Here is a 71,065-nt window from a genome sequence, read left to right on the forward strand (position 1 = left end):
TGCTATACTTATGTTGGGCGCCACTCGGTGGAGGGAGGTCTCATGGGAGGGTAATACATGTAGGTAGGTATTTCTGTGCCCTACATCTGTCTCCAAGCTACTTTTATTTTGTAGTGTCACATGGCTCCCATATCCGCATGAATTTTCCCAAAGGGTGCACAAATAGTCGCCCATTGTATATCTCATGTGGTTGTATGGGTGTGTGTGCGTTCTACACTTCCACTAATTATTTTGCTGTTGACCAGGCTAATTGACTTAGTTTCAGGTGTCTAAGGTATTTAATAATGGAATTCTTGTTGTTTTCTACAACAACAAAAACAAAATAAACAAATCCACAAAGGCAATACCGGATTAGCTCATTACGAAACTATGCTAGGCATTCAGGCACTCAGTACATTACCGCAAACTTAATGGCCAATTGGACAAGACAAGACTTAAATCATGACACAAACCAAGAAATGCTGACAATGCAGATCTCGCAAAAACAACAGATTTCCTACGGAAAGACCTATTCAGATTGGCTGAATTGCAGATTTATTGCAGAAAACCTAATTCAGCTGGGCTGAATTGCAGATTTCATACAGAAAACCTAATTCAGCTGGGCGGAATTGTAGATTTCTTACAGAAAACCATATTCAAGCGGGCTGAATTGCAGATTTCCTACGAGAAACCTTATTAAGCCAGGCTGAATTGTAGATTTCCTACGATAAACCTTATTCAGCCAGGCTGAATTAAAGATTTTCTATGGAAAACTTATTCAGCCAGGCTGAATTGAAGAGTTGCTAATGGAAAACTTATTCAGCCAGGCTGAATTGAAGAGTTCCTAATGGAAACATTATTCAGACAGGCCCAATTGAAGATTTGCTATTGGAAAACCTATTCAGCACGGCTGAAATGAAAATTTCTTATAGGAACCCTTATTCCCCCTAGCTGAATTGAAGATTACCTAATAGAAACCTTATTCAGCCAGGCTGAATTGAAGGTTTCTGATAGGAATCCTTATTCCGCCTAGCTGAATTGAAGATTACCTAATAGAAACCTTATTCAGCACGTCTGAAATGAAGATTTTTTATAGGAACCCTTATTCCGCCTAGCTGTATTGAAGATTACCCAATAGAAACCTTATTCAGCCAGGCTGAATTAAAGATTTCTTATAGGAACCCTTACTCCTCCAAGCTGAATTGAAGATTAGCTTATGGAAACCTTATTCAGCCAGGCTGATTTGCAGATTTCCTACAGAAAACCTAATTCAGCTGGGCTGAATTGCAGATTTCCTACAGAAAACCTAATTCAGCTGAGCTGATTTTCCGATTTCTGAAAGAAAACCTGGACTGAATTGAAGATTTTTAATGCAAACAATTGAAAATTTCATAATGGGAAATTTATTCAGACAGGCTGAATCGAAAATGTCCCATTGGAAACCTTATTTAGCTAGGCTGAATTGAAAATGTCCCATTGGAAACCTTATTCAACTGGCCTGAATTGAAGATCTCCTAATGGAAACCTTATTTAACCAGGTTGGATTGCAGATTTCCTACGGGAAATCTTATTCAGCCATGCTGAATTGCAGATTTCCTACGGGAAATCTTATTCAGCCAGGTTTAATTGAAGATTTTCTAAAGAAAACCTTATTCAGCTAGGCTGAATTAAAGATTTCTTAATGGAAACCTTATTTAGCCAGGCTGAATTGAAAATTTCCCATAGAAAAGCGTATTCAGCTGATTTGAATTATAGAATTCCTAACAGAAATCTTATTCAGCTGAACTGAATTAAAGATTTTCATTTATTCTGCCCGAAATATTAATTTTTCTCTTGCAATTTTTTGGCCATGTATTGTCCTTTCATTGCCTGTGCAGTGTCCTTGTTGCTCAATTTTCTCATTAACATCCCCATACACTTACTACCTTGCTGTTAGCACACACAAAAAAGTCATCTCACACACACGTACACACATAAAAATATTTTTTAATTAAAAAAGTTACTATCGTATAAAACCTCCACAGGGTTTTAAGTTTCCCTTCACTTTCTGTTTTTTGCTGTTGTTGTTGTCCTCCTCTAGTTTTGTTTTTGTTGTTTTCGCCATTGTTTTTGGTATTAGTCAAAATATTTGGCAAAGAGGTTTCTTGCTTAAAGTGAAACTAAAAAAATAAAAAAAACCGTTAGAAATTCCCAGGACTAACATTTGCTAATGAATAAATTAATGCCGATACCAGGGCAAACAACCAACCCAGCAACACGTCCCGCAACTGCAAGGAGTGGTTAAGGCCAGGACCTATACCAGTTGCTATTATGAAGGTGCCGTCAGGCCGAACGAACCATTGCCATTGCTAATATATTTGTTGTTACTGTCATTCAGGTTGTCGCTTGTTTGGTAAACAAGTCGAAACATGGCAGGACAACACGTCCTAAAAGAATGCTTCCTCGAAGCCACCCGCCCAGAAATGAAAGAAACACGAAATTGAAAGTGAAAATAATTTTAAATTGCCCTCTAAAAAGTTTTGGGCCATCAAAAATGTTTGTCGCACACACGCACAAACCTGTATCCTGTTTGTTTTCTGAAAATGAAAAATAAACACACACACGCATTCCCCTGACAGCGAAGATGGACCACCTGCCCACTAAATGGCCATATAACCATAGTAGGCAGTTGGGGACAGTAGCAAGGCCATTGAATTTAAAAGAGGCCATTTCATTTTCCCTTCATTTTAAAAAAGGTTATTATCTATAAACACGTAGCCCGGACATTTGCACCAACCCTCCGAACTATGGGGCCAGTTTAGGGGAGGTTTAAATTCTTTTTCGAAAAAAAGGAAAATGTTTATAAAATTCCCAGCTGGATTTTTGTCAATTTTATTCCAAATAAATAGAGTTTTGGGATTAAAAGTGAGTTACAATGCGGGAAGTGGCGAAAGAAGGATGAGCAAACATTTTCTTAATTATCCTGTCAAATAAACAGGATTAAAGGGAATGGAACATTTTAAGAAAATTGACAATTTAAAAGATTGGCAAAAGAAAATAATTAAATTTGAAAGAAAAAAACCTTATGCAGCCAAGCTGAATTGAAAATTTCCGATAGAAACCCTCATTCAGCCAGGCTGAATTGAAGATTTCCTATGGAAACCTTAATTCAGCGAGGCTGAATTGAAAATTTCCTATGGAAACCTTAATTCAGCCAGGCTGAATTGAAGATTTCCTATGGAAACCTTAATTCAGCCAGGCTGAATTGAAGATTTCCTATGGAAACCTTAATTCAGCCAGGCTGAATTGAAGATTTCCTATGGAAACCTTAATTCAGCCAGGCTGAATTGAAGATTTCCTATGGAAACCTTAATTCAGCCAGGCTGAATTGAAGATTTCCTATGGAAACCTTAATTCAGCCAGGCTGAATTGAAGATTTCCTATGGAAACCTTAATTCAGCCAGGCTGAATTGAAGATTTCCTATGGAAACCTTAATTCAGCCAGGCTGAATTGAAGATTTCCTATGGAAACCTTAAATCAGCCAGGCTGAATTGAATATTTCCTATGGAAACCTTAATTCAGCCAGGCTGAATTCAAGATTTCCGATAGCTACCTTAATTCACCCAGGCTGAATTGAAAATTTCCTATAGAAACCTTAATTCTGCCAAGCTGAATTGAAGATTTCCTAATGGAAACCTTAATTCTGCCAAGCTGAATTGAAGATATTTTATTAAAACCCAAATTTAACCCCATTGTTTGCTTTAAAAATTATTTTCTTAAGTTTTTCACCCTTTTCAAATTCCTTATCCCCTTTTTCTTATCTGACTAAATAAATCTGCTGAATGTTTGCTCTTCTCCTCCTTTGTGGCAACCCATTCATCTTATCCTTAAGGAAATCTCTGTGTAATCCATGGGGGATGTGTCCCTTAAGTATGTGTATGTTTCTTCCCCTGTTCTCAAAATATGTTTACATCTGCAGATTTGTTGGGTTTTTGTTTGCCAATACTTGAGACTATAGAACCCTAATTTGGTTTGGTTGGGCATTTCATGCCTTTGGAGAGCACTGTAAATATTTCATTACCCTAGTCATGATTATTTTTAATTCCAAGGGTTTGGTCAGCAATGTCAACTATCCGTCCATCCAGCCATTCATTCATTCATCTGACAGTCCGTTCGTCCGTCCATCTTTCATTTATTTTATTTTTGTTGCTGTTGCATTGGGATGGTTTTACAGCCATCCAACCTACCTACCTCCCACCTTTTGGACTTCAAACTTGTTGGGTATATTTGTTAAAGAGTTGGATTTGGTATTAGTTTTTGTTGTTGTTTTCACTTTTCCTTGTTTGTTTTTGTCTTCTTATGGCATAACATGCAAATTTTTGTAGATATGTCCAAGTCCAAGTATTTTTAATGTTCTTATAAATTAGGGTCAGTATTATAAATGAAAAGAGGAAGCTCAAAACGAAAAGAAGAAGAAGAAAACGAAAACAACAGTCACTTACCAATGCAAATCCACAAAATATGCAAACATATGGACTAACGAACGAGCGACCAACCAACCATTCTAAACTCAAACCAAATGGGAGATAGAGAACCTTTACTAAGGGGTTATAGAAAGAGCTTCAAGGAAGCCGGGCCACACCAGCCAAGCCTCCCAGTGAATTTTTGTGTTGCTTTGCTCGGAATTTAATTTGCACAAATATTTTTGGTTACAGTTTTTAGTCGAACAAATTTATTACAACTTGACAATGTCTTGAATATTTCAAGAATTTCCTTGTTTTTGTTTCTGCAACAAAAGGTCAACTATATTAGAAGTCATGGTCGAGAATAGAAAGGAATGCAAAGAGGTGTGTTGGTGTTAAGGTTCGTCCAAAAAGATAACAACAAGAAGATTTACATAAACTTAAATGTAATATAAGGACATTTTGCCTAGCTGAATAGAGCTTTCGTTAAGAAATCTTATATTCAGCCTGGCTGAATAAGGTTTCCCATATGAATTCTTCAATCAACCTGGCTCAATTAGGGTTTCTATAGGAAATCTTTAATTCAGGCCGGCAGAATTAGGGTTTCTATAGGAAATCTTCAATTCAGCCCGGCTGAATTAAGGTTTCTATAGGAAATCTTCAATTCAACCTTGCTGAATAGAGGTTTCCATAGGAAATCTTCAATTCAGCCTTGCTGAATAGAGGTTTCCATAGGAAATCTTCAATTCAGCCTGGCTGAATGGAGGTTTCCATAATAAATCTTCAATTCAGCCAGGCTTTATAGAGGTTTCCATAGGAAATCTTCAATTCAGCCTTGCTGAATTAAGGTTTCTATAGGAAATCCTCAGTTTAGCCTGGCAGAATTAAGGTTTCTATATGAAATCTTCAATTCAGCAGGGATGGATTAAGGTTTCTATAGTAAATCTTTAATTCATGCCGGCTGAATTAAGGTTTCTGTAGGAAATCTTTAATTCATCCCGGCTGAATTAAGGTTGCTGTAGGAAATCTTCAATTCAGCATGGCTGAATCGAGGTTTCCATAGGAAATCTTCAATTCAGCCTGGCTGAATAAAGGTTTCCATAGGTAATCTTCAATTCAGCTCGGCTGAATTAAGGTTTCTATAGGAAATCTTCAATTCAGCCAGGCTTAATTAAGGTTTCTATAGAAAATCTTCAATTCAGCCTGGCTGAATAGAGGTTTCCATAGGAAATCTTCAATTCAACCTGGATGAATAGAGGTTTCCATAGGAAATCTTCAATTCAGCCTGGCTGAATAGAGGTTTCCATAGGAAATATTCAATTCAGCCTGGCTGAATAGAGGTTTCCATAGGAAATATTCAATTCAGCCTGGCTGAATAGAGGTTTCCATAGGAAATCTTCAATTCAGCCTGGCTGAATAGAGGTTTCCATAGGAAATCTTCAATTCAGCCTGGCTGAATAGAGTTTTCCATAGGAAATCTTCAATTCAGCCTGGCTGAATAGAGTTTTCCATAGGAAATCTTCAATTCAGCCTGGCTGAATAGAGTTTTCCATAGGAAATCTTCAATTCAGCCTGGCTGAATTAAGGTTTCTATTGGAAATCTTCAATTCAGCCTGGCTGAATTAAGGTTTCTATAGGAAATCTTCAATTCAGCCTGGCTGAATTAAGGTTTCTATAGGAAATCTTCAATTCAGCCTGGCTGAATAGAGGTTTCCATAGGAAATCTTCAATTCAGCCTGATTGAATTAAGGTTTTTAAGGAAATCTTCAATACAACCGATCCTATTTTCCATGTGAATATTGTAATTCAGCATTATCAATTCTCTTTTAGGCTAGCTTAATTTCCTTCATTCTTTATTAATTGTTATTCTTAATTCCTAATTCCACATCCTAATGCTAATAATTAATTTCCTCTTTCATGTTATCCGTTGTCGTTTTTATAGGTTAAGGTATATTAAAACAAAAAAAAACCCCAGATCTCAAGTTTCTGATATTTATAACCTCACTTACTTGCCGCGTAACAATGTTGTTTCTGTTTTTATTTTTATTTATTTTCTATAAGGCACGCACATTGGTCTGACTTCTGCGTCTTCGGCAGGGCGTCATGCAATGGATTCGTTGTAATTTATTACGAAAAATTATTTCGATGTTATTCACTTCCGGCCTGCTTCTGGTGGCGTCTTTGCAAGTGGCAGTTGGGTCTTAACGACGCCATTGCCATTACACATTGCCTTAACCTCAATCTATGGACTAATGCATTGGCTGTAGTCCTCCTGGTAGGACATTTGTTTTTGTGTGCACAGCAACGCCGTGGTTGTTGTTTGTTGTTAATGTTAATGAAGACGCCGAACAAGGGGAGAGGGAGTCGGGGAGTTAACGGAAGGACGACAGGAAGGAAGGCCGAAAGGAGAACGTTTAATGGAATGCCATCATGTAAGTACAACATATGCTTTCTATTTCACTTAACCCCCTTGCCAAACAAAAAGAAGACGATGACGACGTCGAAGAAGAAGACGACGACTACCCAAAGACAAGGCCATCAACGTTGATGGCATTATTGATCATGTTACTCCGGGTAAATAATAACATTAACTATTCCATCTATAAATAGTTGTTATTTTCCATGAACAATGCTCCGGCTCCGGCTCACGTTGATGATGACGATGATGATGGTAATGGCGGCGGCGGTGTCGGGTGGTGGTGGGGGTCGTATTTCAATCTTATAAAACAACTTATTTAGTTAGTGTCAACAGTGCGGCTTCTAAATGGCCCTTTCTCACGAAGCTGCCTAATGCTGTGATGACACTCAAGACATTGCAAGAATGAAGGTAATTTCGCCCGACTTGATGGTAATGGCAGCAGTGATGGCAGTGGTGTCGGGTAGACTCCACGTATAAGTGCTGATGCCAGTACGCCAACACTCATACGGCATCAACGGGCATACTGTCTTCGTCGGATGGATATGACATTATTAGTCATACGCACGCATTCACGTCTATTTATTGTTTACAAAAGGCCAAATACATTTCTTCGTGCCGTTGTTTGCCCTCCCACCTGGGTCGGGTGAAAAGATTCTTGAAGGGAGTATTGGAATTCCTATACAAGATTTCACATATTCAAAGATATTGAGTGGGGTCGCCTATACAGAGGAAATCATCAATTCAGCCTTGATGAATAAAGGTTTCCATAGGAAATCTTCAATTCAGCGCGGCTGAATTAAGGTTTCCATTGGACATCTTCAATTCAGCCCGCTGAATTAAGGTTTCTATGCAAATCTTCAATTCAGCCCGCTGAATTAAGGTTTCCATGGGAAATCTTCAATTCAGCCTAGCTGTTTCCCATAGGAAATTTGAAATTCAGCCTAGCCGAATAAGGTTTTCATTAGAAAATCTTCAATTCAGCATGGCTGAATTAAGGTTTCCATAGGAAATCTGCAATTCAACATGGCTGAATTAAGGTTTACATGGGAAATCTGTAATTCAACATGGCTGAATTAAGGTTTCCTTAGGAAATCTTTAATTCAGCGTGGTTGAATTAAGGTTTCCTTAAGAAATCTTCAATTCAGCCTGGCTGAATTAAGGTTTCCCTAAGAAATCTTCAATTCAGCGTGGCTGAATTAAGGTTTCCCTAAGAAATCTGCAGTTCAGCCTAGCTGAATTAAGGTTTCCTTAAGAAATCTGCAATTCAGCTTGGCTGAATTAAGGTTTCCTTTAGAAATCTTCAATTCAGCGTGGCTGAATTAAGGTTTCTATAGGAAATCTGCAATTCAGCCTGGCTGAATTAAGGTTTCCCATAAGAAATCTACATTTCATTGTGGCTGAATTAAGGTTTCCTTAAGAAATCTGCAATTCAGCGTGGATGAAGTAAGGTTTCCCTAAGAAATCTGCAATTCAGCCTGGCTGAATTAAGGTTTCCCGTAAGAAATCTACATTTCATTGTGGCTGAATTAGGGTTTCCATAGGAAATCTTCAATTTCTAAAGGAAGTCTTCAATTTAGCCTGCCCTAATCAAGTTTTTGTTTGAATTTAACCATGCATTTTTATATTGCCTGAGCTCCACCCTAGTATGTAGGTACATTTCGAATTTATTAATATGTAGAAGCATGTTCCATGTTTAAATATAAATACAACTAGAGAAGGTGATGAGGGAGCAGTAGCTGAAAAAGATAACATCTTCCTACGTGTGTGTTGGCAAACGTATTACTCATGTTGTTTGGAGGTACTCGGGACCCCAGGCACGCTTGAATGTGATTTTTATTTTTTGTTCGTAGCCTCCTTTTTAACCACAAAACTTCAAGAAGATGGAAAAATTGAAATTGAAATTCAAATGCACCTGAACACAGGCATGTCGCCACCGTCGTTTCATGCCTCTTCTTGTATTAGTTGTTCCTGGTGCTCTTCCCTCAATTCTGCATAAGTTATTCCCCACTACCAACAACAATGTTATCCTGTGTGCGGTGCTGCGCCAATCTACAAAATAATTTATTCTTTTCCTTTTCTTCTGCTTTTATGTTTTCTTTTTTTTTGCAGTTCGGTTTTTGTGTTTGCCATGGTGGAACCGTCGGGGTGGGGGAAATGTAGACCATCCGGGGACAAGTATATTAACACACCTATGTATAGTTCGTACATTGCATGCAATGTGTTGTACGCCGTCATTCATTGTTGTTGTTGTTGGTGCTAGTATTGTTGCTGCCTGCCTCCCTATTCGAAATTAATTTCAATTACCATGTTTTCCTTTCCGACAATCAACACCAACAACAACAAAAACAACAGTAGCAGCAACAACACCAGCAAACAGCTGAAAAACTGCTGAATCAACCAGGATTGTAAAGACATCATACGGTCGGTCGTCGTCGTTGTTATTGTTGTTGCCCTTTGCCGTTGCCATTGTTGTTGGTGTTGTTGCCGTTGTGCTTGTTATTCGTTGGTGCAAGCTCGTATCCAATATCATCCATTCAAGTTACAGGAAAATTGTGTTTACAATGGCACCAAACAGCACCGCTGCAGCAACGAACCCAGAGAGCGAGGAACACCACCCAATCACAATAGGTGAAGGCCCAACACTCCCACTCCTCGTTTTTGTGTGGATAATGATGGTGACGACAAGCCAGTTAGCCAGCCAGAAGAGCAGACGATGAATGTCAGCAATTGTAAATGTTGCTGCCTCTTCTGTTGCAATTCAATTATTGCTTCGTCGTCTTCTTCTTCTCCTCTAATGCAAAGAAGTAGAAAATAAATTGCTTCAATGGATTTATTTATTCTGGCCTCCCTTTATTCTCTTTTTACTCTCTCTCTCTTCTTGTTTTTGCTCGAATGAGAAGAGGGCCTTTTTGAGGAGAGCTTAGATTAAGATTGAAACGGATTATTTCCAATAGAAAATTATGGATTAAAAAGGCGCTTCAAAGTCATTGAGCCAAGGTATCTGAAGAGCATTCATAAAGCTCCCAAAGTTTTTCATCACTCTCTGAAGTTCACATAGACTTGCGAACAAATATTTTATAAAATGTTTGAAGAGCTTTATTTTTCACAGATAATCATGGATTAAAAAGGTGTTACATAGACCCTGGCTTCCAAACACACAAGGCATGCTGAGACCATTCCGAAAGTCCCCAAAGCTTTTCCTTACTCTCTGAAGCTCAAATGGACTTTCCAATAAATATTTTAATGACCTTATTTTTTATAGATAATCGTGGATTAAATAGGCGTTGCATAGACCCTAGGTTTCAAAGACTCAAGAGACCACTCAGAAAGTACCCCAAGCTTTCAAACACTCTCTGAAGCTCACAGAGACTTGCCAATAAATATTTCAAAATATGTTGGAAGGTTTTTATTTTTCATAGATAAGCATGGACTAAAGAGGTGTTACATAGACCCTGGCTTCCACACAACCAAGGCAATGTGAGAGCACTCAGAAAGACCCCAAAGCTTTTCATCACTCTCTAAGGCTCACATAGACTTGGCAACAAATATTTTAAAACATGTTTGACGGGCCTTACTTTTCATATAAAATCACGGATTAAAATGTGTTACATAGACCTTGGCTTCCAAACACCCAAGGCATGCTGAAACCACTCAGAAAGTCCCCAAAGCTTTTCATCAATCTCTCTAGTTCACATATACTTTTTATATGATAGGGAAGAATTGAAAATTCATATCTTAGATTAGAGTTGAAGGGCTGTGTTTTTCATAGCCAATTATGGGCCTTAGCTTCAGAACCATATCTTTGATTTGGTTTGATGGGTATTATTTGCAATAGAAAGTTATTGACATTAAGGTGCTACAAAGACCCTAGCTTTCTGACACCTGGACACACTAAGACACTCAAAAAAAACCCCAAAGCTTTTCTTCACGCTCTCCACGTCCCTTAGACTTTGTCTTATATTATAGTTGAAGTACTATGTTTTCCATAGCCAGTTATGGGGTATTAGGTGCCGCAAAGACCCTAACTTTCAGACAAACAAGGCTTGCTGTGACATTCAAAAAACTTCCCTAGAGCTTTTTTTCGCTCCCTTGAGGTATCTTATACATTGTTACGACAAAGTACAATTATGGGGCCATCACTTCGATTTGGTTTGATGGGTATTATTTGTAATAGAAAGTTATAGACAACAAGGTGTTACAAAGACCCAGGCTTCCAGGCATGCTAAGACACTCAAAAAATTCCCCAAAGCTTTTCATCACGCTTTCCACCTCTCTTAGACTTTGTTACGACAAAGAAAAATTGACGACTCACCCCTATAATTAGGTTTGAAAGGTATTTTTTCTCAGACAAAATTATGGATTTTTAAGTGTCACAGAGGCCTTGTTATCCACATACCCATAAGCACTTTAATACCCTCAAAAGATCCCTAAAGCTTTTGAACACTCCCTCAATTCAGATACACTTTATTACAATAAAAAATAATTGTTGACCTTTCCCTCTCTCCCCTCCCCATCCTTTGGATCGAATGAATACCTCAAACACCATTCCAAAGGCCTTCTTTTTAATTTCAAGAACCTCTGCCCCAAGTCATCCCGACCTTTCTCTTCGTTTTGCACACACGACCACAGACAGCCCCCACTCTCCAATATACACGTGTAATCCATGAATATTATTGTCTGAGGACAATAATACAAAAACAACAATTTCCATTACACGGTCAAGGAGCGCAATGCTGACAAAGAAAACTGAAGAAGAAAAAAGGATAATATCAACAAGAGGTGGTAGTGGTAGAATCAACAACGACGATGGAACTGTAAGCAGATTAGAAAGATATTCTTAAGATCTCGACATTGGATACCACCACCCTTTGAACACTTCAATAAATAATCGCCAGAACAAATAAAGCAACATTTTAAAATTGATAGTTATCATAACGGCTACTTATTGTGTAAAGGATATCATCATAATAAATATTAGCTAGAATATTGGATAACATCTGCTGAGGGATAGCAGCTCTTAAGGATGCTTGCAATAGTTATTATTAAAACAAATTAATAAGATTTCTAATAGAAAATCTTCAATTCAGCCTGGCTGAATAAGATTTCCTATACGTGAGCTTCAATTCATCCCAGCTAAATAAGGTTTCCTATAGGTAAGCTTCAATTCAGCCTGCCTGAATAAGGTTTCCCATACGAAATCTTCAATTCAGCCTGGCTGAATAGAGATTTCTATAGGAAATCTTCAATTCAGCCTGGCTGAATAGAGATTTCTATAGGAAATCTTCAATTCAGCCTGGCTGAATAGAGATTTCTATAGGAAATCTTCAATTCAGCCTGGCTGAATAGAGATTTCTATAGGAAATCTTCAATTCAGCCTGGCTGAATAGAGATTTCTATAGGAAATCTTCAATTCAGCCTGGCTTTCTATAGGAAAGATTTCTATAGGAAATCTTCAATTCAGCCTGGCTTTCTATAGGAAAGATTTCTATAGGAAATCTTCAATTCAGCCTGGCTTTCTATAGGAAAGATTTCTATAGGAAATCTTCAATTCAGCCTGGCTGAATAGAGATTTCTATAGGAAATCTTCAATTCAGCCTGGCTGAATAGAGATTTCTATAGGAAATCTTCAATTCAGCCTGGCTGAATAGAGATTTCTATAGGAAATCTTCAATTCAGCCTGGCTGAATAGAGATTTCTATAGGAAATCTTCAATTCAGCCTGGCTGAATAGAGATTTCTATAGGAAATCTTCAATTCAGCCTGGCTGAATAGAGATTTCTATAGGAAATCTTCAATTCAGCCTGGCTGAATAGAGATTTCTATAGGAAATCTTCAATTCAGCCTGGCTGAATAGAGATTTCTATAGGAAATCTTCAATTCAGCCTGGCTGAATAGAGATTTCTATAGGAAATCTTCAATTCAGCCTGGCTGAATAGAGATTTCTATAGGAAATCTTCAATTCAGCCTGGCTGAATAGAGATTTCTATAGGAAATCTTCAATTCAGCCTGGCGGAATAGAGATTTCAATACGAAATCTTCAATTCAGCCTGGCTGAATAGAGATTTCTATACGAAATCTTCAATTCAGCCTGGCTGAATAGAGATTTCTTCAATTCAGCCTGGCTGAATAGAGATTTCTATAGGAAATCTTCAATTCAGCCTGGATGAATATAGATTTCTATAGGAAATCTTCAATTCAGCCTGGCTGAATAGAGATTTCTATAGGAAATCTTCAATTCAGCCTGGCTGAATAGAGATTTCTATAGGAAATCTTCAATTCAGCCTGGCTGAATAGAGATTTCTATAGGAAATCTTCAATTCAGCCTGGCTGAATAGAGATTTCTATAGGAAATCTTCAATTCAGCCTGGCTGAATAGAGATTTCTATAGGAAATCTTCAATTCAGCCTGGCTGAATAGAGATTTCTATAGGAAATCTTCAATTCAGCCTGGCTGAATAGAGATTTCTATAGGAAATCTTCAATTCAGCCTGGCTGAATAGAGATTTCTATAGGAAATCTTCAATTCAGCCTGGCTGAATAGAGATTTCTATAGGAAATCTTCAATTCAGCCTGGCTGAATAGAGATTTCTATAGGAAATCTTCAATTCAGCCTGGCTGAATAGAGATTTCTATAGGAAATCTTCAATTCAGCCTGGCTGAATAGAGATTTCTATAGGAAATCTTCAATTCAGCCTGGCTGAATAGAGATTTCTATAGGAAATCTTCAATTCAGCCTGGCTGAATAGAGATTTTTCAGCCTGGCTGAATAGAGATTTCTAAAGGAAATCTTCAATTCAGCCTGGCTGAATAGAGATTTCTAAAGGAAATCTTCAATTCAGCCTGGCTGAATAGAGATTTCTAAAGGAAATCTTCAATTCAGCCTGGCTGAATAGAGATTTCTATAGTAAATCTTCAATTCAGCCTGACTGAATAGATATTCCTATAGAAACCCCGATTCAGCCAGGCTGAATTGAATATTTCCTATAGAAACCTTAATTCAGCCTGGCTGAATAGAGATTTCCTATAGAAATCTTATAAACCTTCTATAGGAAATCTTCAATTCACCCTGGCTGAATAAGGTATATGTATATTACTAGACAATATTATTCCGCACAACCCTCATTTGAAATTTTAAAATGCGACAATGAAATTATGCGTAACGCACATAACTGCACATATTCTCTGATACTGATATTTCCTACGTTGGCTTTTTAAATTTGTATGTATGTATACATACATAAATACACAAACCACCGCCACCAAAGAATGGAAAATCTTAATAAGATTCCATAATTTGAAATTTAAAACTTTTTCCATGTACCATGACTTTTACGATATGATAAGAGAAAGATAAAGGTAAGGGGTGCAGGGAGGCGCAGGATGAAAAATAAAATGCCAGGATGTTTGTATTCAAATTAGCTTAGATTCTTTACAGGATATAGATACACACATTCACATATACACATTTACGTGTGCATGTATTTTTATGTGTGTGACTGTATCAATTTTAGTAGTAGTCTCTTTTTTCGTGTGTGTGTGTGCGTATATTTTAGATAACAAAAATTCGTTGTTGTTTACCCAGATTTTAGCCATTTTCATTACCACGAGTTTTCACTTACAGCCAAACAGAAAAATTTTTCCCAATTCATTATTACAAACTCAAATATTTGACAAATTCCTTTTGCCTGTTGGACCTTAAAACGAAATGGAAAAATACTACAGATTCCAGGCTACGCATTAACAAAGTGTTTATGTAAAAGATTCTCTACCTTTTTGGCGGAGGTGGGAGAAGGTTGGGGAACATTATTTGGGTTACCTTCACCCTTATCTTTCACATCAATAACAACAACAGCACCAGTCTCCTCCCCAAATCGCAACATCATCAAAACTTAAAAAAAACATGGTAATGCATATTTTAAATTTAAATATAGATATACATACACATGTATGTATGTTGGTGTGTGTCTGTTTTCTCTTAAGAAACATAAGGCCAAAAAAAGGAAAATCTAAAGTTTTTCCTTTTCTGGGTTCCAAAATAAATTCAAACTTACCAAACAAACGAAGGAAATCTCTGATTCTGTGTCTATTTTGTTGTGACAGGAAACAAATTATTCTAATAGCAGCTATTCAATGAGAGCGATAGAAAGAGATGGAAACACTGAGAGGAGAAGTAGTCCCAAACAAACAGGTGTTTGTTGTTGTTCGATTGTTGCTTACAAATAATTTGATTATGTTGATTCTTGATGTGTTAGGATTCGCAGAGAAGAAAAGAGATTTCATTTTAACCAAAAGGGGGAGAGAGAGAGGAGTTTATCTGACTGACAGCTGAGGGAGAATCGATAGCTGTATAATCTACACTTGTTTATTGATTTAACATACGCAACGAATTGGGTATATTATTCTCATTTTTTTTATTCCTTTCTGGATTTTCTTTATCACCAAATTTCCATTTGTGGATTTAAAAACATGTGTATGTATGGGTTTGTGCTTGTGTATGTCTGTACGTATATTGCTATTGTTGTTATGCCTGATTGGTTTGGTTTGCCTGTCACTTGCTGTTTGCTTTTGTGATTGCCGTGTTATTTTCTTTTATTTGTTTGGAGGGGGAGGAGTGGTTGCTGAAGTTGTTAGTGGCTGCTGTTATTGACATTTAGTGGGAGCCGGTGAGTTTTGTACCTGGCAATTTTTTGGGTTGGTCGGCAGTAACCCAGTTAACTAACTGAATTGTGAAGATTTCTTATGGAAAACCTTAATTGACCAGGCTGAATTGAAGATTTTTTTATGGAAAACCTTATTCAACCAAGCTGAATTGCAGCTTTCCAATGGGAAACTATTTTCTGTTGGGATGAATTGAAGATTTCCTGTGAAAAATCTAATTCAGCCAGTTTGAATAAAAGATTTCTTATGGAAAACCTAATTCAGCCAGGCTAAATTGAAGCTTACTTATAGGAAACCTTATTCCGTCAGGCTGAATTGAAGTTTACCCATGAGAAACCTTATTCAGCCAGGCTGAATTTAAGATTTCGTATTGAAAATCGTACTCAGTTGTGCTGAATTCGATATATCGTATGGGAAATCTTATTCAGCCGGGCTGAATTGAAGATTTCTTATGGGAAACCCTATTCAACCAAGCTGAATTCAAGTTTTCGTATGGGAAATATTATTCAACCGGGGCTGAATTGAAGATTTCGTATGGGAAACCCTATTCAGCCAAGCTGAATTGATGATTTCCTATAGGAAACCTTATTCAGGAAGACTGAATTAAAGATTTCGTAGGGGAAAACTTATTCAGCCAGGACGAATTGAAGATATCTTATGGGAAACCTTATTCAGCCAGGCTTAATCGAAGCTTACTTACAAGAAACCTTATTCAGCTAGGATTAATCGAAACCTACAAATAGGAAACCTTATTCAGCCAGGCTGAATCGAAGCTTACCTATAGGAAACCTTATTTAGCCAGTCTGAATCGAAGCTTACCTGTAGGAAACCTTATTCAGCTGGGATGAGTTAAAGATTTCGTTTGGGAAACCTTATTCAACCTTTTTCAGCCAAGCTGAATTGAAGTTTTCGAATGGAAAACCCTATTCAGCCAAGCTGTATTAAAGATGTCCTATATGAAAACCCTATTTAGCCAGGCTGAATTGAAACTTATCCATGGAAACCTTATTCAGCCAGTTTGAATTAAAGCTTGCCTTTAAAACACTTTATTCAGCCATGATGAATTGAAGATATCCCATAGGAAACCTTATTCAGCCAAACTGATTTAAAGATTTCGTATGAAAACCCTATTCAGTCAAGCTGAATTGAAGCTTACTCATGGGAAACCTTATTCAGCCAGGCTGAATTGATGTTTACCTATGGGAAACCATATTCAGCTGAATTTAAAATTTCATCTGGGAAAACTTTTTTCCTTTAACTCTTTTTCTAAATCATTCCCCGAGGATATTTTTCTGTAAACCATTAACCATCAACCAATTTCTTTGCTGGTCTCTATAAAACTGTTGCTGTACATGTGATTTTTCTTACTCTCATTCCGACTCCCTCTCTCTCCCTAAAATGTTGTGGTTGTTGTTGCTTTTTGTTTTATAACTTGGTATTTAATAAACTCAAACATCCCAATCATGTTACAAACAAAGCTCTCCACAACGGTATTGTGGTACTCTACTCTATAACTGTACAAGGAAAGCATATAGGGGGGGAGAGAGGGTGAGTGTGAGAGTAAGAATTGTAGAGTATTACAATTGTTATTAGGTGATGCGAATACAATGATGTTTAAAAGTCTAATGCAAAAGTTATGGGGTTCCTGTATATATGTATACCGACAAACATACATACAAATGGTTTTTGAAAGTTTATTGTGTTAAACAAATGAGCAGACATAATGATGTATACATACATACTTATGTAGATGCCAAAAGGGACTTTGTGTGGGTCGGAAAATAAAAACAAAACAAAAACTAAAAGCTACCTTTATGGGGAATTTTTAAAATGTAAAATATTTTTTAGGTTAATGTGGGGATGTACGTGATTTGGAATAAGGAAATGAAATAATAAGGAGGTATTTTTAGGAAATGAGTAACTATGATAAGAGAGAGAGAGAGAGAGAGAGAGAGATATTTATATAAATGATTTAAAATGTACATTTCAAATATTTTTCTCTTTTTATAAAAAATATTTTCCAATTTCAGGGACTGAAATTGGGAGATAGAGGGTGACTATAATTAGAAATGAGGAATATATTTATAAAAATGATTTAAAATATATCCATAAATTTTAAATATTTTTTTATAAAAAATAAAAAATATTTTCCAATTTCAGGCACTGAAATGGGAAATTTATATTTTTTCCAGCACGGGTTTTTCTATAGAAAAAAAAACAACATCTGAACCCGAAGTTCCTCAACGAATAAATTCCTCATTGGATAATATTTATCATACACAACCAAAACTCTATTATAAGCTAATTTTTATATTATTTTAAATCCCGCAATATAAAACCTTGACTTTTTATCGATATCAAATATTTAACTAAATTTTTTCCTCGAGTGTCTCTAACTATGTCTGCATCTGTTTTTCTATATTCAACCAATATTCTATTTAAATCTTTCATCCATTGCAAACATCAAACCCAAAATTTAATGAAGTTTACTTTAAATCCGCAAAGCATAACATTAACAGGCAATCTACTTGGTCATCAACTTGTGGGTTCTGACAAGGCATCAGCCGAAGAAGACGACTTCCATTGAAACTTTTGACAATAGACATTTAAGGTGAGTAGATAATAAAAATAAATTCAATAATATGACAAAAAATATCTGGCTAACCTTGCCTGTTGCCATCAGTCATCAACCAACCAAAAAAAAAAAAAAAACGAAGACAATATAATTGAATTTTTATATATTTACACCAGCTTCACACACACCCAAACACAGTGATATTTCTGACGATGAAGATGATGGATCATATTGGGGTTTTTATTACCTTAACCTGGCTCTTGGTTGGCTTTGATTTATACTACAGCTTCTTTTTCACAGATAGATTTTTCTTCTTCTGCTTCTTCTTCCTCTTCTTTTATATCTCCTGCCACTGTTCTGTTATGTTCCGTGGGGGGCTTTGTTTTAATCTTTTTGCCTTGACTTTAAAGTACCTCAGCCACAGAAAAGTAGTGAAAAGAAAGGCTTTTGATGTTCACAAAAGAAATGCAAGAACAAAAGCAGCAGCAGCAACAACAACTAACCAAACAACTTAACTCAATAGATCCTTGCCGTGATACTGAATATACTCGTCCTGATGATGATGACGATGATGATAATAATAACGGCAATGGCGAGGATTATTACGATGTTGGTTATGATTTATAAAAATCTCTACAAGGATACAATTTTTGAAGAGATTCTATTCTAGATATTTTGGGTTTAACAACAAAGAGCAAAGCTTTTTTGTTGTGATGGCTTTTATTTGTCTCTTAAATGAAAAAAATCCGAACATAGGTATTACCAGTAAATCTGTACATAACATTGATTTAAAGCTTTCTAACCTATTTAAATTCGGTTTTTTATTTGTTTTTGTTTCATTTTTCCCAACATTACAAGGATAATTACCCACTCTTGAGGTAAAACCCTTACAGCCATAATCATTGCCACACACACAGAGAATGAGAGTGACCATGATTTTGTTTTCTCTGTGTGTGTGTGAGTGACTGTGACGTATGACAAAACAAATACAAATTAAACAGAATACTCAGCACAAGGATAAAAATGGAATGTCACTAATCGGCTTCGAAAGATATTTTTCTATTTAAAAGAATCAAATTCAGCTTCTGGGGAAATATTTTCAATATAAAAAATCAAACTCATGAAGGGAATCTTCAATTCAGCTTTGGTGAATAAGGTTTTCCATAGGAAATCTCTAACTCTGCCAGACTGAAGAAGGTTTCTCATAGGCAATCTTCAATTCAGCCTGGCTGAATAAGGTTTCCCATAGGAAATCTTAAATTCCGACTGGCTAAATAAGGTTACCCATAGGAAATTTTTAATTCAGCCTGACTGGTTGAGGTTCCCCATTGGAAATTTTCAATTCAGCCTAGCTGAATAAGATTTCTTATAGGTAAGCTTCAATTTCGACTGGCTGAATAAAGTTTTCTGCAGTAAATCTTCAATTCCGACTGGCTAAATAAGGTTTCCTATAGAAAATCTTCAATTCAGCCTGGTTGAATAAGGTTTTCTGTAGGAAATTTTCAATTCAGCTTGATTGAATAAAGTTTTCTATAGGAAATCTTCAATTCAGCATGGCTGAAAAAGGTTTCCCATAGGAAATTTTTAGTTCAGCGCTGCTGAATAAGATTTCCCATGGAAAATCTCCAATTCAGCCTGGCTGAATAACGTTTCCTATAGGTAAGCTTCAATTCAGCCTGGCTGAATAAGGTTTCCTATAGGTAAGCTTCAATTCAGCCTGGCTGAATTAGGTTTCCCTTAGGAAATATTCAGTTCAGACTGGCAGAATAAGGTTTCCTATAGGTAAGCTTCAATTCAGCCTGGCTGAATAAGGTTTCCTATATATTCAGTCTGGCTGAATTAGGTTTCCTTTAGGAAATCTTCAATTCAGCCTGTCTAAATAAGGTTATTCATGGGAAATTTTCAGTCGGAATTGAATTGAAGGCTGAACAAGGTTTTCCATAGGAAATCTACAATTCAGCTTGGCTGAATAAGGTTTTCAATAGGAAATCTTCAATTTAGCCTAACTGAATAAGGTTTTTCCTATGCAAAAAGAAAGGAAAAATGTTGCGTATGATTTATATTAAATATTAGAATATAATACGCCATACGCCACCTTGAGTCACACCTAATACACATAACCTAAAACCTATTAACAGCAATTTTAATTTCACTTTAAATCCCGCAAGATTGCAAAAATCATAACTTTTGACCTTTTTATTGATATTGTTTTTGGATTTCTTGTTTTTTTTTTTCCTACAAAACTATTTACACTGTATCGTCATTAATACGCTCTCATGTTGATATAGCACTCATAAGCATACATAAATAAAACAAATAACCATACGCACACAGACATACATACTCATATACTATTTACATATGTACGGCTATACGTGGTTATTTTCTTCTTTTTGTGGTTAAATATTCAAGGTTTATCTGTGATGTTAGAATGGTAGAGAGAGGGAGGGAGCGAAGAAAATATTAGCATCACAAAGGACTTATGGATTTCTGAATTGCATACAAATGCATCAAGCTTGAACACAGACGAGCACACAAACACACTCAGTTATACATGACATTGTGGACCATCTCTCACTTATCTTTTAGTAGTAGTTCGCTCGTTTGTTTTGTTTTTATTTGCACACACACACGCAAGCCACTACAAATGGATACCTGGGGAAAATGTTTCCACACACAAACAGCAGCAGTTCAGCAGCAACAACAAAAACTAACCTTGACTGTTTCAGCAGCAGCAACAACAAAAAAGCGACAACAAGAACATCAAGTAGCAGAGAGAACGTACGAACCAGCGAACGACTTTGAATATTGAAACTGTATTCATCAGGGTATAAACCAACAGTCGAAATGCAACATCAGCCTTCACAGAAATCCATGCACAACCATGCATGCATATGTGTGTGCAATATATCTAGGAATACAAAACATGTGAACATGCAGTGTTCAAGAAAACCACTCATTCAGGTACAAGGTAAAATTTTCTACATTTAACACACACATAGACACCGAACGACCGACCGACCGACCGAACCAGCCAACCACCCGCAGCAGCATGGTCACCATATTCTGTTGCAAAGCTCTGCCACACAGCCATCCATGCTTGCATGCATGCACAATCACCAATAGGTGTGGACACAAAAGTTTGCATGCCATATACGTAAATACATACACCCGTACATAGCGATGTCGCTTTGAAGGATATCAAACGTATGTATTTTGTATGTCTGTGACATGTGTGGTTATGTTTTGTATAAATGTATGGATGGGTATGTGTGTGTGTCTGTGCTTGTGTTCGTGCGCGTGTGGAAAGATCACAGCGATAAACGAAAGCCTCAAATATCTTTGGGGGATTTTCATATGAATTTGAAAGGAGCATAAAGAGAAATTTTAACATGTAAAAGGAACTAGAACATGCTTAACACTTCTAAGAAATTATGGATGTACATATATGTAGGGGAAGGTGTTTGTATGAAAGGTGTATATATGTATGTATAGAAGGTCTATACAATTTATGAATTGAATGGGGAATATGTAGAATGTTTTTTTCTTCGGAAAGGTTAGAAGGCTATTAAGAGCAAAACCTTGTCACACAAAGGACCCCAAAATGCAATATGCACACAACTGTTTATAAAGCGAGTAATTGATCTAATAATTCATCAAATTGGGCAGGATATTTAAAAAAAGCTACTCCCAAAAACATTGACCAACTTTCATTTAGACAACAGTCAGATTTAAGTCCACTAGAGTTACGGACTTTGAAGTTCGAATTTAAATGTTTAATTTTAAAATAATTAATATTCTACTTTGGGGATTTTCAGGGTAAGGCATGGTACCATGGAATGGTAAGTGTTAATACTAACCTTGCTAATGTCAGCCACAACATTTGTTAATCTGTTTCTAGAAGGAGATCACAGCTGAGCCAGATTTACCATAATCAGAAGAGGCTGTGGTAATAGATTCAATATTTCGTAATTATTATGATGAAATACATTGAAAGCAGTGTTCTCGGCAGCCAAACGGATGCCTTTATGAATATCATCCATAACACGAAACTGTTGAGACCACAATTCTTTTAGTTCCGGGACTTCATCGAAAATAAGATTTTATTTTAAAGAAAATTTTGGTAAACAAAATGGCATACATACCAACTTCTTTTTGTTGGCGAGGAAGCAGCACCTTTCCGTATCCTTTCCTCTCTATAATGGCCAAACAACAAGCAATACGAACACGCCATTCATTAAAATTTAAATTATCCAAAAGCTCCCTCAATATTTTCCAATAATATTGTTCCACAACTTCTTTGGGTTCACTAACGATGGAATCCCATATGGAAATCATTGAGTTTTGGGTTTTGATATATCATTTCGGGTTGATTGAGATCAGAGGCCAAAGAACAAAGTTCTTTGTTAGTGGTAATGTCATTGACCTTATTAACCTTGCGTTTGCCACCCATCAATTGGTCCAGTAACGAATTGGCCAATTCATTTTTGGCTGGTGGGATCAGATAAATTGTAAACCAAATCCAATCCAAACGAGAGGCAACATCTTGGAAAAATTGTATTATAAAAAAATAATTAATGGGAATCCGAAAAAATGTTATTAATTATAGGTCTACTTACCACTATCATCGGATAATAGGTCGGTAAATGCATATTGCAGCATTTGCTTCTTATTGAGCACAGGTGGCCGATAGCTGCAATTTTTGATGGCATTACATTCTTTACATTTGGTGGAGTCTTTGTTCACTAGTCTGGAAAATCCCGTCAAAAGTACCTTAGATAATCTGTTTATGATGATCATGGTACATCTACAATAAATATACACAAATTTAAAATAATTTTTATCATTTCACTACGTCAACTTACTGTTTTATAAAGGTAAACAATTGCTTTTGGTTGTAAATTTGATTAACGCTTTTTGGCGCGCTTTTCATTGTTGTGTTCTGTGCTTGGCAAAGTCCATTTACTTGATTGGTCAAAAGTCGACTTTTAGATCCCTAATACCTTGCAACATATGTTGGAAAAAGAACAAGCACAAAAAGCAATCACGTTCACTGAGCGGCTTGGTCTTTCTTGTTCATGCCAAAGCCACTATTGACTTTTAACGTCGTTGTCTCTTTTGATCCAATCAATGATATTGCAAAAATAAACTTTTAATTTGTTAAATAAAATTGCAACTTGCAATATTCTAAAGTTAAAAAACAGAGCAACACATTAAAGTTGTAGTTCTGAAGTGTGTAAATCTGTTAAAAGAAGAAAAGCAAAACTATATCCCAAATATATAGAGGAGTCCCATTGGTGTAACAAATTGAGGAGAATATAAACAAAACAATGGCCAGTGAGGAAATTGGTAAGGAATAGTTGGTATTTCCTTGGGATTTACAAAATATTATGGACGTAGATTGAAATTTATGAATCATGGATGTTCACGCAAACATTTCCCCTTCTTGCTGATGCAGTCCCCTTATTCGAATAATAGCATTTGCTCTGTTGCCGAATTTGCATTATTTATTTCCTGGTTTTTTTGCTTGCAGAACTCTTGGAACGTGTCTTGTTGCGTTTGGGCTGTGCCGATACAGACGAGAAATTGGAAGCATGTGTGGGACGATTTTTGACACCGGTTATATTGAAAATAACATCACCACATGATGCTGTACGCAACAAGGTAATTGCAATTGATATAATTATATCATTTAACTAATAAGCAGGCAATAATATTTTTCTGATAGGTTGTGGAGGTACTGACTCACATCAAGCGACGTTTAAGTTCTCGACCATTGGTTCAAATTCCCGTGGAGGCCTTAATTGATCAATACAAAGCCTCAGCCAATTCACCATTTTTACAGAACTTCGCCATTATATTCATAACCATGGGTTATCCTCGTTTGAGCATTGAATCTCGTTCACAGTTGGCAGCCAAGCTGATCGGATGTGAAGGCAAACTGGAGAATTATCAGGACAAGTAAATATGTATTTTTTTACAGAATATGTCAATTTTATTAATAACAACGTTATCCTTTGTAGATTATTTATGTTAATTTTGGCTGATTTAAATGAGATCAAACTACCAGATGATCCAGCCCAAAGAAAGGAAGTTTTAGGTTTGGATGACAAACCGGAAATAAAGAAAAACTTTCTTTCTCTCCTGCAAGATGTGTTGCTGTTGCCCTATGGCGTTACTCAAGAACAAGGTGTACCACCCGGCATGAGTCCATATTCGTTTAAAAGGGTCACAGTGAATAATTGGAAGGCTGAGGAATTGGAAAATGTGTGTACACATTTCCTTTTTAAAATAAAAATTTTAATTATTTTATTATTTTTAGATTAAAAAAGGCATTGTCCGATTACTATGCTCGGGCATGTTCAGTGATTTGGATATTTTCTTGCTGTTGGTTTTGGCTTCGGCTGATACCCGTTTTAGTGTGGCCACTCCGGCCATTGGAGAGCTTAGTAAAGTGGTTACAGTATTAGATTTTACTGATCCTCATGTTACCATGCCTTTGTATTCTCTGTTTTCGGGAAATGGCTCGAACATTGCTGAACGTAAGACAACACCATGCTGTGCTCGTGTTAGGCAAAAACTGTTATTGTATCTTATTAAATGTCATGGCAAGGGCATAAGTGTACCCAAAGGCATTCAAGTGGTGTTTGAGGGTCTCTTCGGAACCAACACCAATCAGAAATGTATGGTTTTGTCTTTGCAATTTGCTGAAAATCTCATAAAGGAGTAAGTAGACATTTAGCATTTAAAAAATATATATTACTAAATATTTACAATTTTTTTACAGAGGTCCCATAGAAATCATCAACAAAGTATCTAAGGTACTTTTGACGGGCTTTTCCAAACTCGTTGGCAAAGATTCCACCGAACCCAATGATGTCCAGAATGCAGCCTATTCTGCATTGGCCCAACTCTCGCGTACATGCCCATCGGCCGTAAATCAGGATTTAAAAATTGTCTTATCCTATTTTAATCATTTAACCAATTCACCACCTGATCTACACAGTTCCATTCGAGAAGCTTTAGTGGCAATGGCTCCAGCCTTTGCCTGGAAACCTGAAGAACATAAAACCGAAGAGGGTACCACAGATGAAGTGGTCAAGCTGACTGGCCAACAACATTTATTGTTGGCTATGCTTTCGGATAATGCTGAATCTAAACTAAACATTGTACAAAATGTTACCAGTATATTTTTAACCACTTGTTATCCGGAATACTATGCACCCTCAAGATATTTATTGCTACTTATTGCAGGTGAACGGTAAGCACAATTTTTACAGATATATTTTAATTTTTGATAATTTTTCTTTAATTCCAGTAACTCCTTGCGTGAAAATGTAACCTCATATTTGTATGGTGTTTCCAAGAAAGATCACATTAACTATCAAATGTTATCTTCAATTGAATACATAAATGAGGATAAAAATATTGAAGATTTCAATAAATTGATATCCGAACAAAGACATGTTGTCTTGCCCAGCTTTAAATCAATGATGCATCATGTCAATGAAATTGCCGAGAAGAGATTGAAAAAGAATATGGCAGTGGTTGTGGGACGTACCAAGTTACCATTTACATTGGAGGTGTATGAAGAGGTAAGTGTTAAATCCATTAAAATGTGTTTTATATTTTAATTGTCTCTATCTTTAGATATTGGATTATTTGCGTATTTGTTTGTGGTATTCAGCCGGGGCTCGTTGTGCCCCCGGTGATACAAAGTACCAACATAAGTTGAAACAATATATCATGTGTAACTATGAGGAATCGGAAAACAATGAATTGCATCAATATTTGTTGTTCATACAAAAGGCAGTGGAGGCTAGGAGACGTAGGTTTTGTTTACTTTGAATTTATTTCAGTATTTTATAAATATTTAAATGATTTCAGATGAATCTAATTTATTGTGCCTCTATGATTTGTTAAATGTTACACCGGACTTGTTGTGTAAATCTCAAATGCATTTATTGGAACCCCTTGCCAATTCCCTTAAGGATGTTTCAGAAGATATGCGTTCAAATGTGGCCCAAATTGTGGGTATTCTGTGGGCCTATGGTTTTGATGACAATGAATTTAATGCTCAGGTATTTCGATTTATTATCTAAATCACAATTCATAGAATGATTTTAATTTTATTATTTTCTTCTAAAGATTGGTGATTGCCTCAAGGACTTGGCCCAACGCTCATTGGAACATAAGCATGGCTGGTTGTTGGTAATGGGTCATGCCTTTAGCCGCATAATCCAAAAATATAAAAATGCTAACGAGAATAGAGACTATCAAAATTGGTCGCAATTTGTGGATGCCATTAAAGTAATAGGTACTGACCTTTTTAATGTACTTCATGGCGGAATTATTTACCTCATATCTCTTTACATTCCAGCTGAATTTTTGGTGAAAGGACCACAAGATTTGCTGATATCGGCAGCGGCAAAATGTTTCTCAATGATCAGCAAATGGACGGAAATACCCAATGTTCAATTGTCGATAACCTTCCAAAAACCCGATAACGACAATGATGATGATGACGAGGAAATGACTGAGTACAGTAAGTTTGCAACACAAATATATGCCATCTAAAAATACCATAAGTACCTGAGCTTTAAATATGAATTAAATTATTTATCTATATTTTCTTTCAGCTGCAACTGGTTCCACAAAGTATTTCATATTCACCGTGGTCCATAGACTCTTGAAAAGTTCTTCAGTTCGACCAAAAATTCGTGCTGAAGCTGCCAAATGTTTGGGCAATTTAGCCATTGGTGATGGTCAATATTTTACCCAAAGAAATTTAGAGAAATTCCTATCATTGGTTAAAATTCAGAAGGATGCTGCCCTTAATATTGCCATTTCGGATGCCATTGCAACCACCTTATGTGGTTATGATATAAGTGAGGGTAAACCTTCGGAAGATTTCATTAATCCCCATTGCAGTGATGAAGCATTTGAAACATTTTTAAATTCTCTAATTCGCTTGGTGCCCGAACCAAATCCCCATTGTCGCCAGTCGTGTTCAGTGTGGCTTTTGGCTGTCATCAAAAATTGCAGTTATCGTCCCGCTGTGCTCAATAAAAAGCAAATGTTGCAATATGCTTTCACGGAGCTATTGTCCGATGATAGTGGTAAGTAAACCTAAAATAAATAATTTTTTTCGGATTCTCATTAATTATTTTTTCTTATAAAAGAATTTGTCCAAGATGTTGCCTCTCGTGGTTTGGGTTTGGTTTACAATTTATCCGATCCCACCAGCCAAAATGAATTGGCCAATTCCTTGCTGGATCAATTGATGGGTGGCAAACGCAAAGTTAATAAAGTCAATGAAGATACCGAACTTTTTGCCGAGGGTATGCTGGGTAAAACACCGACAGGGTAAGTCCGTACATTTTTTTAAGTGGGTATTTTCTTAAAGAAGTTTTGAAATTTCAGAGGCAACATTACCACCTACAAAGAACTTTGTTCCTTGGCCTCTGATCTCAATCAACCCGAAATGATTTATCAATTTATGCAATTGGCCAATCACAATGCCGCCTGGACCAGTAAACTGGGTGCCGCATTTGGTTTAAAATCCCTTTCAAGTGAAACAAAGGCCAAAATGCAGCCGTATTTAAGTAAAATCATACCACGTCTTTATCGCTATAAATACGACCCGACACCAAAAATCCAAAACTCCATGATTTCCATATGGGATTCCATCGTTAGTGAACCCAAAGAAGTTGTGGAACAATATTATTGGGAAATATTGCGAGAGCTTTTGGATAATCTAACATTTAATGAATGGCGTGTTCGTATTGCTTGTTGTTTGGCCATTAGAGATTTGCTGAGGAGGCCAAATGGTTTGCGTTTACGTACCGAGGAAAGGATACGGAAAGGTGCTGCTGCTTCGCCATCGAAAAGTAATGCCATGGATGTGGGTATGTATGCCATTGTTGTTACCAATATTTTCTTTAAAAACAATTTTTGTTTTTAGATGAAGTCCCTGAACCGGAGCTAAAAGAGTTGTGGACTCAGCTGTTTCGTGTTATGGATGATATTCATGAAGGCACCCGCTTGGCTGCCGAGGGTACTGCTCTGTTTCTTAGTAAGGTATTGGTTTTCAAATAAAATACGAAACATTGAATATATATTTTGAAAATTCTCTTCCCCTTAGCTCTGTGTCACCGCAGCCTCTTCGGATCATGGCAAATCCGGCTCTGCTGTGGCCTCTTCCATATTGCCGTTCCTTTTGGAAACTGGTGTAACCCATGTGGTGGCTGATATACGCAAGATTAGCATTAAAACTATATCCGAAATGATTGACTCCTCGGGAGCTTTAATAGCTCCACATTTGCCATCTCTGATACCATGCCTTTTGAAAGCCACCGGTGAATTGGAGTCTTCCAAGTTGTCTTATCTTTCAACACGTTTGGGTGCTGATCATGATGCCCAGGAAAAAGTGGATTCCATTAGGGCAGAGGCAGCCAAATCCCATCACACCACAGAGACAACTGCTAAGGTAGGGCAATCCTTCGCTTGACTTTTAAAGCAGATTAATTTATTTCTTCTTTTTATTTAGTGTGTTCGTTTCATAGACTATGAGTCATTGGAAAAAATGACCCCAGCCATTTTGGACTTGGTAAAAACCACCGTCAACTTGGGCACCAAAATTGCCTGTGCCCATTTTATATGTCTGGTATGTACAGAAGAATTTGTTCCCTTCTTGAAATCTTTATATAAATTGAGGGTTTGATATTCTAGATAAGCATTCGTCTGAGCCAAGAAATGACACCCTTGGTGGGTAAATATTTGGGAGCCTGTTTTGTGGGTCTCAAGGATCGCAATGCCACCGTAAGAAAGTACTATGCCAGTGCCATTGGCCATTTGATTGGAATTGCAAAGGTAAGGTAACCTTTCTTTATTCGAAATAGGAAAGTAATACAATCTCCTCCAATTTAGGAACAATCTGTACGCAATTTGTTCCTCAAACTTGATGAACTATATATGGAAAATACCTCACATCGTTCCGCCGTTGTACAAGTTCTACAATCGATTAACAAACGACACAATGAATTAATAAAAGACTATTTGGACAGTGCCCTGCCATTAATTTTCTTTGCCATGCATGAAGAACAAAATGAAGACAATAAATCAAATATTGAATCATGGCGTGATTTGTGGAATGAAGTTAGTCCCGGTGATGCTGGTATACGTATGAACCTCAATGTTATTGTACCCAAGTTGGAGAAATCTCTGAACGATGCCAGTTGGTCGAGAAAAGCCCAAGCGGCCAATGCCATACAGACAATTGCCAAACGTTTGCGTGACACTTTGGAGGAAAAAGATCGTTTGCAACTAATAAACCTACTTATTAATGGTCTGCAGGGACGCACCTTTCAGGGAAAAGAACGCCTACTACAAGCCTTGGCAGCCCTTTGCAAGGGTCTCGATCGTAAACACGAAGTGTGTGAACGTATTGTGGAATCTGCAATGAAAGAATGTCGCAAGGAGGAACCACAATACCGCACTTTAGTTTTACCCTGTTTGGGTGACATTCTCGAAGATTTGGAAGTCGATCGCTTCGAGGAAGTCTACAATATGTTGTGGAAAATTTTAGATAAAAAGGCGTTACGTAAATTATCTACCTCAGATGATGATGGCGATGATGATAAGGAGGAGGATTTGACCACAGATGAACGTAACAAGAGGGCCACCATCTTGAATAAACTTAAGGAGGTGGTGTGTGAAACATTGGGTAAGGCATGGCCCCGCAACTCTGCAGATACTCAAGCAAAATATCAGATAATGTTTGCGGAACGTTGCTCAACAATTTTGGTGGATAATACAAGGCCGGTTCAGGTTAGTTTGCTCATAGCCTTGGCTAAATATACCGAACGTTTGCATGTATTGGGTAAACAAGACAATGCCACTGAGGATACATCTGCCGATGCGGCTGGCAACAAAGAAAAGAAGGTCAAGGTGGACAAGGAAATGGAAAGGGATGTTGTTGTACCGAAAATATGTGAAAGTGTTTTATCAGCTGTTAGCTATGCGGCAGGTATGTAACAAAAAGTTCAATATAATTTTTAACTTGGAATTAATTTTATATTTTCTTTGCAGGCATACCCCATACGGGTTTACGCAAAGAGGCTTTAACAATTGTCTTAATACTAATTAAACGCCTTAGCGAGGTCAAAGACTTGAAAAACCTAACACTGGTTAAACAAAATTTCGACGAAAATCTAACGAAATTCCAAAAAGATTCAGCACCCGAGGTGCGTTGTCGCATCAAAGATATTGAAGAGAAATTTGTTAAATCCGGCTTCCAAGATCATTAAATGATAATGAAGTTGAAAATAAAAATGAAATTATATTGAGATTCGTTTTCTAAAGAAACCATACGTGAATAAAAGGTATAATATGGGAATTTATATTGTAAATTATTTTTCTGTCTCAAATAAAATATTATTATTATTTTTCAAAATACTAGATTAGTAATTTAACAATTGTGAATCATTTTTTGGAGAATAACGCAGATGATGCATGAAATTCATTTAATGGAGAATAATTTATTTAATTAAAGGTGTTGATGAAATAATTGCAAGTAAGTATTGTTTTTTGACACTCTGTTGCATGCAAAGTATTTAAAGGTGGTAGATTGCACTTTGAAAATTTTAATATCGAAAGCATTGAACCCGCCGAACCCGATTGAAAATTAGAAATAATTGTTATAAGATTTATTTAAGCAATATGGGGTCAATGACCACTATAACTGCATATGTCATTTTAAAGCTACTTAATTGCAAAATTTGTTTCAAATTGAGGTTATGTTTGCGATAAAATTTATGCAAAAAGAAAAAAAAATATGGAAAGTGGAATATCTGCCTCGAAAATATATACCAAATATGTATGTATATAAAAAACATATTTTGGGAAATATTAAAAAAAATTAAAGATTATCTAAAATTGGATAATCTTTTTTTCTAAAGTGAGGTTATGTTAATTAAAATTTTATTCTCTGAAAACCCGAAATGTCAATTTTAAAATGTTTACCGTTTGTGGGGAAGGTACCGCAAGGAGTGGACCAATGGGTCCCATCTTCGGACTTAATATAGACTTCGTTAATATATATATAAATATTGAACATTTTGATCAACTGTGAGGGAGGTACCGGAAGGAGTGAACCAATAGGTTCCAGCTTCAGACTTGGTAAAGATAATAGGTTGTGCGAAGTTTGGTTCAAAACTGACATTCCTTTTGCAAATATTAGATTTATTAATGTTGGAAAATTTTACCATTTGTGGGAGAGTTACCAGGAGTGTACCAATGGGTCCCATTTTCGGACTTGATATAGACATCGTAAAGATAATGGGTTGTTTCGTTCAAATAAGGGGGGTTACTCTGTATTGCGTTGCGAAAGCAAGTGCGATGCGAAAGCTAAATGCGTTAAGAGTACAATTTGGTACTCTGTAACGTTCACGCAAACGCATTCGCAAACTAAATTGAAAATGGGGCAACACTGTCGCCACAAAGTAAACAATAACGAAGAATGACAAAAGGAAACGTCAAAAAATTGTAAATGAAAACATATTTTTGTGTGGTACGAGTGTTTTTTTTAAACAAAAATGATGAACGAATTAAAAAAAAAGAATTTTATGAGATCTATCAAATATACTCTCCCTAAGTGACCACGGGTATGAAAATATAAGTACGAATTATGTGACAAATGTTTTCAAATATTTAATTTTTATAGATTTATATATAATGTCTCAATAAAGATTCGTTTATGTATTTTTCAAACGCTCGTCGTTTCAAATAGATCCACAACAATTCCAACTCCAATAAAAGTGGCCGCTGCTTTGAAATTGCTTGAACAAGGTGGTTATCAACACCAACCTATAAATATGCACACATAGTTTCACATTTTATATAAAAAAATAATATTTTACTTTTTCCAACCCCCGACATCTTTTACAGGAGGTCAATTTGAATTGAGGTCATCAGACAGTTTTGTCCACAAATTGTTGGCGCGTTGTTTCGCATTTGAACTCTGCAACTGTCCCTTTGCCAAATCACTGTGTTGCCCCATAAAATCTACTGAAGTTAGGAACTGACGTTGCTGAGTCTGTAACTGTGACTTTTTTGCCTTTTACTTAAAATAATTTACAATTTATATATAAATAAAACCTTTAATGGAGCTTACTTATATGTTTCGCTTCCTTTGCGTTTGCTATTTTGTTAACGCAAGATATTTGCGCTTAACGAACGAGTTTGACATGCGTTTTCGTATTACAGAGTGCGGTGATGCCACATTTGCGTAAAGTAGATGCGAAAGGAGATACGAAAACGAATTAGAGAGTACCAATTACGCGATGCGTTACAATTTTTCTCACGCATCGCAATACAGAGTAGCCCCCCAGACGTTCCATTCGTCTGATATTGAATTTACACATATTGAAAATTTTGACCCTTTGTCGAGGAGGTACCAGAAGGAGTGGGCCAATGGGTCCCTATTTAAAGAAAATAGATTGATTGAAAATGTTGACCATTTGTGGGGAAGAAGTGGACCAATTGGTCTCATCTTTGGATAGGATAGTCGCATGATATAAAATTAATTTTTAGCACAATATTGACCATTTTGTGGGGGAGGTACCAGAAGAAGTGGACCAGTATTCCCCATGTTCAAACTAAGTTTGTCTGAAATATTACGATGCTCAAAGATTGGACGAAATCGTTTGATCCCTTCGAAAGTTATCGTGCGCACCAGCCGGCCAGACAGACGGACGGACATTTGTAATTCGACTCCAAATTGTCTGAAAGGGATTTAGTCCTAATAAACATGGTGTCTAAAACCAATATATCGATGAGGCACATTTTCAACATATCAAAGTGTATATACCCTCATAAGGCTGAGGTTATAAAAAACGACGTTATTTCCAACAAAAACAAGAAACCATTACAAAACGTGTATCCTTTGTTTAATTAACGCCACGTAATGTGTGTTGCATGGTGGTAGGAGAAAATTGATTTAATTTCATTACAGCTATGTACCTGAGTTAGGTCTTCACGGAAAGTGAAAATATTTCCTAGAAAATGTGGGGGTTGAAAAATTGTGTTTATCCGATTTTCAACGATCTTCTTTATCCATTGAAAAGCAATGCGTATTTTCATAGGGCATCTTGAAGGAAAGTGTGCTAGGCAGATGGCATGACATAAAAGAACGAACAGGCTTTTCTCAGTTATTTCTAAATTCTTCAATTCTATGTCAATGGACTTTTTCAATACTTTGTATTGATATACAAAAACAAATTCACAATTAAATCTTGTTAATACAATTAGTTTATTAAAATAGTTCTATAAAGGTATATGATTTAATAAAAAATTCAATAGTTTTGTTTTTTTTATAACAAGGATGATTCAATATAGATAAAAAATAACACAAGATGTTTAGTTGTAGTTGACAGGGTGGTTTTTGTTTTCGTCTAATACATTAATGGTTGTTTTGAAGAGAAAAAATTAAAAAATCCTTAAATCTAATTGTGATTCTTCTTCGAGGGCATTTGCAAAATTGAGATAAAAAGTATTGAGTTCTCAAAAACCTTAAATTACAACTCTTAAGATTTTGATTTACAAACTGATGATATTCGATAATTTTTATAAAAACAATAAAAAAACCTAACTTAAAACTATAGCAGTTGAAGTATGGACAATGCCATTTTGTGACAATTGTAAAGTAGTGTTAACATAACATTAAATTAAATATATATCATTGATAAAAACTCAATTCTAAACATTAAGGAAATTGTTTGAAAATACATACTAATATAGAAGGGCTGATGAAGTCGGGAAAAGATCCAACACCAACCTCTCTAAGTCTTTGTTTGGTTAAAATATTATATGCGACTTAATAATGTAGTGGAATTAGTTCGATAGATGTCGATTGCCATCCATTCACTTTAACTAGAGGCATTAGTTGTTATTCCCTCCTTTGGTCGGTGTCGCATCATTTGAATCATCCGAAGAATTATCCTCATTCGATTCTGTTTGATCTTTTTCTTCAATTTCCTCACCTTCTTCGTCACCTTCGGGTTCATTCAGCATCTCCGTAAGAACAGACACCAAATGTTTGGCTTCTTCCAATTGTTGGCGCGAAGTGTTCAATTCCTCTTCCAAACCTTCAATACGTTCATAGAGACGTTGATTTTCTTCAAGGCTCTGTTCCAAGGCTTCGCGACGTTTCTCAGCCAAACGTTCCCAATAATGTTCACCCGGTTTGGCCTCACCAATTAGGTCTTCGGCGGTGATTTTCTTCGACGACGTCGTTTCGTCTTTGTTGTTGGATGATTTATTGGGACTCGTTTGAGTCTCAGCAACTCGTGTCTCGACCTTCTTACGTTTCGCATAGTCTGTGCTGGCAGACAATGTGGTCTCGGTGGCTGCTTTAAGGCGACTCAGCTTGTCTATTTGTGGACGTCCAGTTAAGTTTTCCTTATCGGTGGCTACCCCCTGCAACACTTTCAGGGTTTTCCGTTGATTCTTTAGATTTTCCTGCTGTTCGGCCGCCGACTCGATCTGGATGAAGACTTTCTTTGCAGCAATGTTAGACATTTTCACAAAATGGTTTCGTAGTGTGGCGCAGCAGTGGCGATAGTTGTAATAAATTAGTCACAAAAAAATTCGAACGTTTTTTTTTCTAATATCTGATTTTTGATCGTTTACTCACGCGAGTGACGCTTTCATCTGTTGGAATTCGAACGTTATATTTTCCGGCAATACACAATGATCAGCAAATGGTGGAGTATGGTGGTGGTTTTTATCTTTTGTCTTCAAATGTCAAAATATGGCGCCCTTTTTGTTTAAATATGACTGAAGTTGGTTGTGGTTGAGGTGAGGGGAGCAACAAATGTGTCAGATGAATGACAGATGGCGTTGTTAGGTTAGGATTTATGAAATATAATTATTTTTATAATAAATAACTATTATTTATAAATAATTATATATGAATGAAAGGCATTTTACTTTATTAGGTGTGTTCATGTATTTTATTTATCATGTTATAGACAAGGACATTTAAATTAAAGTTGCCTTAAACTAAACAATTTTATGGAGTGATTTGTGCACAGTGAGAGGTATTTTGTTGAGGTTTTATTTACAGTAATTGACTATTTAATAATTGGTCAGTTCCCGTACCGCAAGAATCTACTATTTTTTACAATTTTACAATAAAATGTTCATTATGCAGGTTCCGAAACATATCAAATAAAATAAATATTTCATGTTCATGTTTTTTATTTGTCAAAAATAGTTATAAATTGCGAAATTATTGGATATGAAATCCAAATTAAAAATGCTTTTTACTAAACAATTTTATAGAGTGATTTTGGCACAGTGGGAGTTTTTTAATTAAGATTTTATTGACAAAAATATTTCCACAGCCGTTGTTTCTATTATTTATTTTTTATATTGGAATTAATCATTCATCTCGAAAAAATTTCAAATATATTCCACCTTTGGCCTGCAGCATAAAGGATTTCGGATCGAATTTGATATTTTTCACAGTACGAGAACAAGTCTGGACATAATAAAGTCTTAGGGTATGTGCCAAGGCCAATTTCACTTGTAAAAGACCCAAACGGCTGCCAATACAAGCATGCGGTCCAGTTCCAAAGGGTTGATAAATCATTGGATTAATATTTGCCATAGAAGAAAAACGCTCCGGATTGAAGTGATCCGGTTCAGGCCAATACTAAAAAATTTACAGTATTTAAATTAAAAATTTCATTGTAAAGACTTAATTACCTTTGGATCACGATGTAAACCCAATATCGAAACATAAACCGGCATTCCATGGGGTACAAAAATATCTTCATTTAATTGAAATCCGTATACCGCCGTACATTCACGATTAATAAATGCTGCTGCGGGATACATTCTCAAACCCTCGCAGAGCACCATTTGAAGATATGGCAAGGCTTGAAGTTCTTCATAGGACAGTTCAGTTTTCTCACCAAATCCTTCTTTTAATTCCTGTCTCAATTTCTGTTGTATATCCGGTTGTTTGGCTAATTCATAGAGGATAAATCCCAGCACTGATGAAGACGTTTCAAATCCGGCCAACAAAAATATGGCAACTTGGGAAGCTATAAAATCTTTGTGTTGTGAATAGTGTAGAGGATCTTCTTGATATTCCGCTTGGAATTTTAATAAAACATCAAATAAATCTCCCTGGGATTTTAAAGATGTCGAATGGTGGGATCTCTCCTTGCATATTTTCGAGGTAAAATTACGCATAAATTCCATATAGGATTTACTAAATACCTTGGCTCTAACCCAAAGCGTTAGGTGAGGAAGAAAGAAAATCATGAAAAAATCGAATAGCCGGATTAAATTGATATTAAATAAATCCAATGTTTGTTGCCTTAAAATCGAATGTCCTTGCTTCAGACCCTTAACATCAACACCATAATGCAAAATCGATGTTAGATCTGTGGTAAATAGGGAAAACATTTCCTTTACTTCAATGATGGCACCCTTGCCCTTCTCACTTTGTAATTTTTTTGATAGAAAGCATTCCAACTCCTTTACAACATCTAACATTAGCGGATACATGCGTAACTTAATTTTTCCCGTGGTAAACATTTCCGACATTTTCTTACGACATCCCCGCCATATGGAATATTTTGATAAAGGTAATGTTAGAGATCCCATGGCATCGTGAACTGCATCTGCAGCCTCATAACGATTTTGAAATTTATCGAAATTCTTTATTAAAACGGATTTTATTAAATCAGCATCACGTAATATTAAGGCTGGTTGATGTAGAAGATATATTCCTCCGGCTGGAGAAGATTTCACATGTTCATCTTCATAGAGTCGTTGAAATAATTCTCCAAAACTTATTTTGGAGGAAAAGAGATCTTTTAGATTGCCGACAAGGGGTAGAGGTTTGACATATGGTATATCACGTCTTTTCCAATAGTCCAGTTTATTTTGTATATATATCGTTACTAAGAGCGGAAGAAGTATGATGACTATAGGTACAATAATCAAAATCATATTTTAGAAAACCTGAAAAAAGAATAAAAATTATTGCTCTTACATATCTCAAAAACATTAAAGACACAAGAAAAAATGTCATGCTTCACACTGGCGAAACATTCGCAAAAGTTTTCTGCACTCATAAATCAGAGTTGTATTCGGTGATAAATTGTCCATTGTAACCGCCACGTTATTTCATTCATTTCCGATTAGTAGTAGTATTTCTAGTAGTACTTATCGAACATTAATTATCATAATTTAATATTTTATTAATTAAATATCTTTTTTGTCATATTTTTGTGACACATCATATCAATATCTGTTTTCAGCATTATTTATAATTTAGTTTTGTCTATATTTTCTAAAACATCCTTGTTTTTTAGCAAAACTTACCGAATTGCGTACTTCAAAAATCTGTTGCGATATAAATGAAGATAACTTTGTGATTGATCAATTGAACATGTCTAGTGAACACATAAGATTCTGATCTTCCCTTTTTTGCTTCGAATCTTCCCTTTGTTATTGTCATTTCTCGAAGTTATGCAATACAGTAAAAAAAATAGAAATTGTAACAACTTTAAAATTGATTGTAACATGCAATATCATTGTAATGCAATCTCACGATTAGCTGTCCGACTTTTTTTTTTTGTTATTGAGTTTTTTTTTTTTTGAGTAAAGCTGTCTAGTTTTAATTTAGTGTTAATTACTATTTTAAGGGTTTAGGGAAAAGTACATGGTACAATTATAAAAGGTAACAGCAAATCCCAGCTGAATTGATTCCAACGTAATACTAGTGTCAATATGAATTTTACAAATTATGTTTTTAAAAATCACCGAACAGGAAAATTGGGAACAATTTGAAATTGTTCTTTATTAAATGTGCTCCTGAATTCTAAAAAAGGAAGCAAGTTTCTTTCTCTCTCGTAAACGCTTTTTTTTTGAAGCTAGTCGACCTAGGAACTTCTTCTTTATAGTTAACTGATTAACCTGCGCTTCTATCAAATCAGTTTTCATATTTACGTGGTGCCATGGTACAATAATACAAGGTAGGGCAGCTTGAGGTGAATAACAAAAAAGCAACTATGCACGTGTGGCCTCTTCTGCCAAAATAAAATAAATATACACAACAAGTGTTTGTGTTTATTTGAGATTTTTTCAACACAAAACTAAAAACGCTGGATATTTTCTTGTTTCTATTAAAGTACGTGCTACTCAATTATTGCTAAGGAAGTGTATTAGTTTTAAAAATGGGTTTAAAATCCGATCTTTTCTTCCGAGAATTAAATGAAAGACCACAAGAATACGAAGTCCATAAATACATATTTCCTTTTAATGAAAGTGATTTTGTGAAGATAACTCTTAAAACTATCTTCCAGGTCGGAAACATTCTTCTTTATAATTATTTGATTCATTTGGACTACAAAATAACGATTTATTTTCTTCAGTTCTCATACGTCATCCTCATAGAATTTGCGCAGCGCCCAATTAGGTGTTTCTCATCATCTACATAGGTTTTAGAAAATTTCTTCTCTCTGTCGATCTTTGTCAGATATGACATGATTAAATCACACCTTTTGTCTGTAGACTTCAGGAAGACCTCTTCCGCTAGGAAGACCTTGCGGAATGCACCTCCATACAATCCTTGGTTAAAAAATAATGACACACTTACTGAAGATGTTTTAATTTTTATATTTTTTGATCGCTGAAAGGAAGACACACAAAATAATTTCAGGTGTGCGTGTTAAAATTGGCAAAAAAAAATCAAATACGACTCTGAAATTCTTTTATAGTTTGACATTTAATAATAAGTAACCTTAATACATTTGCTTAAAACTGCTTGTACATTAGAACTTTTTACCGGGTTAACTTTAAGGGGACCCCCCCCCCCCCCCAAATGTCAAAAAATTTTTTGATATAATTCGAATCTACTCTAATTCTAGAATGTTCCTACAAAATTTCAAGTGAAAATCTCAAGAACTCTTGAAGATATAGCCGATTTATTGTGTCGGCATCAAGTGACGGCTAAAGGGCTTCTCAAACTTTAAACGCGTTTTTCTCAAAACGAATGGCGGGCATGATAACTCAAAAACTAATATTCCAATCGGTTTTAAATTTTGACACGTTTCTCTGGGAGTGTGTAGCCCTCGTATGAACTAGGATAAAGCTAATCGGTGAAGATCTTCCTTATTTTTTAACTTAGTTTGTGGTAAAAAATAGGCGATTTTCCATACAAAAATTTTCAAAGTTCCGCCGTTTTGTTAATTGCGAAGTCAATAATCCTAGTTCATACGAGAGCCAAACATGTCCTCTTTCTAACACAGTTGGAATTTTCGGATTCCGATGTTCCAGTGAGGAGTTATCATGCCCGCCATCAAAAATATGGACTTTTCTTTGAACCCAAAAAACAACAACAAACCAACAACAACAAATTTTGGTAAATTATTTGTCTTCCTTTTTAAATCTTCAAATATATATGTGCCAAGTTACAAACCTTAACAAGCATTGGTATTCATTTACCAGCCCATTTAAAATCTTAAAAATAAAAAATCGAGAATGGGTGGGGTTCCCTTAAGAGGATTTATTTGACATATATGTAATAGAATTGACAATATAAACCCACTGGGTTAACGAAACACGGTACAATGTAAACACACTTTAATCTTCTATTTTATTACCCTATTATGAAATATACATTTTAAATTGCGCCAAAATCTCGTAATCCTCAAAGTCATTTGATGCGCATGCTGTTTCCTGGAAGTACTGAAGGCTATCTATTAAACAGGTCGTGTTAGAAACAATCGTTATTGGCAATTTAGGTTTAAAATCCCTCATACTCTAATTTTGATAGCTCATGTAAAATTATCTGGCCTTGTCAAACGGCCTGATTATTGGGCCATGGACCACATTTACACAGAACATGTTTTATAAAAAAATAACAATTAATCGTCGATAAAATTGTTTACTACGATACGATAATTATGTTCACAAATCCAATGAATTATATTTGACGTAAACGCAATGGAATTGACATTTGACATAGAGTGGATTCGTAAATCTAAACACAGTTTACATGTCAAATTAAGGATTTTCGTAAAACATATTCATTCTAAATGTGCACAATGTTTCGGAGGCTTATGGTACACTTCCATTCAATGTTTTTTTTTTTTTTATTATAAAATGCCACTTGTTTGTCATTTCGTTTAATATATGTCATATAAATTAGTTGTTCTTTACATGTAAATTTAGTTATTTGTTATTGAATGGAAAATAAACAATCTCATTGAAACAATGAGATATTAGAATTTTCATTTTCTAATACTTTCACTTCAGTTTACAATTGAATAATCAAAAAATTATTATTTTTCAAACCGGTTATTATACGCATTTCACATTTTGTGAATTGCATGATCAAACACCCGCAATTGGCATGCATACTGATATGTGCAAATATATACAAATCATCAGCAAATAGTACGTTGACTTCTAACTATAATTATAAAATCATCTATCACGTTATGCGTCAACCACTATTAAAATCAACGTCATGCAACGAAAGTGACAGAGGAATGTTGGCACATACGAGTATACACATGGGCAATACCTGACATAATCAGTCAATCTAAATTTGATTAGCCTATCCCTATCAATCAAATGAAATGAATTAAAAAAAAAAACAAAAATAATTCTACTCATGCAATTATTTATTTATTTATTTGTTATTTCATAATTACATCGATCTATTTACATCATCATCATTAGTTATTTTGTTTTATTTCGAACCCATTAACTTAATAGTGTAATATATAATAAATATATAATGTAGAAATGTTAAGTTATTTATATCACAATTTAGAAAATTTAAGTTAATTTTGTTGACGGGCCTTGTCATAAAGTTGATCACGCACCACATTCAGCGTTATACCTTGTTCAAATTGTAATACCAAGGCTTTGGCATCAAATTGTTCACATGTTGGAGTTTTATCACACACTTCGACACGATGATTTTTCAGGAAATGTACCAATCCGATTTTGGTTTGTAATAAACCAATACGACTGCCAATACAATTGTGTGGTCCAGTACCGAATGGTAAATAGGTCATGGAGGTTTGCAACTGTTTGTTTTCACTTGTAAAACGTTCCGGATCAAATTCATTGGGATTGGGCCAATACTGAAAACAATAAAACAAAAGATAATTAGTATTTTATTTTTTATAAAAATATGTCATCAATATGACCTATAATTGGTTTTGAATTGTTTTTTGTGTTACCCAACACGTTTTTTGTTATAATTATATGGAAAATGCATTGATTGATTATTTCTTTTCGGACTGTGTTGTAATCTGGTGAATGACATATACATATATGACAGCACATTGGAATTTATCATTTTATCGATCATATGCCATTGCACTTTTTAATATTATTGGCAAAATAAAAAATGTGCAGAAGAAATCCTAGGCAGTAATAAATTGTGGAAATGCAATTTCGAAAAAAATATAGTTGGATAACCACTATTACTGATTTCCCGGATTTAATCAAATACGTCATCTTGGTAATGTCAAGAACTTAGATGATAGATTAAAAGTTGGATATACGTACGAGGATTTCACGCAAGGCTTGTTTAGTTGGCATTGCTTAATGTAAAAGAATAAAATAGAATGGCGCCCAAAATCAAACTTGACTCTGATACTAGATTTACGAAATCCACTCGATCTCAAATGTCAATTCCATAGCGTATACGTCAAATATAATCCACTGGATTTCTGAACATTATTAACGTGACGTAGACCCTATGGAGTTGACGTTTGATATCGAGTGGATTTCGTAAATCTAGTCTCAGAGTCAAGTTTAAGTTTGGGCGCCATTCAATTTTATTATATTACATTAAGCAATGCACTACTTTACTTGCTTTGCCTTTCCTCCTCGTACGTATCTTTAACTTTCGTTATTCCTTATAGTATGTTTACATTTAACCGGATTTCGTTAACCCAGTGGGTTTCAATTGTCAATTCCTTTGTATATATGTCAAATAAATCCTCATAAAGTAGGTTAACCAGGTAAAAAATTCTAATGCATTTAATGGCGAGAATCCTGCATGAATGCACAAATTTATACTAACATAACATTTTCCCTTTTATAATATCGAAGAAAATAGTAAAAATTATTACATTCTTGCAGTACGGAAACATACCATATGTCTCCCCTTAAGAACTAATAGTACGTTTACATTGCACCAGATTTATCGAATCCAGTAGATCTAAATTGTCAATTCCGTTACATATATGTCAAATAAATCCTCATAGAGGGTGTAAATGCCCTTTAATATAATACGATATTGACAAAAATATGAATTTCATATTCCACTTACCTTCGGATCCCTTTGAATAGCATAAATTGGTATATAAATAGGCATACCATCCGGCAAGGTATAATCATAGTGAGGTTTTAAACTAAAACCTTTTGATACACCCGCCGGCTTTTGATGTTCACGATCTAAAAATGGTAACACAGGATATAGCCGCAAAGTTTCCTCAACCACCATATTTAAATATTCCAATCCCTGAATTCGCTCATACGTCAACGTGCCATTCTTTTCACTTAGCATAGCATCACATATTTCCTTACGCAAACGTTCCTGCAATTCGGGCTTCTTTGACAGCTCAAAGAGAGCAAATGCCATTGTCGATGATGACGTTTCAAAACCAGCTGTCAAAAAGACAGCTGCCTGAGCCACTAAATAATCACTATTCTGCATAAAACTGTGATTATTTTTCGCTGCTTCTTTCTTCAAGGCTACCAGGATATCAATTAAATCATTGCGAGGAATACCGGTACGTTCACGCTCTGTCATAACATGGGTAATGGTGGAACGTAAAAATTTCGAAAAATCTTTGGTAAATATTTTCACACGCAACAGTGAGACGAATTTGGGTAGGAAAAATGCCACCGAAAAATCAATAGCTCGGGGTAGAGTAAAGAGAAAGAATTTGCGGCATTGGGAACGGAATTCGCCATCGGGATTTTTAATACTGTTGGCGTTGATGCCAAAGGCAATTGTAGAGATTAGATCTGTGGTAAATGTGGCACAAATTTCCTTAACTTCTGTCGTGAAATTCTCGCCCTTGAGAGATAAAAAGTTTTCCAGTTGAGAGGCAACCTGAAATGGAAATAATAAATATTAAATTGATTTGAAATTAAAGTACTAGGAAGTAGAACTAGACAAATTACAAAATTGTGTTCGGTGATAATTTTCTTATTGATATGTTTATTCTATTTGTATTTATAAAAAAATAATTTGAACAGAATTTTTGTATTGCTTAAAATATGGAGTGTTTTAAGATAAGTGTCTAAAATCCCCTACAATGCTGATAAAATAGTTGTTGAGATTTTATGAGGAACATAATGGGAAAACTCTTCACATTTAAAATGAAAAAAGAAAAAAGTTTAATAATACAAATATTATCTTTTTGATATTGGGCTAAGTAAGACTAGTTTAAGTAGTTCTTAAGTAAAAACATTTTACAATAAAATCAGAGTTTTAATTCTGTTACCATTTCGAAAGTTTGAGTGATTTCTTCTCAGTATTATTAAATCTAATATAATCCATTCATTTTCCCTTTTTTATGTCAAATAAATGGAACAATTAGTTGTGTTTTTTTTATTTATGCTGACATATCAGGTCACAGAGCAGAGTTGTATTCTTCTTCATCGACCTCTCATAATCCATCTTATATAAGAGTGCCTTTAGACTAAAAAATCCACTCGATTTCAAATGTCAATACTATAGCGTATACGCCACTTTAATCATGATCACAAATCAATTGGATTATATTTGACATATACGCTATCGAATTGACATTTGAGATCGAGTATAGATTTCGTAAATCTAAACGCAGTTTTACAGTATCATTGTCTACCTCTTGTACCTCTATAACATGGCTATTTATTTTTAAATCTCGTTTGTAATTGTAGACAATTTTAAAAGTCGAGAAGGGTAGTTGTAGGTTTTTTTACATTTAGTGGTCTGTTCCCGTACTGCAAGAATCTACTACTTTTTACTACGATAACGAATTTTCCTTTATGATATCGAAGAAAATAGTAAAATCGATTAGATCCTTGCAGTACGGGAACAGACCATAGATGTTTTAGTAAAAACTGTAATTTGAATTGTCAATAACATTGTTTCAGATGTCTTCCCTCAAAAAATAGAAATCTCTCACTAAATATCTTTTAAAATTTTCATATAAAAAATAATAACTTCCTTACCTCCAACATCAATGGATACATTTGTTTCACTTTCCCACTGGTAAACACTGGCGATATTTTCGTTCTCAATTCCTTCCAATAATTATTGCGAGCAAAGAACATATTATTATTACCCAAACAATCATTGTGGGGATCACATCTTCCATAACGATTGGTGAATAAATTGAAATCCTTAATTAGCACCGATTTTATTATTTCCGGATCACGCATAATCAAACCGGGTTGATTGAATATGTAAATACCGGCGACAGGCTCATCACGCACCTTTGGTTCATTATATATATCCGATAAGTGCAGACCAAAACTGGTCTTTAAAGTAAATGCCTCCTTGGTATTTCCAATGAATAGGGTGGGTTTAATAAACGGTATACCATGACGCTGCCAATAGCGATATGTTCGACGACACCACAAATAGAGAATACTTAACAAAAATGTAATCACCAATAGAATACTTGAGGCAATCATGTTATCTTTGAGGAATTAATTTATTATTATCTATTGCGTAGTTAGTTTAGATTGTATTCGAGGAATATTTAATGTTTTAATATATTTTTTATTTCACTATCCTTTGAAAGGATAATCCATGAATATTTTATTGAGATTACTTGAATTTTGGTTTTATTTGGAATGTTTTTCTTTTTTTACTTTTTATCCTGTCTCCTATTTTACCGAATACAACATTCCGGAAGACGTTATTCTTTAGAACTAAATGAAATTACATTATCTTGTAGATCTTTTATAGAATTTGCAAGCATTTCAACAAAACAACTCATTTACACACCTATAAAATAGGGTTGTCAATTGGAGATTTTTTTTCTCCAGCAGCAAGTAGCAGTTGAATATGTAATCATCAGGAATTTTCACTAACAAAAGTGAATATTCGTTTTAAGCAATTTCTTCATCTACATTTTGGCGCCCAATTTACAAAAACCTCATTGTATCCGTATGTTGTGATGTGTATGTAAAATATAAACAAACAATTAATACAATGTTTATACGAATATAATATACAACCTAAAGAAATATATTTCATAATTGTTGGCCAATGGAGTTCATTGTCTTCATACTTGGCAGGATGCCAAATGTTTTCTTTTTTTTTTTTGGCAACAAAATGTGCTCTCAATAATTTTCTTATTGTTAAGCATCGTGTAAAGACCCTTCATATGCAGTATATAACACTAAACGACCGTATTTTTTATTTTAGGCTATGTGAACGTTATGACCACATATCAAATCTATTGTCTTATACAGTGTTTGGAATACAATTATTTATAACATAGGATCAATCATTGCTATTAAGGTAATAGTGCTTATAGATTTACGAAATCCACTCGAATGTCAATTCCATAGCGTATACGTCAAATATAATTCTCTGGATTTGTGAACATGATGGCGATTTTGTAGTCTAATCTTGTGTTAAGGGCATATTTACACCGAAAATGCCTTGATCATAAAACACATTCGTTGTAAATACGCCTTTAACATCAATTAAGTGGTGTACCGACCATTCAATACGAGTGTCATTTGTTTTATTTTTTGTTTTCATTGCACCAATATAACAGATGATGCATAAAACAGAACAGCTGATGCATCCACTTTGCAAACTTTCAACCTGTAATTATTTATTTTAAAAATCCCCTGATAAATCCCCATTACAAATTCAAAATCGAATACCCTAATTCATTTTCATTGTTGTAAATGGGATTTTTTTACGTACTCAAAAAAAATAATAATAATAAAAAAAAATCACTTAAGACCTCCCCCTTTATTCAATTACATTCACAATTGTGTGTGAATGTATATGATTTGCATTATTTTGCCGGTTATTATAGAAATTATTTTAGCGGCAAATACATGAATAACAGATTGCCTACCTAGCGTAGAAAAATAATATATAACATTATTAATATTGCCTGGGTGCGTTATCACATATCAATTTTCCATCTGTCCGAAGTGTCTATCATTCTAATTGTTTGCTATTTACATTTGACAGTGCTTCGCATTTACTACATCAGTTACAATTTGTAAACAAAACATTGTTTATTTATAAAAGGCTTAAGAGACTACTATCAGTAGTTGTAAGTATTTACTTACATGTGGATTTATTTGCGCAAATAATAGTAATGGAAATGGAAAATATATATATATATATATATATATAAAATGCAGAATCACTACATCTAGGGTTGAAAAAGAAAATATGTAAGTGGATTTGTTTCTATTTATTCCGACATAAGAAACCAAAAAAAGATTTGTATTTAAGATTTAAAGTTGAAAAGTTTACCATTTGGATCATTCACCAGTTCGTTTACGATAACAAAACGAACATTTTTACACGTTTTAGTTGTGTGTTGAAAAAATTTCAAATAAACACCACCACTTGCTGCGTTTGTTTTAGATATTTGACAGAAAAAGCCATTCCTAGATAGTTAATTTATTGTTATTCACCGCAAGTTGACATACCTAGTATTAGATCACGTTTAGACTACTAAATCCACTCGTTTTCAAATGTCAATTCCATAGCGTATACGTCACCTTATACGTCAAATAAATCCACTGGATTTGTGAACATTATAGTACGTTTACATTTAACCGTATTTCGTTAACCCAGTGGGTTTCAATTGTCAATTCATTTGCATATATGTCAAATAAATCCTGATAAAGTAGGTTAACCCAGTAAAAAGTTCTAATGTATGCCATTTTAAATCCAGTGGATTGTATGGTATTGACATTTGAGATCGTACTTGTATTTGATGTCAGCACTAATCAACAAAAATCAAATTGCCGTGTTGTTTTATTTAAATTTTGCCGAAATATTTTAATAAATTCATTATTTTCTTTTTTCCCTATTAAGTAATAGATTATATTATTCATATCTTTCAATAATAACAGCTATATAGCACTTAAATATTCCCATAAAATAACAGAAACATTAGAGCTTTTGGAGCGTTTTTCATTTCGTCCTCATTTCGTATTGAAGCATTCGATAAACGTCCTATCGATAACACACTGACAAACAGTAATTCGATTAATGCGAAATTTTGCCAATCACTAGCAAATCTTGTTTGTCATTCTGCATTGAGGAAATATTTGTCCGGTCCGGCTAGTAACTTTTCTTTCATATAAATAAGTAAATAAATCCATATAATCATGGCTTTGGCTGAAATTTGCAATATCTCCGATGCCCCATATATGAAACTGCGCAATTTCACAACATCCGATTTGGAACAGGAATCGCAACGTTATGTTTCCAATCTTGTGAATCCATACGTCTTGCAAGCACCGCCATTCGAAAATCCCATTGAAAATCTCAACAAAATCCAAGCATGCAGTGACAAGTCGGGCATCAAAATTGAATTCGATCATGGTACCACAACATTGGGTTTCAAATACAAGGGTGGTGTCATTTTGGCTGTCGATTCTCGTGCCACTGGTGGTCAATTCATTGGTTCGCAGACCATGAAGAAAATTGTCGAAATCAACCAATTCCTGTTGGGTACATTGGCTGGTGGTGCTGCCGATTGTGTGTACTGGGATCGTGTATTGGCCAAGGAATGCCGTCTACATGAGCTGAGGAATAAAGAACGTATCTCTGTTGCAGCTGCCAGTAAAATTATGGCCAATATTGCCCATGAATATAAGGGAATGGGTTTGAGTATGGGCATGATGTTGGCTGGCTACGACAAGAGAGGCCCTGGTCTATACTATGTTGATTCTGAAGGTTCCCGCACACCCGGTAATGTATTCTCCGTGGGCAGTGGTTCCATTTATGCTTTTGGTGTCTTGGATTCTGGCTATCATTGGGATTTGGAGGACGTAGAGGCTCAAGAATTGGGTCGTCGTGCCATTTATCATGCCACCTACCGTGATGCCTACTCGGGTGGTATTGTGCGAGTCTATCACATGACACCCAATGGCTGGATCAACATCTCCAATACTGATTGCATGGAATTGCATTATAAATACGCAGAGGAAAAGAAGAATATTAAACACTAATTATAAGATATCCATTTTTTCGCAGAATTAAATTCTTGTAACTAATATACAAATGAAATAAAACAAAAAAGATTTGGATTTTTGGCAACCAAAAAGTTTTGTTATTCTTTTATTGAAATTATTGCAAATCGGCGAGGTGAGACCACAGCATCAAAGGCAGCCAATATATAACTTTGTTTATGGCCATTTTCTAATAAGAAAAGTAGGCGATCTAATAAGATAATAGTCTCGAGGACAGGAGCAAATGACATTCGCAGCAAATAAAACATATCCAAATGGGATTTATGGTGTTCCCCTTCTGCTGCAATGGTGTCTATTCTTTCTTGAGAGATCACTTCCAAAGAGTGATGTTTCTTTTTACATAGCTCCACATATTCTTGGAAATTGTTGAATTTTCTTAATTTACCCACTTGTATGGCATCCTTCATTTCGGGCATGGCCTCACAAACCAATATTTCAAACAATGCTCTATAGAGTAGGGAAATGTTGGGTAGTTCCTTACTGGCCTTAGTACGATCTGTTGATTGCACCGCCAACATGCGGGCATTTCTACCCAAAGCTGTTCGCTTCTCTTGCAAATATGAACTGAGAGGGAAACCAGTTTCTGGATTCATATCCACGATGTGTTTGTTGCCAAAGAATTCTTGTCCAGAATATTGCTCCTTTAGCAAATGATAACAACAGCCAATATTACAGAGTATTTTGCATTTTTCCTGGTGATGAAATAATTTCAGGCAGGCTGATGCAAGATTGCCACAGGTATGTAGACCTGTTAAGCATACTGATGTGTGCTGAGTGGATACATTGGGAAAATGATCATCTAACAGACTGTTTATATCCAAATCGGTGGTTATAAATTTGTCCACGGTTTTGTAATTGTCATTATCTCCAGTGGAGTTAATTTGGGTTTCATTGTCTGTGGGCTTTTGTTTTTGTCTCCCTCTTCTTGGTGGTGTTATGCCCTTCGACTCTAGTTCTGCTCTCTCCTTGAGACCATTCCATGCTTTCTAAATAAATTTTAATTTAAAATCATTGATAAATAAATTGGGGTTGTTGGACTTACCTTTAGTTTTTTATTCCTTTCCAAGGCATTTTCTGTATTCGATGGATTGCTATCAATACCCAGCACATTGTAACCATATTCCAAGGCCAAGCGTGAAGAAAGATAACCTTTGCCATCTCCAGCATCCACAACTACTGTGTTACTGCCATTAGTAGATGTACCCTGAATCAGATCGTTTACAAGACTTGCTGTCATTTCAACCTATAATCAAGGATAATTTTAGTATATAGTCATAGGTAGTGTTAAAAAATAGACCTACCTCATGCTTCTTCTTTTCACTCAAAAATTCCTTAATGCTAATTGGATGTTGTGCCAGTTCCGTACTAAGTTTTAGTACACATTTTGTCAAATCATCTTTTGTAAGTAAAATTTCTTTAAAATTCTCAAGGCAATGGGCCTGGGTCGTTTGTATAAATGCCACAGTTTCAGGGAACTTTGTATCATCAGATATCTGATCTGCCCAAAATACTGATTCAATACATTGTTGTATATCATCGGGATTTTGTAACTCCTGTTGTATTTCCTTGGGTACAAAATTAACCCAATGTTTGTCGGTTATAAAATTGACCATATGGCAATTTACCCATGGCCAATAGGGTTCCATTAACTTTAATATGGCATCGAGGCGTTTACATATTTGTGGCATCGACATTGTTAAAAGGAGAAGTCCTTCTTTTCCTCTTTTGTTACGTTATCGTTTGCTGTACTATTACCACGTCCCGTCAAAACCAGCAACTTCTTATTTAAAGTTCTAATATTTTCCACTGCCCCAATAATATCCGCCTCTGGATCGTTTTCTCGTGGAAATGTTTCAATGGCTGTGCGTATTTGTTCCAAACAACGTTTTACACGTTCTGTGTGTTTCTTCGGTTGTTGTTGTAGAGCCACCACTCGACCAAATATTTCTGCTAATTCTTCACCAAGTTGTATGCCTTGGGCATAACCCAATCGGTACCCTTCGTCGTTACCTTGTTGACAGCCCACCGAAAATCCTTCTTTATAACTGGCTTCCACTAAATGATTCTCAGCAAGAGCTATATCATCGAAAAGATCATTGATGTCACGTTCTTCGTTGGTGGCGGTGCTGGACATGATTGAGCACAACGTGGAATCGCTCTTTTGCTACAACAATCAACAACAATGAGAGTAAACAAAAACAGCTGATATTTGTGATACTTTGCCTTGGGTGGAAAGTAATCGGTAATCGATAAGTATGTATTTGGCATTTTAGCTTTCTCTGGCAGTTAGAATTGGTGGGAAAATGAATGAAGCTGCAAAATCTTTGAAAGGTAATATTCTTTTAAATAAACGCTTAATTTTGAAGATATCTTTACTATTAAACATTGTAGCCTTTTCATTATTAGTCAAATAATACAAAATTACATTTTTATTATATTTTTATTTCTGTTCTAGCATGTTTGGTTGCAATGTTTCCACACACAGACTTTGACGCCCTTTCTGTGAAAAATATCACAAGTTGATCCCTGGTAATTTTGAATAACGGTTTCAACCCTCCAATACGTGTTTGTGCATGTGTGTTTTGATACAAATTGTTTCAAATACCAAACCATTTTAAGAAACTTACAAAACAAAAGTGAGGTTAGAGTTGACTTTTGAGCAGGTTCAGACAAATATTTATGTGCATAAAAGTGGTAAGTTCACAATAATATGACAAAAATTACCATCTTTATTCATAATATCCTCTGTTGCAGAATAACATGTGTCAGTAGAACTTCGCAAAGATCGCGGAATAGTGTAATAACTTAAAAAAGATCATCGAAAAGAGGGATTATGTGGAAAATAAATATGAATTCTGCAAGTAATTAATGATTAAAAATAGTGATAGTTAAGAACAATATACATGAATTACAACGTTAAAATTTAATGTGCATTTAGTGAAATGCAGAATACAAGTGAAATAAGAGCAATGATAACAGAACGGCGGTAAGTCTTCAAAAATATTATTAAAATCGTATTATTTGAACCTTTGGGATATTTATACATATTTTATAATCTTTATTATAACATCACATACTCGAAGAAAACTTCTTCATGTTCATACAGTATTCGTAGGTATTGGGAAGCAATCATATCCAATTTGTTTATAAATGCGGAACAAGTTTTGAAATTTTTGGCACATGTAGTCCTTGATGCTCTGATTACAACGGTATACTTTTCTTTCGGAAATCGAAATTTTCGGACATATGGGCCTCCAAAGTTCCATTGGGACCCCTGTAATTTCTCATGATTTTTTTTTAATTCACTAAGGCTATATGGGTGTCAATTCAATGGGGCCCTATACTAGACTTAAGACAAAAATTCAACTGAAAAGTGAATTTATAATTCACCTGTTTTATAGCCCACTTCTATTTTTACAGTATTTAAATTTTATTTGAAAAAAATCAGCTTGATATATTAATTTGTTTTTCATATGTTAACAAAATCCATTACTTTTTAAAGAATTTTAGCTTGAAAACTAATCGAATTCTCGAATTTAGATACCTCAGATATTTCGGTACTGACTCATTCTCAATATTTTGTAGCTTGTAGTCTAATTGTTCAACCTACTTGTGCTGTAAATTGCTGTTCCGGATTCTTGGACAACTTTTGTTTTAATATAGACTCTATATTTGAATGATTAGCTGTAATTTGGCATTCGAGATTTTTAGAGGGTAGTATATCATATCCTCCATGTACTTTTTTTCGGCCCATATATTGTAAATCTCCCAAAATAAGTTCCTCTGGATTTTGTTATTAAAAGAATAATAAGGTTCTGTAAGACAATTTACTATGCCGGTCCATATTTTCGTAGACATAAGTTCACCACATGGTGTAGGGTATAAAAATCTCGGCCCGATCGAATTTTATAGTAATTAAAAAATTCTGCCCAGATTATTTGAATTTATCTCTCGGCATTTTAAATGTATCTTCAACTAAATTCGAAATCTAAATAAATACCCTTTTTGTATTCTCTTACGTAAACAATTTTGGTCTGATTTTTTCCCCTAACTTTCTACATAATTTGCAATTAATTTTTGGGAGATTGTAAAGGTACAATTGTGATTTCAAGTCTTTGTGGTCGTATGTATGTTTATATTTCACTATAAGTTAATATACCATGCCATCAATCTACTTTTTTTCTAGTCACTACAATTAATACCTCTATCCTTAGTAAAGCGTGGGAATATATCTATTGATTGATTGTTTTTAATATTGAAAATGGTATGTACAAAAATCTATCAACTGATGGCAAAAACAATTAATTGAAAAAAGGGGACACTTTAGCCTTCAGGGTAGACAATCGATGAGAAATTTTAATAAATTAAACAGATGTTTACTTTGCTTTCTTCGTCTAACATAATTTGTTAAAACGTGGAGAGTATTATTGAAAGAAAAAATAAAAACTGTTTTCAATTTATCACAAAAAAAAATAGCATGCGTAATTAAAGTGAGGTTATTTTTCTATTTTGACCTCATTATGCATATTAACTAAGGTCATGGTTTCCTTTGCTTTTTTGGTAACAAAAAGTTTTAGCTAATTAGATTATTTGTATATCCTGTTTTTTGGTAATCAGATAGCGAACAGCTATTTGACTTTATTTGGCTTTTCAATTGCTATTTGATATTGTTTGGTTTGTTCGAAGTGTATAGGGTTATTGTATGAGGTTATATATTTACATGAAAGTCCTACAGAATTGAATTGTACATATTTCAAAATTAAGAAATATTTTTCAGGTACTCTGTAGGTTATTTGTTAAAAAAATAATATTTCGTTCTTTAAATAAAAATATTGATTTTTGAATGTTGAAAAAAAAAGAAAAGTAATTCACACTCAAAAGTAGTATCCATTATTCTTATAATAATATCAATCCCCAATTGGAAATTTTTCTTTTAAATTTCAATTAATAACATACTTAGATCATAATGAATTATTTTCTTTTTAAAAGTCTGTCCATTGACCTCCCCTTAGCCCTATTAAATTTCCATTGAACTTATTTAATAATATTGTAGTTCTTTAGTACAACAAAAACAACACACTGTTGCAGTTCCCATGGCGATACTTACCCCTCCCCTACTTATTTAAAGTACATATTTTTCCTAAGGAAGTTCTTTTTTTTTTTGTTATTGTTTTGGAAAAAAGGCGAGTTAGGAATAGTTTTCATTGATTTGTGGCAGGACGTGGACGTGTTGTTTGTGCGGTCATTAGTTTTTAAAATAAATTAAAAAATAATAATAATAAAATCCACAATAAATATGACATCGTCTTCGGCTCACAATCCCAGAGCTAATGTCTTTATTATTGTGAATTTGGGCTGTGAAATGCTCTACGTAATTGAGCAACGTTTACAGGCCCAAAAGATTGCCAAAGAAAAGTCAATACAAGGTGGGGAGCAAGAGAAAGAAAAAAATCATATTGACGAGTTTCCTTCCAATAACAAAAAGTTATTTATTTTTACAGTTCTACATGACATAACCTCTGTGTTGTTGGAACCCAAGTTCCTAAACTCCCTGATTGTGGGCTCCACAACCGTCGGTGGCCAATGTCTGACAGAGGACAATTGTAAATTTATGCTAAAGGATATTGCCACTTGTTCGCTAATGCGTCTGGATGATGTCTCAATGGGAAAGCTATGGAACCTCATGACCATGATATATAAATGGCAGCTATTCCACACCAAATATCAATATCAGCTGATGGATATTACATTTCGTCACTTGGCCGGTGTTAATCTCCTATATCCCAATGAGAAACATTCCCAATTAGTTGATGTGGCCAAAAATAGGTTATTGGATTTTTGGAACTCTTGCTCGGATGAGGAACAAAATAATATCTATTATACAAATAAGCTATGGCTGGAGCCGTATCATACGAAAATTTCGCTACTCATACGTTTGGGTTTCCAGGCAATGGATGGTACATTTTTCATAGATGTGGATCAGTCATATTTTAATGATTTCAAAGAAACGATTGGTGATAACATCTATGCCAAAAGTACGGAAATTGCCCAGCTAAGGAGACAAGAATTGGCACCAGTGTCCACCTCAGCTAGCTGCGTTAATCAATTGGCTGATATGTTAAGTTATGCTCCAACAGCAGCTGGAGTTGCTGGCGCAGGAGCTGTGGGCGGCATAGATACAGATGATTTTAAGCCACTACATTATAAGGAGTTTCAAAAACAATTTGAAAAGAATTTACAACAATGTAATATTTTGTTTGAAGATTTGGATGTTAATTCGCCAAATGCTGGCAGCAGCACACACAGTGGTGAAAGACCTGCAGGTGGTGGGGGGTTTGTCAATTTGAATGCCACCTATAACCGCCAAAGTTTGGACACAACAAGACCAGCATCTTCATCATCTTCCGTTGCCCAAAGGCAAATGCAAGTCAATGATAGTTGGAATAAATTGAATTTAAACTAAATTTCCTCAAAAAAAAAAAAAAAAAAATATCTCTCAACGTAATTGGAAGAATTTTAATACAAACTTCTTATTTTTCTATGAAGCGTAGTCCAGAGAAATGAATGCCATAGTTGAGGTTTTCCTCACCCAGCTGAATTGGTTTCCGTTGGAAAATTTCCCTTTTAAAACGTAGAAAAGTGTCAGCTCTTTTTCTGCTTTTGTTTTCAATTCGTTATATATTTTTTCTTTTTTTTTGTTATTTTACAATTAACAAAATTGTTTGCTGTTAGTATTACACATTAAGGGGGGAGGTGATGGTGAAAGAGTAAAAAAATAGGAAATTATTAAATCAAAATTTTTCTTTTTTTCGAAGAAAAAAAATAAAGTGTTTTTGCGTGGAAGTTTTTTTCATTCTTTTTTTTAATTTAAACAAGACGAAGAAAAAAATAGTTATCGTTACGATTTATAAATGGTTTACTTATGTCATTTAAAAAAAAAAATAATAATATATAATAATAAAAAGTCGTATATAAATGTTAAAGCGAACAATTACTGTGTATGTGTGTGTGTATGATCAAACTTCTAAAGCAATACAATGCAGGATTAGAAGAGAGTAATAATTAAGGAAACACAATGAATAATGTTTTTTGTTTTGTTTTCTGTTGTTTTTTGTTTCTTTTAAAAAAGACTACATGCAAATTTGTTTTTGTTTGTATGTTTTTTCTTCTTCTTCTATATAATCGATGCAAATTGTTTTTGATATATGTTGCTTTTCTCCATCTTCTTTTCAATACGTTAACGTATTTCCATTTGTTTTGTTTTTGTGTAGATTTTCAAACCTACATCAGTATTTTCTCTTTATAGTTGTTGTTGTTTCTGTTATATTTCTGTTCTATTAGAAATGCTTCTTGTTATTGTGGTTGTTGTTGATGATGATTCAGCAATTGTAATGTTTTAAAAGTTCGTCACTAACTTTGAAGGTATTTGGTGTCCTCTCCAAATCTTCTTTTATAGCTCGATACCTGGCTTCGGATGCAACCTCAAAATTGGCACTTTGATTCATTTTTGCCTTTAATGGCACAGCATCGACTAAAATGTGCAGAGCCATTTTAAGATATTCCTCGGCCGAGTTAACTTGATAGCAGGGATAGTTGTGACCATATCTTGTCAGAAATTCACAGTATTTGCGATAGTTTTTCAACGCGAAATTATAATCATAGGTTATTAGCTTTTCCGTGTGGGTCGTATCGATGGCATACGGCACATACATGTTGCGTGGCAGTTGCACAAATGTGGGATAATCCTTTTCACAGGCCTCACATTTACAGGTGAAACGGTATTGTATGGAGAGGGTTTCGATACGTTTCTTTTTGTCTAAAATTGCAAAGTGGGCTCTGCAAATTACAAAAACACACATTAAAATATGAATTAAATTTTATGATACCGCACAACATACCCATAATTATCATAAAGCACCTCACCAGCTTGTATGGGACGAAAGACAAAAACATATGCCTTACAGCCCTTATAAATACGTACAATATTCGGAGCACAAGAATGATTCAACAACGACAGGAAAGCAAATGCACCCGACGAATGTGTTGTATCGTCCTTGGTCTCATTCAACTGTTCCACCAAATCAATGCCATGCATATTCGAGGGCGATGTCTGCAAATGCCTAAACAGTAGTTCGGTAAAGAAGTTCTCACCCTCCTCACCACCCAAATATTCTTTAAGAGGTGTGAAATTGATCATAAAATGTTTAAGCACTGCACACACAACAGAACGTTGAAATAGATCCGATACCGAACGTAAATGTTGATTGGTAACAAGGCCATGAATGGCCCTGTAGTGTTCCTTGGCGGTGAAGTTGTTGTAATCCAAATCGAAGGCAGAACGATTTTGATTGTCCGGGTCCTCACAGAAGGCCATCAGTTCTTCAATGGTGGGAAACAGCTCCAAGGCGGACAAACATACACGCAGGGCAATGCCATGAATCTTATTGAACATGGTGTGGAGCAAATCAATAACAGGACATTCGTATTTGTGAAAAGTGTTGACGGCCTTTTCCCGACACTCTTCAGAACAGAACATGGCGGAGCAACAGCTTTCACAGGGTATTAGAGTGAGATAGTTTTCCACTTTGCAAGTGGCACAGCGTATGTAACGCATGGGCGGCAGCAGTGTCGAACAGAACGGTTCTTCAGTGGCAATTAAATCTCCCACGACCAACTTACGATTCGTACAAACATAACGTCCCTGATCGGCAGATTCTCTCAATTCCAAACAGCTGGCAATATTGGGCACTTGTGGGTGTGGCTCGAATTCCATTTTGAAATCATATGGCTGAACATCGGGTGGTTGTGTTTCCAATAGTTTCAGGCAATCTTTTTCACGTTTATCCAGTTTATGCATTAGTCGGGCTGGATAATTAGCTTTGCGTGCCAGTTCAATATTTTGCAAACATTCTTTATAACGTTTCCATTCGAATAGTACGGCGGAACGATTGGCATAACCAATGGCTATGTTTTCAGAACCTGGTTCGGAATAACAAATACTTTTGTTGTAAAGCTCCAAGGCCTAAAAGAATAATGGAATGGAATATTATTTGAGTTTTTGGGATTGGAAAATGGAAATAGTTTTGACCTTACCTGGAAATATTTTTTATTTTTCAATGAGAATTGCTCATTACCCAGCATACGATATTCGGAGCTGCGTTTATTCGATTTCTCTTCGCGTAGTTTAACATTTAGCCTTATTTTTTCAATATATTTGAAATCTTTTAAGGCATGTAGTACAAAGTTGACCTAGGCGGGGGAAAAGAAAGGAAAATGTTTATATTGAAATTAGGTTGTTTTAAAGAAAAAAAATTACAGCATTGATTAGATGAAGACCAACTCCCGAAACTTCATACCCTAACATTTCAATAACCTCCTTACTTCGAAAAAATATATATATCGCTACTCAATCCGCTAAAAATCAAAATCTTCGCTAAATTGCAAAAATTTGCGGGCCGGCCACTGGTACGAGTCACCGGGATTCTAACTTGCTACTTGTTTATTATTAGGTTTAAATGAATATGGCCAGGTATTACTCCTATATGCGATCTGTTCTCAAAATATATTTAAAACTTTTTACCAAAATTGAATACATTTATTGTGGTAATTCAAAATATATTCCGAATTTATAAATAATGCAATATCTCTTCTATATCAAAGTACCTGATTTTCTAGTATGCCTGACTTTTTTTTACAAAAACTGTGATCTGTAATGTTTATTTCCTAACCCCAAAAAAGTGTTACCCTCCTCTACTCATCCCTTTTTTATTATTCAGAAACCTTACCTTTGAATGATTCTCTTTCAGCTCATTAAATTTGCCCGATATAATGCCAATCAGCTTCCAGTCATTTAGCTTTTTTACCAAATCATCACTAACATCATAAACATCCATTTTGAGGGCTGCGATTGAATTTGCGCCACCGCAAATGCAGCACGTTTATTATCACTTGCTTGCTAGTGGGAGGTCTGACTGGGCCTCAGTTTGTTTTTCACACACGCCTTCTACCCAAACAGTCCTTCCGCTAATATTAGATAACCTCCACAAATAGAAAATTCCTTCAATTACAGGAACTCTATTTAATTTTTTTATCACTTAAATCCACACAAAAACTTTCCTGCAATTTTGCGGTTTCAGCTGCTGTGATTTGTATTTGCTCGAACGACAGATGATTTTGTTCAGGATTTTTCTATGGCCTAGTAGCAGCAGTAGTAGTGTCTCTCTTTGCCGACCGACAACCATCCACAATCCTGGGCATTTGTTTTGATTGTTTTTTCAGGGGGGCACGTCCCACTTTGTTGTGTATTAAATCGGCGAATTCCCTTTAGCACCTGGTTGGATCACTTGTCACAATTTATTTCTATATATTTCAAATTATAAAAAAATAATAAAAATTCCAATTCCACTTGATTTTTCTGTGCGAATTAGAGTAGGAATCTATAGATCGAGTTATGAATAATCGTTGTATTTCATCAAGGCAAGTGTTGCTGTGTTATCGATAAGTCTTTTGGACAAAAGTCGATCTAGTAATGCTCTTCACAGAGATACATCGAAGGGAAATTGTTATATATTTTCTAATTAAATCAAATGATTATTTATAATAACATTATATTTTGATTTTAAAAGGGTATTTATTTTGTCGGCTGCGTTTATATCTACATATATTGTTTTAATAAAATACGTCACCTAACCTGTAAAATCCTTTAAAGATATGCCAAATACAGTACGTGTTTTCATAAATTCCATCTTTTGCATATCTGTGTGGGAGGTGGTAAAAATATTGCAACAAATTTAACAGATTTTTTGTTGTACAATAAATCGTTATAGAACCCAATAAGGTTCAAATCTGTGATACTGGCCTTGAGAGACAACGTTTCTATAACGTTTTGCCACAAACCCGTTTCAAGTGACTATGCTGACATACCTAAAAAGGTACTGTACAATATGGAGGTACTGTTTTATTTGATATAAAAAAGAATACAGTCAAAATAGGTTATAATGGCAAGCGGTTTATGTAGACGTTATATAAGCGATATAAGCTTCGAATACAGCTCTGTTTTTCTATTTGATATTGGGAAATTGCAACCTACAAGCGTTAGTAAAAATGGGAAGAACTTCTTTCTTTTTTTGGATTTTGTCATAGATCACATATAGTAGGTGGAAATGGGAAAGAGTAGTCACCACATTCATACAATGATGAACTTAGGCTGTTCATAATAGTTCTGTTTTATGCCTTGGAACTTATATGAAAACAAATGCACTATCTTGCAGGCTCTTGAAGCAAACGTTTTACTAGATCACTGATTGTTGGTGTCTATTTCCACTGTTTTCATACTTCTCCGATGACCTTAGGCTGTTCAACATTGCCACTCTTTCTAGCCTTCGAAATTCTATGAGAACATATCATTCTCTTTGCAGGTTATGGAAATAGATTCTTGATTTTTAGTGTCAATGGAAAGGATCTGACCCTATTTACTTCGCCAATGGACTTTAGGTTCTGGAACTACTTCTTCGATGAACTTAAGCTGTTCTACATAGGTACTTCGTCTAGTCTTGGAATTTCTACGGTAACAAATGCACCCCTTTTGTAGGTTCTAAAATAGATCATCCATTCCTCACTTTCTTCCGAATAAAAATATAAAAACCCATACCTAAAATAGCTAAATGTACATCTATGTTTACTAATATTTCTTCCCGCATCACACCCCCATTCTCTCATTTTGTTTACCAATATTTATCCTGGCGGCAATATATCTGCTATTGTCGTAAACATCTATGAAACAAAATATTTTCTACAACACTTTAGGCAATATTTTATTATTTTCTGGTGTTGTTGTTGCTGTAATTTTGTAATCATTATGTACATAGTAACAAGACACGTGGTGGGTGCCTGTGTGTGGTTTTTATATCTGCTTACAGGAAATGAGACAAAAACAATTGTTGCTTCTGTTTGAACTCCTCATACTCCTCCTATAGAAAAACGAGAACAAATTTTTTCAATGAAAATATCAAAGTTCAGGCGTGTGCATATCATTTTTGTATGCTACAGAAAAATGTTAATTTTTGTTTTTCTTTTATCGTTTACCTCTATGGGCAAACAGCAATTTAATATTTAACTGATTTGCAGAGTTTTGAAAGGGAAGAAAGTTGCCAAGAGTAAAAGTTGATAAATTTTTGGTCAAAAAGTCTTAATTGAAAGTTCTTCACAGAACATGATGCGAAACTACTTCACATATCAAATTCTACCATTTTGTGTGTTGGAGATTAGGCTTACTTTCTTAGCTGGCTTGTGACAGAACATTTGTTCCATAAGCCAATCTTAAAAAATATTTTCAGGCAAGTCGGTCTTGTGTGCAGCTCTTCCAATTTGAAAGATTATGTTTCCAAATGCTTCCCCTTTTGCGCGAATTATCAGTTGTATCGCTTTTATATGGGACATCCTCATCCATTCTCACAACATGACCTAGCCAACGTAGTCGCTACAGCTCGACACGTCTGACAATGTCGACGTCTGAGAATAATTGGTATAACTCATGGTTCATTTGACCGCGATATTTACCATCAACTCAGATATTTCGAGAACTTTTCTTTCAAAAACTCCAACAACTGCCTCATCTGCTTACGCATGTATCAATACTTTAGATCCTGTTCTCTAGCCTTGCACGGGTAGTATCAGCGTCTTGTAGAGTGTGAGTTTGGTCTGGCAGGTGGTGGCCTTGTTTCTAAATTGCTTAGACCATAATATCATCTGTTGGCCAATACAATCCTTCTTCGAATTTCAAAACTGATGTCATTAGTTTTATTTTTGGCGGTACCAAGATATATAAAATCGTTGACTACCTTGAAGCTGTAGTTTTCAAGTTCCACAGTTAGTCCGAGTCTACTGGCCGTCTTGCGCGTTGATATCATCAGCTTGGCCTTCTCGCCATTTACTGCCAGACCTACTTTGGCACATTCCTTCTCAATTTGTTCAAAGTTGGCATCTACCGCTCGCAATGTTCGACCCATTATGTCGATGTCATCGGCGTAGGCGAGTAGCATGTGTTGTTTGGTGTACAGAATGCCATTTATATTAACAATTGCTTCTCGTATGACCAATTCCATCAGAATGATAAAAAGATCACACGACAAACTGTCTCCTTGTTCGATATTGAAGGATCCGAGAGGTTCCTTCCGTCTTTAACTGCTTGGTCATGCTTTATTATTGTCTGTCAATGGTAGATTTGCCAGGCCTCAAGATGCATAGCCGTCTTAATTTCGCAGGAATGCCGAACGCAGATTTGGGGTTAAACACCTCTTAGCGGTGGCTGATTAGGCTAAGTGAGATTTTTTAAGTAATTCATAATTGAAAAAGTTTCACAATAAAATCAGACAAGGAATCGCAACCGAGCAACGTATTTTCCAAAGGCCTCTTCCATAAATCACGTTACATGCAAATGTAGAATAAATAATGGTATTTTAAATATGAGTTGGCAACACTGGCAGAAAACGTGAATACATCATATTGATAATAAAGATTGCCACCTCGATGTTGGATTAAGAGATATATTAAGGTATAGCCGCTTAAGTGTTAAGTCTGTTCGACTTTTAAATTCTTAAATGGTCTGAATTCAAAACGGTATAAGCCATGTTTTTTATCTTTAAAAAATTAAAATATTTCAGTACGAAAGAACCCAATATTTGATAAATTCAAAACAAAAAACTTGTTTTTTTTTGTCAAATTTCCTCATAATATTTCAAAACTTCAACGAATTTAAATATAAATTACTTACTTTGACAGCTGCGTCATCAGTTGCGCTAAATGGACTACCTATTTATTGTGCCATGCTTCTTCTTTTAACGGAACTCATGAATACATTAAAAATGGCACATGCACATGACTCAATCATGGCAATTAATTTCTTTCATATTCTTCTGAAAACGTAGATTTAGTGTATTTTTATTATGAATGACTATATGAATTGGCAACACTAGTAGCAAAAAAATTTATCTTACTCTCTTTCTGTTTTCCTCTCAACAGAACTAATTCATTTATTTACTGTTAACTACATCATGCCATGATTTGTTAAGCCTCTACTATACTTAGGCATAGCACTCTTATTGGATTTTAAAGAAATAATTTTAAATATGAATTGGCTACACTGTCAGAAAACGTCACCATTTAAAATTGTGCTTCTTTTTTCATTCTCTCTTCTCCTTCTTCTTATTTTAACAGAACTCATTAATCCATTAACAATTACTGAAGATGGCTCAATTATGACATGGAATCATGACATGTTTTCCTGTTTCTCTTTCCCTTCGCATTTTCCCTCTCACTTTCACTGTACTTCCAGTAAATCCATTAACATTTTCTCTGATTGCCCAATTAAGAGCACAGAAAGTGTGTACGCGTACTATTTTTATAATTAAGAAAATAAAAGTGTATAATTTTATTTTTTAAAGTTGAAATTGCTTTCCCATGGTCTTTCTTCCATTTGCCCCCAGCATCACAACATTATGTTATGAGTTGCAAGAAGCAACAGTGTTGAAAGAACATGGCGTTTAATAAATATTTATGCAGTGCTGCAAGTTATGTCCTTTTGTTTTGTTTCTGTTTTTTTGGGAGGAATAACTACAGAACACAACCGCTGTGTCCTGTAGTAGTTAAACTTAGCAACAATGTGTGGATTGTAAAAAAAAAGCCCTTGAACCACACAATGTTTTGTTGCATTATTTATTATTACAGTTTTTTTGTTGCTGCAGCGTTTTTTTTTTGCCAAAGATTCATTGAATGTGTGGAGTTTCAGTTTTAAGCAGATGCTACTAAACTTAGTTGTGCAAAATTTATCAAGGATAATAGAGATATAAATTATGAAGTAGAAAATATTTTCATAAGGTTAATAATTCTGCGTTCAGGTTCCTTGGTTTCTCCCAAACTGTTGTCGAAGCCGGTTCACGTAGCGAACATGGTTTTTAAATAATAAAGATAGTGAATGTCTTGCTGTAGGTCTCTTGTGTAAAAGAGAGAATATTTAGTTAAACAGGGATCTATTTTTGTCTATAGTCCACTTGAGATAAGAGATTATTTTGGTTGAATGTTTGTACACAAGAATAATAAAGAACAAGATGTGGGTGAGATTACGGGGAGTAATCTTTACTACATACTGATAAGCATATGTAGCGTGCTTGCCACATGTGAGATAAATAATTGTGTGTGGCCACTATATGTGTTATATCAGATGTGTTCACGCTCTCTCTCTCTCTCTTTCTCTTTTACACATTAGTCTTAGATGTACTACTTAGTTTTTAAGGACCACTTTTTATATTAATAAATTAGTGTGTAAATGCACAGCAAATAAGTAAGACGTGCTATCACTCCGCGGAGAATATCCGTGTCAATCTAGATATCAGATCCCTAGTTTTTCAAAGCTAATAGAAGAACTCCTGCTAACAGAAGAACTATTGGTCTAATAGAATAACAATTGCCCTGTCTAAACACCATTTAACTACAATTTTTAATTTTAAAAGCCATTTCAGCTTTAATATCAACTTTAATTAAAAAGCAGCAACACCTTTCTCTTTTTGCAAAACCCATAAAACTTGTGTTATTTTTCTAACTCATTTACCATTTTTTTTTATATAGGCTTCAGATCCTCTGACTCGCGTTACAGTTGGGCTTCTTTGCGATTTATTTTTTCACGTTTCATTGTTTATTTTTCCATTTTGCTACTCAATGAAATTCTTGTCTAAACATTGTTTGCCTGTTTATACGTGGTATAGCTTGATGTGGAAAATATGCAACAAGTGAAATATAATTTACATAAAATGCCGCTGTTGTTGTTTTTCTGTTACTCCCTCTAGAGTGGGAGGATGTTTTTTTATTTACACGGGAGCTAGGGTATATTTCATCACCAAATAAACACTTGTACTTTTGGATATTAATTTTTTGTATATTCTGATATACTAAGTCTGGGTTTATACATGCAACTCTGCAACTCTGCTGAGTTCATAGAAGTGAGAGGTATAAAAAGTGACAAAGGGGGAGGAATATCAAAAGACTAAATATTGCAAATCTGAACCTAAATTTAACGGAGGGTTACTCTTACAGAGTAGAATCGTTACAGGAAGAAACTAGTTCAACTCAATGATTCATTGAATAGACCGTCGGAACTAGGTATGTTGTTCATTTTAGTTCAGTGGAAGCAAATATGTGTATATGAAGGGGAGTAATTAAATTGTGTGACGTAGTGGATAATAGATACCATGATGCAATAATAAGGTGATGTATCATAACCAAAACCTTTGTCTTTGTCTCGACCATCTGTCAAATTTTTTCCTTATAATATTTCACATGGTTGGCAACTTTGCACATCGAATTCAAGTAAACTTAACCACTTTGACAGTTAAACGAGACATTAGATGCGCTGAATGGACAACCTATTTATTGTGCCATGATAGATACCAAGCAACGGCTCTGATTGGCTTTAAGATGGCGAAGCCCAAGCTTATCTTGGTCCCTCTTTCATCTCAATAGTGGACACTGACCTCCTTGCGGTGTCAACTGGGCTAAATATTCACCCGTTGATATTGTAATGATATGTGCCGCGAGTTCACCCATATGAACTATAAAATCCCCCTAATGTTGACGACCCCCGCAAACGTATAAAGGACCACGATCTGCGAATCTGCACTTGGAATGGGCGCACGTTGTACAGAACAGGCGCAGTTTTCACTTTGGCGGATGTACTCAAGCAGTACAAAGCCGATATTATTGCCTTACACGAAATATGATGGAAAGGGACTGGCGTAAGTAAATCAGATGATTACGTCCTGTATTACATCTGCCATGAAACGAGACATGAATTTGGCTGCGGATTTATGGTCAACAGGTGAATAAAAGACCTCATCTCCAGATCCACTCCAGTAGATGAGCGAATGGCTATAATCCGCCTAAAAGCGAAGTTTTTCTACATCAGCCTCATTTGCGTCCATGATCCGACCGAAAAAGCCCCAGCACAAAGGCGGCTTATCTTTCAAATTGGAAGAGTTGCGCGCAAGATTGACGCGCGTGGAAATATTTTTTAAGGTCGGCTTATGGAACACATGTCCTGCCACAAGCTACCGTTTTTGTCACCCACCATGATATTTTATATTGTTAATTCTTTTTGTATATTGGAAAATAATGAATAAGATATGAATTAAAAATATGTGTACAAGTATTTCATAGTTAACCGTTAGGTAGTAGGTGCCAGTAATAGGTGGGAGCGACAGAATGAGTGTCCAAAATCACAAATAGTGAGGTACCTATTACATGGTACACTCCCTATAAAAAAAGAGGGAGAACCGATCAACAAGGGTCAGTCGGTGAACAAACGGCCAAGGTGAAACAAGTCGGAAGTGTAAAAAGTGTGAAGTGCGCGATTCAATTCGAGAATTCCAGTCAGTACAGGTGGAAAACAGGTGAGTCAGAGTGGTGCGTCATAGTTTTCTAGGAACCTAGCGGTGTTCGTAACCCTTGGTACCCCTCGCGTCTTGTTTCGTTAGGAAACCCCTTAAGGTGTCCGCAACCCTTGGGTCCCCCGCGTCCTGTCTCGTTAGGAATCCCCTTGAGGTGTCCGCAGGAATCCCCTTGAGGTGTCCCTTGGATCCCCGCGATCTAGCTCATTAGTAAACCCCTTGAGGTGTCCGCAACCCTTGGGTCCCCCGTGTCCTGTCTCATTAGGAACCCCCTTGAGATGTCCGCAACCCTTGGGTCCCCCGTGTCCTGTCTCATTAGGAACCCCCTTGATGTGTCCGCAACCCTTGGGTCCCCGCGATCTAGCTCATTAGGAACCCCCTTGAGGTGTCCGCAACCCTTGGGTACCCCGGGTCCTGTCTCGTTAGGAACCCCCTTGAGTTGTCCGCAACCCTTGGGTCCCACGCGATATAGCCCGCGTGGTCCCGCCCTTCGTGGTCTATCAGGATTTTCTTAAGGTGTCCATAGCCCTTGGACCTCTGGCATCTCGGCCGTAGCTTTGGTGTCGTAGCCCATCATCCAAACGCTGACAGGAGTACTTATCCAGGTCTCCCCAATGAAGGACCTATTCGGGGTACTTACCCAGGTCTCCCCTAGGACGGGCCCATTCCGAGTTCGGATCCGGGTCTTCCCAAAGGACTTAAGAACGAGTTATTTAGCCAGGTCACCGCAGCAGGAAGATCGTTACTCCGCTGGTTACTTTGAAAAATAAAATATAATAAAAACTTTGTTCATCTCCAAACCCAAACGACTAAATAAAACTAACCATTTGCCTAAAAGCCAAATCGATCTGCGTTATAACTCTCTCGGTCACTTCTATAAATTTCTGTGGCAGACCCTGGTCCCCGTGAGCTATCCCAGCAAACCGGAGGGAACTTGTGTCGTTACAACAGATAATCAGTTTTCTGAAGATATGTCCTTTAAAATTGAATCGAATGGCGGCATTTATGATGAATGAATGAATGAATGGAGGAGCTGCTTAATAAAATGTCATTGTAGAATCTTTGTAGAGGTCCACAAGGTATGCAAATGGGAGCCTTCCTTTTGACAGTTTTTTCTCATATAACTCATTTTCTTATTATCCAAAAACTCCAAACTTCCTTCCATGAGTTTCTCATTCATTTTTTTAACTAAGGAATCACTGGCCTATCAACCTAACTATGTAACAAAGTTTGCCTTTAGTCTACCATCGAAAATTCTCCAGGGTGAAGAATGAAACTTTCTTCCTCCCCCATACCTCATTGCTTTAATTTTGCTATATTAAATTACTAGTGGGTGAAGAAATTCTGTTACTGGACTCCAACATTTTTTAACACCTTTTGTTGTTGTTATTTATGTCCGAACAAAATGTGAAGATAATGAAGTAAGCTGCAGAGAAATGGTGTAAGAGGAGAAGCAAAACTGTAAATAATCTAGAAAATAAGGTGTTAAAGTGTAAAGTATGAAAGGTATAAAACGGAGGAGGCGATGTGAGTAGAACAAAAATAAAAAATGTAAATGGAAACTGAATGATGGGAGTTCAGTTTAAAAAGATAAGAAGAAGAAGCAACTAACTAGAACTCCAAGGAATTTTTATGACCAGAATTATTTTTTAATGGCTTAAAAAGGATGTGGCAATTTTTTTCTTCTTAGTATTGTATAATTTGTAAACATTTATTTCGTTTACTTGGTTGTTTGTTTCGGTTTCCCAAGAAAAAATCCCCAAGATCATAATAATCATAACCTTTACACGATTTGAACACAAAAACACCACCTTCAAAATGAATTCAATATTTTAAAATATGTTTATTTCTTCATGGGCTCCAGGGCCCATTGTTGGTGGCTCTATTCTCTAAAGTGGAATAATTTAAATTTAATACAAAGTAGCGTCTAAACAAACAAACAAACGAACCAACCGGCTGGCTGGCGGATGAGAAAACAAACCGAGCAACATTATGAAGGCCCCTTGGCACATGGCAATTCGCATTTCGCATTACTTTGCTTCTATGTTTTTTATTTCGAACGAGTAAAAGCTATCGGGCAAGACAGGAAGGCAGCGAGGAGAGAATGCCTGCAGGAGGGGGAGTGGGCAAAAAAAGCCAGCATCTTTATTTTCCATATTCTTTTACAATTTAATGGAAATTTACCCTGGAGACTATTAGCAGCAGCTAAGAAACCAAACCAACAGCCAACAAATCCAAGAAAAAAATCTTCTACTTAGAAGAAGAAGAGTGAAAAGAGGGAAAGGGGACAGAGGAGGTGAATCAAAACTCATTATTAAGGAAATTGTAGAAATTCGAAAAAGAACTAACATTTCGAATCAGTGTTGGAGGTGAACTTGAACTTTAAATTGAAAATAGTCGATTATTTCACGTTTCCTCTAGAAATGTCAGTTATTTTTGAAAAACACGCGTTTATTTTATTTTTTTTATATTGTGGAATCTTTGAATCCGGTTAATTTTTATATATATATATATATTTATACAAGAGAGAGAGAAAAAAACGCAGACATCCGTTTTTAAACGGTTTCCGGAATCAATTTTCAATTTCCTTCATATTCAGCTCCTACGCACGCACACACACACACACACATTCAACTCTTAACTTTTATGCCACAACAATATTTATATCCAAGTCGTTGGGGGAAAGGCAAAGTGCAAGCAGCTGCAGCAGCAGAAAAAGAAGAAGCAGCAGCAGTAAAAAATAAATTATGTTTTGCAAATAAAACAAAATGGAGTCACTAACATAAGTTAACCGTTCGCCACCATAGTTTGTTGTGAGGAATCTGTTTTACGCCACTCCCGTTCGTCTTGCTTGCTTGGTGGGTTTCTGTTTAAATTTCCTAGCCTGTGAGTGTGTGTGTGTGGCATGTGGGTTGTTGTTGACCTTTTAACACTTTTCCCCAGCCATTCGCATCGCAAGAGCATCCCATGAACAAGTTGTCCTACAATTTACCATGTTCTATCTATGCTATGCTGCCACCAACACCACCACCACTTCGTGTCGTAAAATACCTGACCGTGTCTAAGATTTCAATGCCAAGCAGTGAGCATTGCAACTTCGCAATTTTTAAACACCAAGAACATCATTTGATGTGCTCAGCAGCCATAGTTGAAATTTCACTCCGCAACACCAGCAACCACTACTGCTGTTTGGAAGTGATATTTTAAAAACACCTCACTTTAAGTGTTCACTCGCCCGTCCGCCGCTATGATAGAAAGTATTTTAAGCTGTGGGCTGGTATGGTATGGCCAAAAATTTGTATCATCTCTTCATTATCATCAGCATTATTAGAGACGGAGAGACATCAGAAAGTTCAGGGTAAAACTAATTACCAAAAAATTAAAACAAGCCATGCCAAAAAGTACCTATTGCCGAGAGGAAGGGGTGACATTTTGGAAAGTTTTCGGTTTTTGTTTCAGTATGGTTATTTTTAGTTTTTAATTGGAGAGATTTTGAAATTTCCGGGGAAATTGGGGGCTGTTGAATGATCGCAAGGCCTTGTAACTTATTTCGGCACGTTAAAACTATTTTCGCATTTCAAGAAAACTGACTGGAAGTTTGAAGGGTATTCGGTTCTACTGATACCTCCTCCAAAAAGGGTCAAAATTTTTACCAAACTTAGGTCATGTTTAATAATGAGTTGAGTCGGTATTACTCTTCAAAAAAATGTAAAATTATTCTTTTCTTCACATCTTTCAATATGCCCTTCTTTAGGACCTTATCTTGTAATCTTATTTCCTTCGAATGCTTGAACTCTGAAGCGTATGCTTAATATGGTAACACACACATACGTCCAAGAGTCCCTCAAGGATAAACATGATCGATGAAAATCATATGAATTGTATTACCTAGGTCGCCGGAGAATATTTGTTCATCACATCCTTCTGAATCCAATTTAGTTTTTACTCCAAATTAGTGTCAATGCCGAGAAAATATCCCTGAAATAACTGACAATGAGGTATCCAGAAGGAGGATAATAAATGGAATAGGAGCGACTACTGAAACTAATCCTTGCAAAATATATTCATTAATCCATCGGACTTTGTAGCGTATACATAATGTCACAACTCATACGCCCCCGGAGTTTCCGAATCAACCCCCAATGGGTAGATAATGTCATGGACAACATTTAAAAGCAGGGTCTCAGATGGTCGAAAACAAATTGAGTGAATAGAGTAGATCCCCTGAGAATATTTGTACATCTATGAAATTTCCAATTACTTACTTAGCTGGCTTTTTACAGAACGGCTGTTCCATAAGCCGAGCTTAAAAAAGATTTCCAAGCGCGTCGGTCTTGTGCGCAAGTCCACCAATTTAGAAGATCACGTTCCAAGATGTTGTTTTCTACTTGGTCTTTCCATCTAATTCGTGGCCTTCCCCTTCTACGGGAACCATCAGTAGGCCCATTTTTATATGCCTTTTGAGCTGGAGCATTTTTATTCATCCGCACAACATGGCCTAGCCACCGTAGTCGCTGCAGCTCAATACGACTGACTATGTCGATGTCCGCGTAAAAATTGTAAAGCTCGTGGTTCATTCGACGCCGATATTAACCATCGACGCAGATCGGCCCGTAGATCTTTCGGAGAATTTTTCTCCTTGTTTCTAAACTGCTTACTTAGACCATAGTAGCATCTGTTGGCCATCACAATCCTTCTCCGAATTTCAAAACTGATGTCATTCGTTTTATTTATGGCGGTACCAAGGTATATAAAGTCTTTAACTACCTCGAAGCTGTTGTTCTCAAGTTCCACAGTTGGTCCGAGTCTACTGGACGTCTTGCGCGTTGATACCATCAGCTTGGTCTTCTTGCCGTTTACAGCCAGACCCACTTTGGCAGACTCCATTTCAATTTGTTCAAAGGTGGCTGTTACCGCTCGCGATGTTCGACCCATTATTTCCAATTACTAAGACATTATTTGCAATATAACCTGGTTTTTGATTATTGGACATTGCAGAGTATGTGTATTACTCCGAGTGTCCTCTGAGAATCAGATTTCATATCAATCCCATTTTTTAGCTTTCTAGCGTATACGTAATGTCGTAACTCATCTTTCCATAATTTCGCAACCAAGGCTAATGGATAGAAAATATCAATTGCCCGAGAATAGTTTTTCTTCACATCCTCCTTAATAACTCCTTACTTTGGATGCATGAACCTTGTTGCGTAAGCTTAACAAAGTCTCCAGAATTTCAAAAAAAAAAACTATTTAATCAAATATTACAC

The 71,065-nt window shown here is 35.6% G+C and overlaps 9 protein-coding genes across 9 annotated transcripts; 3 read left to right on the forward strand and 6 right to left on the reverse strand.

The window, feature by feature from the left end:
* The first annotated feature begins 23,396 nt into the window (after window positions 1-23,396).
* On the forward strand, window positions 23,397-30,381 carry LOC133335737 (proteasome-associated protein ECM29 homolog). Its single transcript, XM_061544038.1, has 20 exons — window positions 23,397-23,421; window positions 23,606-23,736; window positions 23,801-24,033; window positions 24,096-24,339; window positions 24,395-24,798; window positions 24,860-25,333; window positions 25,391-25,667; window positions 25,723-25,900; window positions 25,960-26,153; window positions 26,221-26,389; window positions 26,453-26,617; window positions 26,712-27,191; window positions 27,255-27,438; window positions 27,496-27,980; window positions 28,037-28,152; window positions 28,217-28,561; window positions 28,622-28,738; window positions 28,804-28,944; window positions 29,002-30,100; window positions 30,163-30,381. Exons 1-20 carry the CDS (start codon window positions 23,403-23,405, stop codon window positions 30,378-30,380), a joined length of 5,673 nt encoding a protein of 1,890 aa, XP_061400022.1. The 5' UTR covers window positions 23,397-23,402; the 3' UTR covers window position 30,381.
* Window positions 30,382-34,011: 3,630 nt separating this feature from the next.
* LOC133335709 (geminin) lies at window positions 34,012-34,661 on the reverse strand. The gene has a single exon (XM_061544009.1). The coding sequence runs from the start codon at window positions 34,648-34,650 to the stop codon at window positions 34,012-34,014; it is 639 nt and encodes a 212-aa protein (XP_061399993.1). The 5' UTR covers window positions 34,651-34,661.
* Window positions 34,662-35,515: 854 nt separating this feature from the next.
* Window positions 35,516-37,098, reverse strand: LOC133335710 (probable cytochrome P450 6t3). Its single transcript, XM_061544010.1, has 2 exons — window positions 35,842-37,098; window positions 35,516-35,788 (listed from the first exon to the last, which is right to left on the reverse strand). Exons 1-2 carry the CDS (start codon window positions 37,096-37,098, stop codon window positions 35,516-35,518), a joined length of 1,530 nt encoding a protein of 509 aa, XP_061399994.1.
* A 3,818-nt stretch (window positions 37,099-40,916) lies between these two features.
* Window positions 40,917-44,811, reverse strand: LOC133335738 (cytochrome P450 6g1). Its single transcript, XM_061544039.1, has 3 exons — window positions 44,347-44,811; window positions 42,449-43,237; window positions 40,917-41,249 (listed from the first exon to the last, which is right to left on the reverse strand). Exons 1-3 carry the CDS (start codon window positions 44,809-44,811, stop codon window positions 40,944-40,946), a joined length of 1,560 nt encoding a protein of 519 aa, XP_061400023.1. The 3' UTR covers window positions 40,917-40,943.
* Window positions 44,812-47,483: 2,672 nt separating this feature from the next.
* LOC133335724 (proteasome subunit beta type-5) lies at window positions 47,484-48,389 on the forward strand. The gene has a single exon (XM_061544024.1). It carries the CDS (start codon window positions 47,497-47,499, stop codon window positions 48,340-48,342), a length of 846 nt encoding a protein of 281 aa, XP_061400008.1. The 5' UTR covers window positions 47,484-47,496; the 3' UTR covers window positions 48,343-48,389.
* Window positions 48,390-48,422: 33 nt separating this feature from the next.
* LOC133335732 (probable methyltransferase-like protein 25) lies at window positions 48,423-50,083 on the reverse strand. Its single transcript, XM_061544033.1, has 3 exons — window positions 49,665-50,083; window positions 49,406-49,606; window positions 48,423-49,349 (listed from the first exon to the last, which is right to left on the reverse strand). Exons 1-3 carry the CDS (start codon window positions 50,055-50,057, stop codon window positions 48,444-48,446), a joined length of 1,500 nt encoding a protein of 499 aa, XP_061400017.1. The 5' UTR covers window positions 50,058-50,083; the 3' UTR covers window positions 48,423-48,443.
* LOC133335711 (uncharacterized) lies at window positions 50,060-50,497 on the reverse strand. Its single transcript, XM_061544012.1, has one exon. It carries the CDS (start codon window positions 50,495-50,497, stop codon window positions 50,060-50,062), a length of 438 nt encoding a protein of 145 aa, XP_061399996.1.
* Window positions 50,498-53,659: 3,162 nt separating this feature from the next.
* LOC133335712 (protein OSCP1) lies at window positions 53,660-54,826 on the forward strand. The gene is made up of 3 exons (XM_061544013.1): window positions 53,660-53,789; window positions 53,865-54,533; window positions 54,627-54,826. The coding sequence occupies exons 1-3, from the start codon at window positions 53,660-53,662 to the stop codon at window positions 54,824-54,826; spliced, it is 999 nt and encodes a 332-aa protein (XP_061399997.1).
* A 916-nt stretch (window positions 54,827-55,742) lies between these two features.
* On the reverse strand, window positions 55,743-58,256 carry LOC133335713 (SET and MYND domain-containing protein 4). The gene is made up of 4 exons (XM_061544014.1): window positions 58,149-58,256; window positions 57,457-57,612; window positions 56,262-57,385; window positions 55,743-56,199 (listed from the first exon to the last, which is right to left on the reverse strand). The coding sequence occupies exons 1-4, from the start codon at window positions 58,254-58,256 to the stop codon at window positions 55,743-55,745; spliced, it is 1,845 nt and encodes a 614-aa protein (XP_061399998.1).
* Between the last annotated feature and the right edge of the window lie 12,809 nt (window positions 58,257-71,065).

The sequence above is a fragment of the Musca vetustissima genome, unplaced genomic scaffold (assembly GCF_032173495.1).
Source record: "Musca vetustissima isolate MV318-11 ecotype Yass unplaced genomic scaffold, APGP_CSIRO_Mvet_v1 utg7804, whole genome shotgun sequence".
NCBI classification, from domain to species: Eukaryota; Metazoa; Arthropoda; class Insecta; order Diptera; family Muscidae; genus Musca; species Musca vetustissima.

Bases quoted from the DNA above. Each gene is read 5' to 3' on its own strand.
- LOC133335724 (XM_061544024.1), top strand. From the start codon at position 47,497: ATGGCTTTGGCTGAAATTTGCAATATCTCCGATGCCCCATATATGAAA.
- LOC133335710 (XM_061544010.1), bottom strand. From the start codon at position 37,098: ATGATTTTGATTATTGTACCTATAGTCATCATACTTCTTCCGCTCTTA. The intron at 35,789-35,841 runs GTAATTAAGTCT...TAAATTTTTTAG, and splicing joins GTTTACATCGTGATCCAAAG to TATTGGCCTGAACCGGATCA.
- LOC133335737 (XM_061544038.1), top strand. The intron at 23,737-23,800 runs GTAATTGCAATT...TTTTTCTGATAG, and splicing joins ATGATGCTGTACGCAACAAG to GTTGTGGAGGTACTGACTCA. The intron at 24,799-24,859 runs GTAAGTAGACAT...ATTTTTTTACAG, and splicing joins GCTGAAAATCTCATAAAGGA to AGGTCCCATAGAAATCATCA.
- LOC133335709 (XM_061544009.1), bottom strand. From the start codon at position 34,650: ATGTCTAACATTGCTGCAAAGAAAGTCTTCATCCAGATCGAGTCGGCG.
- LOC133335738 (XM_061544039.1), bottom strand. From the start codon at position 44,811: ATGATTGCCTCAAGTATTCTATTGGTGATTACATTTTTGTTAAGTATT. The intron at 43,238-44,346 runs GTAAGGAAGTTA...TTTCCATTTCAG, and splicing joins TGTATCCATTGATGTTGGAG to GTTGCCTCTCAACTGGAAAA. The intron at 41,250-42,448 runs GTAAGTGGAATA...TATTGTTTTCAG, and splicing joins CTATTCAAAGGGATCCGAAG to TATTGGCCCAATCCCAATGA.
- LOC133335732 (XM_061544033.1), bottom strand. From the start codon at position 50,057: ATGTCGATGCCACAAATATGTAAACGCCTCGATGCCATATTAAAGTTA. The intron at 49,607-49,664 runs GTAGGTCTATTT...CCTTGATTATAG, and splicing joins GTGAAAAGAAGAAGCATGAG to GTTGAAATGACAGCAAGTCT. The intron at 49,350-49,405 runs GTAAGTCCAACA...AAATTTATTTAG, and splicing joins AAAGGAATAAAAAACTAAAG to AAAGCATGGAATGGTCTCAA.
- LOC133335711 (XM_061544012.1), bottom strand. From the start codon at position 50,497: ATGTCCAGCACCGCCACCAACGAAGAACGTGACATCAATGATCTTTTC.
- LOC133335713 (XM_061544014.1), bottom strand. From the start codon at position 58,256: ATGGATGTTTATGATGTTAGTGATGATTTGGTAAAAAAGCTAAATGAC. The intron at 57,613-58,148 runs GTAAGGTTTCTG...TCCCCCGCCTAG, and splicing joins TGAAAGAGAATCATTCAAAG to GTCAACTTTGTACTACATGC. The intron at 56,200-56,261 runs GTATGTTGTGCG...TGTAATTTGCAG, and splicing joins GTGCTTTATGATAATTATGG to AGCCCACTTTGCAATTTTAG.
- LOC133335712 (XM_061544013.1), top strand. From the start codon at position 53,660: ATGACATCGTCTTCGGCTCACAATCCCAGAGCTAATGTCTTTATTATT. The intron at 53,790-53,864 runs GTGGGGAGCAAG...TTATTTTTACAG, and splicing joins CAAAGAAAAGTCAATACAAG to TTCTACATGACATAACCTCT. The intron at 54,534-54,626 runs GCATAGATACAG...TTTTGTTTGAAG, and splicing joins TGGCGCAGGAGCTGTGGGCG to ATTTGGATGTTAATTCGCCA.